Raw genomic sequence first — 70,390 nt, 5'->3', positions numbered from 1 at the left:
CTATAGTGCATCTTGTAGCCCTTGTAATACTGATCATTTATCACACCCATATGACCTACTTCTGATGAGTGATGAGTAAGATATTGAGTTGTGAAGTTAAGGGTTTTGGTGTTACATGTTGACTTGTGACTGTAAATTCGAGATCCACACCAATTTCTTATTTCCCTTATACCTTTGTTCATACACCTCCTCTGCTAGTGATTTAAAGTTTGTACATTATGTAATCTACTCTTCTGCGTTGGATGAGATCTCTACCATCACAATCTGACGTCATTTGACATATGTAATTAGCTGAAAACCTTCATTTTTGACAAAATTCACCCATTTTTGTTACTTTTCACAGCTGCTACTCTTTTTTTACTGCTCATGTAATATGAAATCAGCTTGTATAGCCTTAAAAATCCCGGAAAATCCTCTTGGCAGCCTTAAATCTTGCTACTACCACCTTTACATATGTAATTTACACATCTAACCCTTGTTTACCATCCTCAAAAAAGTACCTTTCTCCTGATAACTTCTGTTTCTTCTTATCAACCTTCAAGATTAAAATTGTTACAGTATAATATAATGCTTTTCTTTCATCTTTTAACCTCATAAAACCCATAACCCTAATATTACTACCCTAAAACCCATTTTCCAACCTATACACCTACATTTTCAAATTTTTCTTATCTTTTCCTTCTCTGTCTTTTTGTAATAACTTTGTAAGTAAACTATAATGAACTTAAGAATATATGTGAAATATGATGACATAATCTTGACCCAATAAATACACATAAGCCTATAAGAGCTTCAATTGCTCTGAAAACCCCCATTTTGAATTTCCTGCTACACTGAAGTTTTCTAACAACTTGGTAAAGTAATAATGATTTTTTTTTTGATTGATCCCATAAATAGATCACCACACCAGCAGAATATGAACATTGTCAACTTTTTTATGCTGGAGCAGCCGATTGTGGACTCATACAACACACGTCTTTTGAATTTTTGTTCTCCGCTTAAATTGAAGTTTTAGGTTTCCTATGCCGGTGCGACCTTTGTCATGAAGCCAAAAGAGAGAGAGTTGAAAAATCACTGCGGTGGTGAGGTCAGAATTTGTGCTGGTTGAACCAATGCCTTGCTGTAGAGCATGCTACATGGTCATTCAACCATCAGATCAAACAGTCTCTTACAAGTCCTACCTGTAAAATTTATGTACTCTCAATTGTGTAATCACGTCAAGCAAAGGCAAACCAAAACATTAAACATAATTACTTATGTAATTTGAGCGGAGATCAAAAGCGCGGCGGGGGACGCGCGGAGAGTTACACGTATGTTGATCTAATCAAACCTGTTATGCTCAATCGTGTTTGAGAGTCCGAGACCTGGCATTGAACTGACACTGCCCGCATAGTTGTCTTGGCAACAAACATCCAAGGAGTCCTTGAATGCCCCCCCAAGGAAAAGGGCACCCGAGGAATGCCTCTGAGGCAAAATTTGGCCGTTGCCGTTACCTCAGATCAGATCCTTGGATAGAGCTTCCCTCGGGGTCAAAATCCAAGGTCTCCTTGGATTTTCACATCCAAGGTAAATTTTCTGGCTGTGTGAACTCTCCATTTTCCTTTGTTTGACTTAACCACAATGGTCGCACCGGCAATCATACTTCTTATTGTGTCACATCAAGCAACCCTGAAACAACAAGAGAATTACGTGGTCTAAGCGGAGAACAAACAATCAAACATGTACACCAGTCCACAATGAGCTTCACCACAATACAAGATTCAAACACATCTAGATGTTCAAGGCCAATTACGATATGATACAGATATGTGGAAGGCAATGCAAGGGAACACAGGATTGTGCCTCAGGACTTGATGAGCCAGAAGAATTGGACAACACCAAGACAGATATCCACATTATCTTCCCAATTGTGTTTCAATATCTTTGGTCTCTTGATTAGCCATATGAATTTAGCTCCTTATGGATCAATGAACCCACCAAGTATCTTATGGTCTCCAACCTCACTTGACAAAAGTGATTGCACCGGGGAACCCCAGCCCTCAAATTGGAGAACCTGGAGTCACTGAGGCTGCAGTACAACCAAAAATTCTCAGTCTTTTGCTCAATGAGAAAGGCTAACAAACTCAATGAGCCTGGATTTGTTACCCCCCAGGATTGCAATCAACTGATGTTGTATTGTTCACTTCCATCACTTACAACCTCACAACTTTCCACGATGTCTCCAGCCAATTCAACCCATAAAGACCAAAATGGAAAACAACCAATGGTTCATATTGTTCAAAACAATATTGAACAGGAACAGCAGATTCACTGGTTTGTCATTTACATCAATCCATTATGACAATGTGGGTAATCCATTCAAAAAACACTAGCATTTCTGACTGCAAGATACCATCCCCTCAAACAGATGCCAAACTTACCGCCACTTTCCAATCCTGAAGAGCAACAATTCCAAGTTGAGCTATCTCATTGGAGCATTTTGAGTCCTATTTTGGGTACATTTTTGGTGGACAGGATTCAGCGTAATATGGGAAAACTTTCTGGATGGCCTGTCTGGTGCTGATTACATGAGACGGGGGAATGTGATAGCTTTCAATTTCTCAAGTGAAACCGATGCTTCATGCAAACAACCGCTGAACCTTTAGCGTTGGTATAGTTGTATCTTGCCTCAATGAATCAACCACACAACCTTTTTTTGTTAGACACACTGTGCACAAAAGAAGGCCTCATAACAATCTTTCTTGCAGTTATCCTCCTTCTCTTGTCTTTAAGGCTTTACAAAGTCACTTATCTGGACCCCATTGAGCATGATTGAGTCAGAGTCAAAAATTTATTCTGAGAACACCCAGATGTTTTTTTGTTTCCACTCTGCAAAAACCACCATTCTAGTGAATTATATACGCTTCTAAACTAGGAAATTTTGCTGAATTATATTTTACTGCACCAATCACTAGTTCGTATATCAAGCTTTCATATAGTCACCACCAAAATAGATGCCCTGGATCTCCCAGATGCAAATCCCCAGACCAATCTTATTCAAGGTTTTTGTCCAAGGTATTGTTATGCGCCAAAGATTCCCTTGGATCAAACCCTTGGAAATCTTATGTCCAAGGTTTCAGATCCAAGCATGCCTTGGATTTCCCAATCCAAGGTTAATATGGTGGCTGTGAGTATAAACATACAAAATGACTGACAGAGGAAGTCCTGAACACCATTTGATTGTCAATACTCCCACACCAGCTGTGCCTGTAAAAATGATTCCTTGCTGATTGTTGCTGACCATAATGGAGTTGAGGCCATTAAATACTTACCCATCCAGTATTCTTCTTTGAAATTTGCTGGCTCAAATGCTGATGGGACAATTGTATCATCAACAAATCCAATGAATCCTTACAAGGCTGGGTGATCTATGGCAATCTTGGATCAAATTTTCAACCTTCAAGTGGGGAAGGCCATTGCAGGTACATTTGTCTTCCAGCTGAACAATAGCTGAGACACATTGCCAGGTATAATTCTCAAGACTAACCTCTGTGGTTTAGCCCAAGTCAAACACACCACATTGAATGATTGAGACTACATGGGAGCCTGTGCTGAAAAACCTAATGTAAATGGCCTATGATTGCCACTTGTTCTCAATTTTCAGCCAGGTCTGAGTTTATCAAAGCTACCAAGAGTTTAAGTTTGAATGAAGCTTGAGAATTGGCAGACTAGTTTTCAACACTCTGGTTGCCTTCAATCTTCTAAAGGAGGCCAAAACAGTTCTCCTTTGTCATCTGTGCCTGGATTGATAAGAAATTAGTTAGGACCATCACCTAGTATGAAATCTATGATTTGAAAGTACGGAAAAAACTCACAACTTTGAGGAACATTACCTGTGAGTGTTTCTTGATCCAATCAAATATGAATTTAGTTGTCTCTTGTTCCGGAAGTGATGTCCTGGGAGAGAAGTATTGGTGATTCTTGATGGTTTGGAGTGCTCCCAACCATACTTTGGCTGTAGAGTCATTCAAATGGAGGTTTCCAACTTGTGATCTTCTTAAATTTCCAGCACAAGGACCAAAGCATGTCAAAGGGTTGGTGTGAGAGGAAGATCTTTTGATAGTTAAGAAATGAGAGGAATAGCCAACAGCAGTGTTGAGATGGTTAAGGGATGGTTTGTTGATGAGCCATATGATGGTGTGTGATGCCTTTGAGTCCTCTCAATACTGGCTGATAGACTGAGACCTGTGGCATGATCAGGTAATGTGAATGTGACCAAGGATCAGCACTTAATGGGGCGCTCAAAGTTGCAAAGAACAGGTCAGAGGTTTCACTCAAGAATATTCTTGAGCACATCCCAGCAACTTCTGGATGTCACTTCTGGACACCTCTGGAAGCCACTTCTCAAATCTTGAATACCATCATTAAGAAACTCAAGAGAGCTCCTTGAATGCAAACTGTATCTGTGAGTCAGTCACATGGGCTCTGGTGCTGGGGGTTTCAAAGAACCCACTGATCCTGAAGTCACACATAAAAAAAGCTATAGCAAGTGCCTGTGATGCCATGATATGAAGTGTGCTGCTACATGATATCAATTTTCCCTGCTAGTATATGTATTGCATATGCACTATGCTTCAAACTTGACTAAACTCCCAGCAACAAGTGTACATAGTACATAAATACATAGTGAGGTTTTATTATGTGTTGATAAATGCTTGAGCAAAGTTTAGGACTGGCACACAAGGGATATTGACTTGAATGTCATCAGGTGATGCACATGCAAGCACTGTGGAGATGGTTTGCAGGATTGGGTGTTGTGAAACCTTGAGAGGTTTAAGGCACCTGGTGTGTGTCATGTGTTACTACATGACAGAGCAGGCCGTAGTGGTTGCAAAGCCTTGTTCTGGGGGGTTTATCATCACCTTCAAATTGGTGAATTCCAGTGAGATCAGTATGGTCAGCTAGATCAGCTTCGGCAGGTATGAGTTCCTTTTTGCTATTGAGACCCCGAGTGATGGTGCCAAAGACTTGATTGGATGATATAAAGATCATGAGCATGACTGCAACATTACTGAGATTCATGATGAAAGATCTAGTTTGTTGTTCAAGCCTTAGTTATCTAGATGTGTGATTGAGTTTACAGATGAAATATCTCAAGACTCACCTAGAAGCTAGAGCAATGTAATTTGAAGAAAATGTGTGTGGGTTGGGCTGGGTTGAGAACCAAGAGTATCTAAGTTAATCAAAAGGGAAAAATGAGTGGTCATATTAAGCCCAATATGTTAAAAATCATCTCTACATAGTTTGGGTGTAATGGCTGCAGGAAAACCTACTAAGACAATTGTGAATGGTAGACAAACAATCAATGAGATGACTGGATGAGAGTATGGTATCAAAAAACCATGGGCCCTTTTACACTCTTTGAAGCCCTGCTGAGTAGCCGCCTGACAGACTCTTCTTGCTCATCAAGTTCTGGAACATGATGCTGTGTTCCCTTGCATTACCTTCTACACCCTCTACATAACATGTTGGGTTTGGACATCCAGATGTGTTTGAACCTCGTATTGCGGAGAAGCTGTTTTGACATTTGATTATAGGTTCTCTGCCAAGAATGTGTAACATCTTTTGATGTTTTGCATATACTTTGCATGATGTAATAAGAATTATGATTCTGGTGCAACCATCTTTGTGAAGTAAAACAAATGAGACATGAGAGTTCAATGCAGGGTCTCAAATATGATCAAAACTAAAACAGGTTTCAATCAAACTTTATACATCAAAATACCCGTAACTCCCCGCCTGCCCCTTGCTGCACTTTTGATCTCTGCTCAAATCATGTTACATCTTGTGATGTTTTAGATTTCCTTTGGTTGATGTGATAAGAGGTATGTATGATCATTCCCAATAGGGTTTTTCAAGTTAATTTTTACATATTTCTTGCCCGTTCTTGTAAAACATGCATAATTTTTATAAAAAGAGTGACACCTTTTTAGGTGTCCCAAATGGAAAAATATATCTGTTTTACAAAGATTATTTTTATGAACAACTTGACCAATTTTTAAAAAAAAAACACAAAAAAAATCCAAACTTGAAACCCCCTAATTGACCATCGCCCCCAAGAGTCTTGAAGTAAATTACCAGGTGTTGAATGAAATGGTAAACCACAGCAGACTGACAAGTCTCAATACTTTTCAAACACAATTGATCTTACATAAATTTTACGGATCAGAAATACCAGATTGCTTGAAATGAGTGTTAAGATGACCATACCATGCTCTATAGGCTATATCAAGGTGTTCAAAAACGGCACAAATCTAACCACCACAAGTGAGGTTCTGGTTTGAAGAAATTGTGTTGACTCTCTGCGCTGGGGGGTGTCATACATGTTGCCTGTGCGACAGGTAGACCGGGTGTTACCGGTATATATGCCAATGTTACAAACTCTCTTTCTTAATGGCTTCGCAATTGGAAATCATACTTCTTATCACATCAAGCAAAGGATATCTAAAACATCAACAGATGTTACATATTCTTAGCGGAAAACCAATAATCAAACATCAAAACAGCTTCTCCACAATACGAGATTCAAACACATCTGGGTGTGGTAGAAGGCAGTGCAAGGGAATGCAGCATCATGTTCCAGGGACCAGGACTTGATGAGCAAGAAGAGTTGGACAACACGAACACAGACATCAACAATATTTTGCGGGTATGTGAGACGGTACCGTAACCTAGTTTAGGGTTCGATTTTTGGGGTGGGACAGGGTGTGACTCGGGAGTGCCCAGACAGGCCCAGACTAGGACCCTGGAAAGCTCCTGGAGAACAAACCGTCCTGAGGGGGTTTTCGGATACCGGTGTTTTGTGAAGTCATGTCACATGGTACCAGAGATGTGACAGGTGCAAAAGATGCGCCTCAACGAGGGCTATCAGATGGTACACATGTCTGACCCTGAACATGACTGGTGGCTTGGGAAATGTGTGATTTGTAACTTTTGCCCCCCCAGACCGACGAAAATCCATACCGGCTCGGGTCGGGTACTTACATACGGATATCTCGGTGATTACACGTGGTACAAAACTGAAAGTATATGTAATCGAGAGCCCTGATCAAGGCGCTTCTCCTACCACCGAGAAATCCATGTTAACCCACCTCTCCTCGGGGCAAATAGTGAAAGTGTGAGGGCCGGGGCCGGAATGGATCGAGGACGGTTTGTTCTCCAGGAGCTTTCCGGGGTCCTCCCAGACTGCCGTCTGATACGCGGCTGTATGAGTCGAGAATCAACGGAGGTGATCTCCGTCGAGGTAAGAGTTGCTTCCGTGACAGATATCATGGAGCCTTAGATAATTAAACGCATATCGTCAGCTGTTGTTTGAATGAATATCAAGCCTGGATCTTAAAATCATGATTCTTGAGATGATGTGGTTCGTGACTCGTGAGTGTGACGGAATTTACAATAATTGAAATGAAGTGTGAGAGGAAATTAGGTTAAAGAGGATTAAATTTTATTAAATTACAATTTGAATATGTGAAAAGAGATGGATGAAGCTCATTAACTTTATTGATGAGTACGAATCCGATATGTATATACGTAAGATCAGGATGAGAATGATCTGAGATTGAGGATGACTTCATGATGATGATGAGGATTAAGTTGAGAATTGAATTGGAATTGAAATTGAAATTTAAAAATTTAAAGAATTTAATGAAATTTGAGTTTTGATTTGGATTAAAATTTTACCAAAACTGTTGACCAAGCTCAGCATCAGCATCGATTCAACTCAAACCAATTTAAACCCACCAATCTGAAGCTGAAGCTGAAGTGGAAGTGGAAGTGGAAGGAGAAGTCAAAGTCAAAGTTGAAGTTGAAGCTGAACTCAAGAAGATGATCAACTCAGCAAACACGACTACTGCTGGATTCAAATCACATCGATCAAAGCTTAGAAGATCTCAAAGTAAAATTATCAATACTAACCATGACCATCTACCTATTAGTACCACTGATCAACTCACCTCACCAGCTTCAAGCTCAATCTCACCTCAATCTTCAAATCAACCAGAAGATAATGAATCTCAAGATGAATCTCAGGATGAATCTCAAGACGAATCTCAAGATGAAACTGAAACTGAAACTGAAGAACTTCATCATCAAGAACCCATCTCAGTCAAAGTAGAACCTTTTCCTTCTTCTTCGTCTTCTTCTTCAATCATATCAGATCAAGATCAAGAACAGGAAACAGCCATCGATCGATCGCCTACTTCATCTCTCAATTCATCTCAAAGATCTCCTACTTCTTCATTTCATCCTATCAATCCACTCTTACAATCTTCATCTAATCGTCTCAACTCACCTTCGGAAATTTGGAAATCAGCAGCAAGCTCAAATGAATCTTATACTTCACCACCTCCAGTTGAGTTCATCTGCTTTCTCAATGCTTTAGTTCTCAAACTGATCCTAAACTTTTTCTTTTTCATCAGTCAACCTTGGCTACAGATTCATTTCATTCATCTTTATCTCAACGAAGAACTAGTGTTTCTCATGTCAATACTACCATCACCTCATTAGACAATGTAACCGATTCAGATTCAATCTCAGAAGATCAACAACATCAACTTCAGGATGAGAACCCAATGAGTCAAGCTCATCATTCTGCTTCTTCATTCTTCAGACGATCCATCTCCGCTCCATTCTTGATTCCAAGACCAAATTCATCTGATTCAGCTCATCGACTAAGTTCAATTCATGAAAGTACCGTCACTCCTCCTATCATCAATGAATTACCACCTGATGTTTCATTAAACAATCATTCTTTAGAAGATAATCAAAGAAGATGGACTGGAAATTTCTATCTTTGGGTTTATGATCATCTTTCAACTCCAAATACATCGGCACCTGCTTCACTTACAAGTTTATCTAAAAACTTTTTTACAAATCATACCTTACCAACTGCTACTTCTACCATAGGAAAAGTAGTCGTAGGACAAAAGAAACGTACAAAGAATTTAATTGGTTTAAGTAAAAGAGAATCTACATCTCAATTATTAGATTCGAGTTTTCCTCTTTCTCCTAATTCGACCGTTGGATTATCCGAACAAATTGATTCAGCAAAAGATAGAGCTGCAATCGATCCTACTCATATTTCTCAATCTAATCTAGCTCGTTATCCTAATAATCAATCCAATAGTAGGTCTGCAAGATCAGATGTTGCAAAGGCCAAAAAGAAAATCTCGGGTTTGACTTCTTCTCCCAGTAGTGCTGCTCTTCTTTCACAACTTACCCTTGGTCCTGGTCAAGCTATGAATTTGGATGGTATAGGTGCTGGTCAATGGAAAACGGTTCAAGGTGTGATCACAGAAGATGGTTATTTTACTCTCTATACAAACGTTGGTTTTTTTTTCATCATCCATCTTGATTTGATAGTATTCCAACAGATTCAAACTGATGATGAACTTGCGATCAACAGGATAACGTAATGATTCAACGAATTTATTTACCTTCTTATCGACGTACAGACATCAGATTAGTACATCAATCTATCTTTGGTAGGATGCATTGCGGTGTGATCTCACGGCGAACCACTTCGGCAGCTTCGAGTGCTCATATGACGCCCCCACTAACCGTCTCAACATCAAAGTTGGCCAACGTGAATAACAGTTCCAAATCACCTCCACTTCGATCACCAGCTGTGAAAACCTTTTCGATTGCTTCCAAGCGTCAACAAAACCAACCTAGCTCACCTACCCAAACATCCCCATGTATCACTACTGTCACTACTACTACTACTACCACTAGTACATCCACTACTCATCATCCTTCACCTACACCTATCACAGATTCCTTTCAAGGAAGTTTATTGATCGCATCAGCACCTGAATATTCTATTTATGTATGTATGCCAGACTCGGTGCTCTTAGAAGCATGGCTAGTGATCTGTAAATGTTTTAGTAGACCTGATGATTTTAGACACCTTTATCCAAGACCACCCCCATCTCCTACCACTCTTACCCACCCTAACGGAAGTCTCGAACATAAATCTAATTCACCTAGATCTAGAGTCAATAGTATGACAGATGAAAAGAGTTTTAGTTTAGGTAGTGGTAGTGGTAGTGGAAGTTTAGGACTTGGTGGGATCGTACCTGAAAGAGTTAGGATTTGGAGAGGAGTTGAAATTCAATTATTAGAAGGAAGAAGATTAGGAGAACATCGAATTTTATTTAATCATCAACCTAAGATTCCATCACCATTACCACCAGCAGTAGCACCACCCTTACCATTACCTAATAACTCGAATCAAACTAATGAAGAAAATAAAACTAAATCGATTGTTAGATCGATTATTGAAAAGGAAAACACAGGTGAAATCTCAATGGAACAAAATTCATCGAATGATAGTTTTAAAGAACAACCCTTTTCGGCAGGTAGTACGCCTGCTCTTATACCAGGTCCTATGAAAACTAAATCGAATGCTCATTCTATGGATCCGGATGGTGGTGAATATTTTTATTTTGTGGAATTGATTTGGGATAAAGAAGTGGTGGGTAGAAGTACGATTAAGAGAAATTCATCACCTTTTTGGAGAGAAGATTATAAACTTTCGTAAGTGAATTGTTTCGAAAACGTTTTGAAATTGATTTTGATGGGGTGGTGTTTTGGTTTTCTTGACGTTTGATGGGGTAGAGATCTTGGTTCATTTAAAACTCCGATGACCTTAAATGTTTATCAAATTAAAAAATCAACTAAAGCTCCAATGTGGTTGATTGGTAGTGGTGAACTTGATTTTAAAACTTTAAAGAAAGATGTGATACATGAGATTTGGGTACCTGTTAAACCTATCAATGGTAGATCTGGAGTTTTAGGTGAATTGAATATTTCGATTATCGTCTTTGAACAAATCGTTTTGGCTGAAGGAGAGTATAAGAGAATGATGGATGTGAGTGTTTTTTGGGGGATCTTTCTTCTAGTTTTGTTAAGAGGATGAAGTAACTGATTGATTTTGAGGGTGGTTTGTAGATGTTGAATGATGATGAAGATATCGATTTACCTTATGCTTTAGCTCATTTAGCCATAGGAGAATTAGATAGATTATCCGAATTATTAATGAAATTATATCAATCATCTGGAAGATTATTATTAAGATTAGCCCAAATGGCAGCGATCGAAGTAGATGGAGATGAATCAAGTGCATCGATCCTATTTAGAGGGAATACATTATTAACGAAGATGTTAGAAGGATATATGAGGATGATTGGAGGAGCGTTTTTGGAATCTTCGATTGGACCGATCATCCGAAGGATTTGTCATTCGAAACTTGAACTAGAGATTGATCCGGGTAAGATGAAGAACCCCAAGAATGTGAATGAGAATGGAAAAGCATTAGAATCGTTGGCAAAAGAGATATGGGAATCGATTTATTCGAATCGATCACAGTGTCCTGGAAAATTGAAAAGTTTGTTTGGAAGAATCCAATCACTTGTGACCATAAGTTATGAAGATCCAGAGATGAGATTAACATCAGTTTCGGCATTTATCTTTTTGAGGTTTTTTGTTCCTTCGATCTTGAATCCAAGATTGTTTAATTTAATTCAAGTTCAACCTGAACCTAAATCCCAAAGAACTTTAACACTCTTAGCCAAAACTTTACAAGGTTTAGGAAACTTAACGTTGTTTGGGATCAAAGAACCTTTTATGGCGATCATGAATCCGTTCATCAAGACTCATCTTGAATCGTTTCGAGATTATATTAAGTTTATTTCGACAAACGAATCGGATGAAGGATTAGGAAGTTCTGCTTTAGTGTGTGGTACAGGAGGAGGTGGCGGTGGGAAGATTGAATGGACTAATCAAGAATTCGAAGGTTATGCTTTACCGATCGCTTTGAGAAGTTCATTACCTCAACAAGTTAGAGATGGGATTCCTATCTTACCTCATTTATTGGATCCGGTTAAGGATTGTTCTTTGTTGGCTACTTTGGTGGGTAAATGTATTGAAAACGATCAACATTCTAGTAATTCAAATTCGAATAAACATTATGCACTTGGAACTGGACTTGGAACTGGAACTGGAAATAATGGGAGCGGAAATGGGAATGGAAATGGAACTCATTTAGAAAGTAAAGTTAAGTTTATAAAGATTTGTAAAGAATTAAGGGCTAAATCTCAAAGAAGGTATTCCAAGATTATTGGAAATGAGAATACGATTTCAAGTCATAATTCGAATCTGATTGGAAATCATCTTCATTCAAATCATTTGTATCAACAGAATGGAGAAAAGAATGAAAGAAGTAGGATGAATGCTGGGTTCTTGGTTAGTAGAAGAAGAGCTGGAACCGTTGGGGTTGGGATTGGGGGTGAATGAATTAATTCATCGGAATGGAATGGGGTTTTTGTGATGGACTTTTTTTGGTTTGTGGATAAAAAGTGGATATATGATGAATTGTTCTTCACTTTTGGGTTTGGGTTTTTTGGAGCGGTTTGGAAGAAGGACGGGAGGGAGGATGGTTTATTGGGTTTGGGTTTGAACGTCTTTGAAGAGGTTTTTTCATGTAGAGAAGGTTTACTACGAAGGTTTAGTTGATGAGGATTTTTTAGTGGATAGGATTTTTCAGTCATGGATGTTTACATAGAGTTTTTTCAAAAAAATAATCAATATAAGAAAATTTTAAATGGAGGGTATATAAGTGTGTTCGCGTGTGGGTTTTCGGTTTCGTTTTGGTTTTGTATTTAATTTGTTTTGGTTTTCTTTTTTTTTTCAACAAAAAAATTAAATCACTTGAGCAAACATTCTTTTCTTTCTCTTTTTTCTTTTTTGGTTCTTTTTTTCTTTTACATAATCTTTAAAGAAAAAAAAATCTCGCATTCTTTTCTACCTTTTTTGTTTTGTTTTTATTTATTTTTTTGTAATGAATGGTTTTTTTATGAAATTTTTTTATTTATTTTTTTGTATGCATCTTTTTTTTTCATAATATTTCCCACAGCAATTCCTTTTTTTTACTTTTCTCTCTTTTTTTCCTCATTTTCTTTCTTTATAAAGCAAAGTGTTTTTTTCTCTCTGGATGATCATGATGATAATGATGATAATGATGAATTTCAATTGAAATTTTCATTATACAAGATAGTTGATTGAAAGAGATTTCCAAAGAGTATTATATAAGAATGTACGGTGTTAGATAGGAAGGAGAGAGATGAGGAAAGTGGTTTTTTGAGGAGTTGAAGTTGAAGGTCCTTTGAGGAGATACTTAATCACTTTAAAAATTGGTATCGGTCCTGGGTTTGAAACTTAAGATGTTCCTCCAGTCTAAAGAACGTCCGGATGCCCATCGTGGAGAGGTTCATCAACAAGCTGCAGTGAGCAAAGAAGTGGTTTGAGGCCAGCTGGGCTCCTGCGTTCTGTCTGGTGGGATGGATCAGACTCGGGTGATTACATATAAACAAACCCCCACGCTTGCTGAGTCATGAAGAGTCAAGACTTACTCGTGTCAATCGGTCCACCTCTGAGACGACATCCTAGAGATCATCGTCAAACCTGTTGGAGATCAATTGCACCCATCCTAACTGCCTAATCCAAGTATGTATCAGAAGGCGATGTCGATTAGTCTTTGAACATTCATTTAGCCATTTAAAACGTGGACCGTCTTGCACTATGCACCCACTGCGTTCTATGACCCCGAGAGAAAAGGATTGGGCCTGGAAAAGGTATGTTTGATCCGGTGAGCTGATAATAATCTTAACGACGTGCGCAATACCAGGGGTTAACTTGAGTAATTCAATCGATTCTTTATTTTGGAACTAAATTGTCTTGTTGCGCTTGATGTTCTGCTTCATCATTCGGCATAATCGTGATCTTCGAGTGGTAAGAGAAAAAATGTGACCTTTGGAATAGCTCAGACATTCAGTTTTGGTTTCACTCCACTAAGCTGTATGATCTTAAAACGCATCACACAGAAGGATTAACTGAAGGATTGACAAATGGTGGTAAGCTAAAACTCAGGCGACTTGGAACAACCAGTTTCCTTCATCCTTTTCGCTCTGTTCACAAAAATACTTCGTGTGCTCTTCTTCATACCGGCTGCTCTGATAGAGCATTTGATTTAATCCGCGAGGATCATATCAAGGATGCATTTATTATTTTCCTCCAGTATAATTCCTCTCCTTTTGGTCTTTCACCCTCCACTCTGGCAAGCTCAACAACTTGATGCTAACAAATGGGTCAAGCGAAGCATTCCTGTCGAGTCATTCCGGAAGGCATCTGATTTCGTTAGAGATGATGCTGGTGGTTCGAAGGACGTGGATGAGATTGAACGATCTATGAGTTTACCGGGTTCATCGGCCGATACCAGGTCGATGATGGGGCCGAAAATATTCGATGGCCCGTCCTCTGATGGTACTGTCTCTATTTTTTGTGTATACATTTTCATTGGCGAATGTCCAAGGCACTGACGAATGATTCTTACATAGTGCCCGACATGAAGCCAGGAGGCCGTGATATATATGAACATGCGCCGTCGACTTCTACTGCCGGGTCATCTGAATCATCGATTACTCATATCAAAGCCGAACCGACTATCGGCGAGCTCGTAACTGATCACCCAGAAGCCTCTAAATATGATCCGAATCTAGATCCCGCAGATTGGTACCAAAAGGGTTTGATGTCAACTTTTGGTATTGACGGAAGTTATCAAGGAGTTTATACTCGAGCTCTGGCCGAAATATTTGATGTGATGGGTGACAAGAATACTTGGAGTTTAGAAAGAAGTTATAAATCTTGGCGTGTACTCTCATCTCTTCAAAAGTTTGATAAAGTTCAATTTTCAAAATCACAAAGCCTTATCACCAAGTATCTTACTCCAGACGAAGCTGGACATAGATATGAACTTTTGAAGAAAGGGTATGGTGAATTTCATTCATGGATCTCAGCTTTCTTTCAACATCAAGCTCTGGGTACCAAATCTGAATCCATCTCATCCGAAGCCTACCAAAAAATCTCTAATTATAAACCAGGAGAAGCTCTTTTGATACACAACTACCTAGAAAAAAACTTTGGACCCAGCTCTCTCGCTGCCATCCAGCACCTTCAAGGAAGACTTCGTCGCCAAAACGTCGCGTCTCTTCTCAAATCCAAGAAAGAGGTCCTTGAAATAGAACACGTACAGGAAGCTCTGAATCTAGCTGTAGAGAAAGGAAATGAGGCTTCTAGTCACGAAATTATTGATGCACTCAGCGCGCAAGCTAGGTTTTCCGAACTTAGGAGTCTCCCTCGAGGATTCAATCAAGATGTGATTGAGAAGATCAAATCAAACACGAACAAATTGGAAGCTATGCTGCCTCAGTGGTTATCATATAAGCGCCCAGTTTCCTGGGCGGCTCTACCTCTGATGAATGATGAATATGCGAATCGAGTACGAGGCTTTTCTCAAGAACTCCATAACGTATCACCTTCAACTTGGGAGGACATGCAATCTTCTGCTTTCGGCGCCGCTCTTTCTAAAGTTGAAGAGGATATCAAACACTTTGACCTTGGAAATGAGCTTCAAAAGCGAGAAAGAGAAATAGATGAAGCTGCCAAGATTGTTAGTGGTGTAGGATTCGTAGGAGAGGAACACTTACTTGCCTGGATTACAATTCAACAAGCCAAAAACGAACATTGGAGGGTTAAAAGCTCGGTACAGGGCTGGGAAGCCGGAATTTATCATGCTGGCAATTACGTCACTCAAACGCAAATACAGCATATTGAAAAATTAATCGAACATGATTGTTATAAGGCTTTTGGTCTTCATTCGTTGAAAACGTTTGATAAATATGATCATCCAAGTTTCGATCAAGTGGCCAAGCTTCAAGAAACAATGAAGATTGTAAAAAGTGTAAAGCCTAAATTGATTGATAATGCGATTTTCAAAATTTCAAGACAATTGGGACCCGAAATGTTTGACATCAAATCAAAGGCCATCAAACGTGCTGAAGTTCATACAATGCTAGTTAATAGATGGAAAGAGCATCAAGAAGTTCTTCTTAGGAGATTTTTCGCGTCTCCAGAGAACGGTCATGAAGTTTTGAATATGTTTCGATTTGGATCTTTTTTAAAATTACATGAAGTCTTTCCTACCTTCAGTACATCAAAAGATGTCGATCGAAACGAAATGCTTTCCTCATATGCAGCATTATCACCAAAACACTTGGACGAATTGGAGAATTTGTTAGGTAGAAGCCCTATTGAAGGTGAAGAGTCAAGAGGACCCAACGATTATATAAAACAAGCAGGAAGGAGATTGAAGTTTGCAACAAGTAAAGATGGACAACTTTTAAAGAAATGGAAAAACAATGAACCGAAAAGTTGGCTTTACTATGGTATGAACTTTGAGATGCTTACTGAGTTTACAAAATACCTCAAAGTAGATGGAGCGGGTCGCGCCAAGCTAAGTACACTAGACATACCAGCGGAAAAATTAGTCGATTGGCAAGGTTCTATTGAAGAAGAATGGATGAATGAAGCAGTAGCGAAGATTTCAAGAGGAGAAGGACCATACAAAATTAAACCTTTACCTTTACCTATGCCTAAGATTCAGAAGTTTAACTTGCTTCACATAAATACCAAAGCTCCGATTGTTGTATCAAATGAAGATAAAATCGGCTTAACTTCAACCTTTCTTTCACGTAGTAAAACTGACCTTGGCCTTGGAAAACTTTCAAGTTGGAAATCTTGGAAAAAAGGATCAAATCTATCAGATAAAAAGGTAAATTCAGATGAGGGATCTTCATCTAGACGACCTCTTCTGAAAGATGATTCAGGTGATGAGATTTAATATAGGTTGATAGATATCTATTTGTAGTTTTTTCTTTATTTTCGTTTATAATTAAAAGATTCAAGTTTTTGTTTGTAATGATGAGAAAAGTTCATTCATTTTATTGGTATATAATTCTATATGATGCAGAAAAAAATTGTTTGATCACATGAATGTTGGACCAAGTGAGATTTGCCAAAAAAAATGATGTCTTGTTTCTTTTCAGCTTAAAGGTTGGCTTCTCAGAAAGCTGAGGAAAAACCCTGAGCCAAAATTTGTTGAGGCCATTTGCGTACACACTTTACCGTGTTGCGTGTTAGACCGAGTGGGTGATACTAAAGTGAATGTGTATATGTTCATCCCATCCAGGACCAGGGCTAACATCACCTGGTACAAGATCTAAAGCCATTTCAGCAGGAGACTGCTTGCATGGAAGAGTTGGATTGTTTAATTTTCCTCTATATTGTGGTTTTAGCCATTCTTCTCCCATCAGAATGTCAGGGGAAGGCAATACATTGCGGAATTCAAAACACATTCAATATTACTTGTACAACTTCAAGTGATCAAATAAACTCGGCCAAAAAAAACACAAGATATTAAACCATAAGATTTCTTACACAGAACTTGAAATTGTCCTTTTTTTGAGTACAAATCTAGAAGACATTAAAACTAATAAAGTAGAATACTTCAGATATCAATCGAGTTAAAGAAACTCAACAAGCTAAGTTCAGAAGAGGGGAGATGATATCACAGTAGAAGCTAAGCAGAGCAAACCGTAAGCAGAAAGAAATGGTAAACACAAGGCAGCTACAGAGGCATAGAAAGGCTACATGTCTTTTTGAAAGGTGATCGTATAAACAATAATCACTGGGAGTGGGTAGTTGCCTTCTCTTGATGATGATGATGATAATAATTAATATATTGGACTGATTTTGATGATTCCGCATACAGTTCAGGATCTTGTATAAGAAAACTGTATATCTGATGAGTAGTCTGAAGACGAACTCGCTGATGGCGAACCCATTGAGGGCGGACCCACTGAAGCAGAACCCGCTGATGCCAGATAGCTACGAAACAGGTCCCGAAAAGTCAAGGTAAGCAAGAAGAACACGACTAGAACAGATATAATTGAAATATAACACTTTGATAAATACTGACGTTTGGATATACTCAGCATCTTCTTTGCTTGTTGTGCACACTTTACGATGACGTGCTGCATCCGATGGGTTCTTATAAGCCTTTGTACATCCGTTCAACTTGCACAAATCTGCTGATCGGAGCAAGAGCCAGTCAGTCAAAAGCGATATCCATCGAAATTGAGACTTAAAGAGTACTTACACAGTTTACCGGCCTCTCCAAGTTCTTTCTTAGATCTATGTACGGTAGTAAGATGTCGTTTGAGATTATAAACTTTAGTAAAGCCTTTATGACATTGCGGACAGTAAACAAGGATTTCTTCTTCTTTGATGACTCTTGTGCTATCTGATGGAGAGGGTATCTTCAGATGTTGTGGTGTGGGTTGTGAAGCACAGGAAGAGATTTGTTCGAAGGTATATGACAGAGCTGTGAACGAACCCCACAAAGAGAAAGAAAGTCAGAGAGTTGAGCTTGAAAGACATCGATCGAAGAGATCATATCACTCACGTAGTGGTTGATCGATTTGGTGTTGTCGATCATTTGAAACTATGGATAGAAAGGATGTGTCAAAATTTGTTTCGCATATCAGAAAGAATCAGTTTACTTACTCAATGATCGAGTGGCGGTTGGAGGTTGGTTGTCGAGTTGCATGGCGCTAACACCTTGCTCAGCAGACTGATTCGATGATCGATTGCTGGCTGCACGTTGGACTTCGTCGAGTCGCATTGCGCTAATATTGTGTTCAGCAGCCCTACTCGATGATTGATGGGCAGGCACACGTTGGGCTCCCTCGAATCGGAATCGTGTTCCGCTATGATAATACTCCGTAGCCTTACTCGATGATCGGTTGGCGGCTGCACGGTAAGCTGCCTCTAGTTGTGTTCCTCTAGCAGTGTACTCAGCAGCATGTTTCGGATCCCATAGCAAAGGTTTACCGTCGTCATCGGTCAACAAATGAACTGTGTAGTACATCACGGGTACTAGAACATAGCCCTCTTCTTCTGCATTAGCTGCACTTGGATGGGGCATTTTTAAGACAAGAGATGGTTGATGGTTGACAGACAAGAATGAGAAATATCACCAGACCGACTCGTTATGAAAGAAGTAAGAAAGGGGTTAACTTCGATCAAGGAGAACGACAGGGAATGACGGGGAGGATGAATGAGACTAAAGATGTTGATAGTTGAAGATTTGTCAAGATGAGTGAGTATAGGATGATACGAGTGTGTGATTGGAAAGTAGTAGATTGAAACGGTTGAGAATCAGGTTGATATATAGGGGTTGAAGCCTAGGGACAAGGGAAAGGTTGATCGGTGAGGTGAGGAGGAAATCACTCAGCATCAGCATCAGCATCAGCATTGCGGATCAAGGTGGTCCGTGTTACATGACGTCTTGTTACGGGGCATCGCTCAGCCGCGCTTCCTCAGCAATCTTCCTGACGTTGCATGTAGGGTTAAGTCGGGGAATCTTGGTCACAAGCTCTCTTTTTTTTTAACAAAGGAAACATCTTTCACAATAAATACCAGCAATACCTATTCAAGCTTACATACCCAATCGGCTCAGGCAGAAAGATTGCTGCGAAAACTAAGAGTTCGGTCATCAAGGACTTTTGCAACTTGGGCCTTAGTTTCTCGTGTACAGCAAAAAGTATGCAGCTGATTCGTTGCTTTGCGTGTCAACAACACTGCCTCATACTCCCACCGTGAGGTTTCTTCAGCATTACAAGTTACAGTCAAACCGGAAAAGCTTGCCACCAATTCCTCGCCAATTTGCTCGAGTTTTGCGGGCAAAATCGGTCAAGCTTTTCCGGTTTGACTGTAGTTTGAATGAGGACAGCTCGGTGTCAGTGATGAAGAGAATGATCGACAAGCGTAAGAATCCGACGAGCGCCAATGATATCCCTCTTCCCTGACGCCAAGATAGGGTGATCAGGGATCTACGCATCTATAGGTGATCTCAAGTTCTATGACTTCAAACACTCAACCTCAGCATCTCTGAAAAAGACTGCTATCCCGAATGGTTTCTGTGCGGTAATGCTCAATCTCCATCATCGACTGATCGATGCTTGTCGAGTGTTTACAACAATTCATCAGCTTTATTCGAGCAAATATAGCAAGAGATCTACCGATCAGTCATGTAGCTGAGCAATTTGCGGAGTTTTACACATATATCTCTTATCGACTGACTACAAGTAGCCCCTGTTAGTCAAGGGGCATTTGAAGGTGTTTACATACTTGGAGATTCATGGCTCCATAACTTGATTCGAAACTCCTTTGGCGGCCATACGTAGCCGCAAAAGTGAGCTGAGCTGCTAGTTGATAGCTGTTCCGTCCGATTAATCCAACATTCAAAGATGCGGATATTTGTTTGACTAAAAACAAAGAATAACACCAGGCGATACTTTTTTCATCCTCAGCTGTATCAGTATGGAGAGCATAAGTACCATAACCTCAAGCTTCAAAGCCTTTTCACAGCCTTTCACTTAAACCGGTGACTATAACAAATCTAATTCTATAGCGAAAAATCCACATTGACATGTATGTATAAGCTCAGTAGAGAGATGATCATGATGCAAAGCTATGGACGTGAGAAAAGGATGTGGAGGAATTTCCGGAGATCGGAAAGAATACCAGTGCCACGTTTGAGGTGCACGTTGATGACACTTTTCAATCAAAGATATCTCCATAAACCCTTTGTACTGTCTCACCCATTTCTTCCCGCGTATTTTTCTATTTGCTTCAAATAGACACACACACTAGTGACTAGAGGCTTGAAGAGTTCCAACTCTTTTAAAATCTTCATCCTTTGATACACACACACTCAAATTGATGGATCTACAAAAGAAGGAGTACATGTATTAGAAGAAAATATGGTCATGAAGGAAACAAACAGCTTTTCCATATAGGTGTGTTTTTCCCAGATAAACCTCCAAATTTGGGTAATTGCCCTGAGGAATGATGTTCAGATCCCTGCACCAGTCAAGATCAAGAATACATTCTCAAATTGCAATCACTGCAACAAGCTCACAATCTACCTGCAACATCTCTCCCTCCTTGTCAATGCAGCACATCTCCACAGCCTCACAACAATAGTTCATTCCCAAGTTTCCACCAACACAACTCCAACCACATTCACTATGCCTGCTTTACAAAAAGAATCTGTCAACTTTGACACAAGATTGATCTGCTGACTCAATTGGTTTCTCACACTTTAGACTTGATGATTCAATTTTGAGCTCAAGAATGTTGAAATCAGTGAGCTGAAGGTTTCCATTGGTACAGTCAATTGCACAAAGCTTGGAAAGAATTCCGCGCCAATTTACTCAAATTTGGCGGGCAAATGTTTCCAAGCTTTCTGAAATTGATTGTATCAATGCCAAGAAGAACTATCCAAGCTGTCAAGATCTTTTTGAAGAGGCTGAAAGAGAGGGGAAGATGAATTTATGATGGTTAAATTCTTGGCAGTTATGAGTTTGGGAAGACTTGCCCCAAAAGTATCAATGATAGTGAAGTTTACAAGGAGTTTGGACAAGGAATGGCTAGGAATGAGCGGAGGAAATAAAGAAATAAGATCTTGGGCAAAAATCCAACATTCAAAGTCACCCAAGAAAAATAAAAAGCAGATCAATGTGAGCAACATCTAAACCTTCTTGATTGCATGTCTCTGATCTTCTCTCTCTTTACTTTCTGTTACAGGAGCCAAAATTTGCCCAATCAATGCATGCTGATAACCCAGAAGCAAACGTAGATAATTGATGTCAAGGTACTGTTGTTCTCAAAAATCAATGCTCTTCCTGATCAAACAATGGTTTATAATGCACTATTCAGTGCCTACAGCAATGATAGGATGGTAACCGTGAAGGGATGACATTTTATCACCCTGAAATCCCAGTCTTGATCACCAAGATGCCCCACATGATGTTTGAGTTGTGAACTGATGATATTGAAAGAAAAACTCATGTCTAATTTATTTGATTAAGATTAAATTTGTTCATCCCAGATGACAAAACAGCCTGGTGTCAATAAGACAACACCTCCAAGTGCAACCAATTGACCCAAATTCAAGTATGTTCCAAAAAATGGAGATGTGCCTTTACACTACCTCAAGTACCTGTGCTCTTGCTAACTCCCATATTTCTACATCCACTGTTGTAGAGCTAATTATCCAACAGGTGTGATATAGAGTGTGAAAAGTATAGCTACTAATAAATAAATAGTAGAAATGTCTGAAGACTTCTCTTCTAGAGCCCACAATAAATATCTTATTGTAAGATTACTTGTATTTGTTTTGAATCACTCAGAGGACACATGTCAAAGTATTACTCAACAATACTCAACCCTGAAAGCAACTGGTAGAAGAGAACTGAGTGTCTGATTTTAATTACCAGCCTCAACACCTTAGGCTTGAGTATTATTCCTGTCAATTTAAGAGAACAAAACTATAGAAGTACTGTAATATAAGTATTATTCCCAAAGCTACAATACTAACTAAATATCTCATTATTTCAAAGGTGTGGATTTAACTGACCTGGTACTAATTTAGTAAACTAATGGCAATGAATAAAACTACAGATTGTAAAAGATGAAGAAAAAATATGAAACATAATCACATCAAAGAGCACATAATTCTTTATACAATCATCATACAACTTTATAAAATTAGTAACCAGCTTCCAGCCTCTTGAATTTCAACAAAAATTCTCTTATAACCCTTTTATCTGTATTATTTGTGTCTTATGCTATGATGTTTGACTTGTTTTGATTCTAAAGTCTTCTTATTAGTTCATTACAACATATCTAATCTTTTGTTAATACAACTTTAAACTTTTGTCCATCTCTTCCACAACAACATTCAAAAGAAAGACCTAAATATTGAGATTCACAAAACCAGTCAACAACCATGAATTGGTTGAAGTAAAATACAATAGTCATAAATTGTTGATTGAGATCAAGATGGGTAAGGTGTAGTGAAAGTTGAGATCTGAGTAGAGAGGAGCAGGCCAAGAACTCAGAATTGAAACTTTGTAAAGGAAAACAGTCGGTTAAGCCCTAGGAGTGAATCCAGTATAAATTTGCAAACCATCTTTTATAATTTGTGTGGAATACAAAATTGAGTTATTTATGTTGTACATACCACCCTGATTTCTGGATGTATGCAGATATGGATGTAGAGCAAGCCTTTTGTGAAGCTAAAGCAAGCCTCACAGTTCTGAGTTCCTTTTCTTTTGATCACAAAGCCATCAATTGTAAGTTTATACAGCAAGAACGTGTAAAGAGTCAATCTGAAGTTCCGAATCACACTCTCTTCTCATAAAGTGTTACTCAAATATGGATGATTTTCTGTAGCAAATATGCTCGGTACTGAGATTCAAGTGACTAGAGATCACGATCGTTAGAATAAGCTTTGGTGAGTTTATGGATGGTTAATTTTTGTACTTTGATTAACAAATGAGTGTGTGTGTGATGAAGTGGTGAAGGGCAAGAGGAATTAGAATTAGAAACAGAATAAGGCTTGTTTTAATTGTTTGAATTGAGACCAAACATCCGAATCCGATGAAGTGGAGAAAACCGGGGCCGAGGGTAGAAATAGAATTAAGAATTTTAAAAGACTTGAAGAAATACCACTCTGTAAGCCAAAATCGACTTTTAACAAGAAGCATTCAACCATCAATCATCAGATTCATAGCTTACTCATCATCAATCATCATCATCAGTCATCAAGAGTTTAGTAATTCAAGTTAATTCCTGTTGACCGGTTTTTGAATTCTTACTTCTCATGCAACTTCAATCTAACTCAAATACTAAACTCATTCCTTCTCCTATTCTCAATCAATCATCAACTACTACTTTACAATCAAATCATCAAATCGATCCATCCTTTCAATCTGATTCAAGACTTAATGTTATCTCAGCTAATCAAATTCAATCATCTTCATCATCAAATCTTATCAGTCCTCGTTTGGATGCACTCGCTTATGTTTCAACCACTCAACTTCCTAAACTCGATTTATCTCATCAAACCCAATCAACTCTTCAAATCACAACTGAATCAGAATCAGATGATGGAAGAGTACAAGCTTATGCTAAACTTGAATTCCCTCAACACGATTTCTTTATTCGAAAACTTACGCTTACCATTGGTAGACGACCTCCTTCTCATTCATCAAATCTTACCCAAGATGATCAAGATGAAGATGAACCGATCGATGTCGATTTGGGTCCAATCAGAGCTGTCTCTCGTCGTCATGCTAGAATTTATTTTGATTGGGCTCATGGTCGTTGGACTCTTTCGGTGGGTGGTCGGAATGGTTGTGTGGTGGATGGACGTTGGAGAGCAAAGGGTGAGGTCCTTGCACTCGGTCCTAGGTAGGTTTAAACCTTCTTCTTTCCCTTCTTTCTTGGTTATCACATCACTTATCTTTTGATCTATCAAATAGGACTAAAATTCAAATTGCAGAACGAATCTTTTACTTCATCTTACCTCAAGCGGCTTCACCTCCTCCTCCGGTCTCACAGCCACCTCAACTTGAACAACACCCATCTCGATCTGACACAAGCTCTGAGCGTGGGACCGAAGATGTGCCTCTAGCCTCGTCTAAACCTCTTGATATCTTACCATCTGATTCAGCTTCAGATCATGAGATTGAACATACTCATCCACCCACTGAATTATTCGATTTGTCTCCACCTTCATCTGAACCTGTGCAACCCACACCAGAGCCCTCAACTTCTCTGCATGAATCATTATCCATTCCTCGATCGCATCCACTCCAACTTCCTAATCATCGACTTCCTTCACATCCTCCTAAACCGCCAAACCAATCACCCAAATCAAGAACTCGACCTGTTGCTCCTCCTCTCGCACTTCCCAGCAGACCCACCTCACCACCACCTCTTCAACTTCCTATGCGACCTAAACTACAACCTCTTTCACTACAACCCAAGAAGACCGAAGCACAAGACATCGAAGTAGAAAGCTCATTAAGTTCAGCAGACGATTCAGATTCAGAATTAGATGAATTCCAATCCCATCATATGCAAGAGAGTATGAGTGAAGATGGATCAGATGATGAACCTCGTCCTCCTTCACCACCACGTCATATTCCTATTCATCCTCAATATACAAATGATCAGTATGAAGATGATGATTCAGATTCGGATGAAGAAGTGATGCTCAGCTCGGAAACTTGTGCAGATGATCATTTGGTTCCTTCTAAGATGCCAAAGAAAACGTCTGCAAAGGTACCTAAACAGGCTTGGCTTGCCTTTGGGAGTGGGGGTGGTAAAATGGGAGGAGGCAAAGGGGGTGGTGGGAAAGGTGGTGGTGGCAAAGGTGGCGGAGGGAAAGGTGGAGGTGGCAAAGGTGGAGGTGGCAAAGGTGGTGGTGGTAAAGGTGGTGGGAAGAAGGCAGGATCCAAGAGTGTGGTTCATGATCTACAAGTTTCAATCCCAGTCAATCCTAATGAGCCCCTTTCACCTCAAAAAGAATCAACTGTAGGAAGAGGAGGTAAAGGGAAAAGTAAACCTAAAGCCAAAGATGAACATCCAATCATTTTAAAAGAACGTAGAAAGATTATCTGTGTGGCACCACCTGGAGCGGAGATTGGAACTGAAACTAGAAAACCACCTTATACATATGCATCATTGATTGCTCAAGCTTTAACCGCTCAAGCTGATGAAGATGGAAAGATGTTGGTGAATGAGATGTGTGAATGGATTGCAGGAGTTTATCCGTTTTATGGAATTAAACCAAAAGGTACAGATTGGCAGGTAAATAGAATCATTGATAAATATCCTTTTGAAATGACGATTCATTCATGTGATTTTCTGATTGGATTTTTCTTGGTTTGCTTTTTGATATAGTCAGCTGTACGACATAATTTAAATGCAGATAAACGATTTAAAAGGATTGAAAGACAACCGACAGATGGAGGTAAAGGGAATTTTTGGACATTGAAAGAAGAAGAAAGAGTGAATTTTGATGGACTTGAATTAAGAAGACCTAAACCTGAACCGATTTCGAAACCGATAAAAGTTCAACCTTTAACAACCACAAGCACAAGCACCACAAGCACAACCACAAGTAATGTACAGAGTAGTATGGAACATAAACCTAGTGCTTCGATTGCTAATTTGGTTAGAGGAGGGATTACCACTTATCGAAGATCTGGAAACCATCCAACTCATCCGATTTCTTCTTATCATGATGAACGTCAATCGATCTTAGTACCTAGTACACCGATATCTAATTTCAATCAAGGGATCAGACCACCACCTCCAACACCTATTGATGTGTTGAATGGGATCAGACCACCACCTTCGACACCTCAATCGGTTTATCATTCTTTACCTACTCTGGGTAGTTTTTCGTCAAATCGAGTGGATCGGTTGAACCCTGCTTTAGTTTCTGAACCGAACACAAGACCGATGGTTGATCAATGTGAACCATTACCAGCACCTTCTGTACATGTACCACCACCTTCAACAACATCTTCAACGAAATTTCAGATTATTATTGAACCCTTACCTCCCACTTCAAGTACATTCCAATCAACGAAAAATCCGTCGAATAAGAATGAATCATTAAGTGAGATGATGTTGAAAGATCCTCCGATGATATCTAAATCTAATCAATTGATCTTAAATCCAAAGGTGTTTGGAAAACTTACGGAAAACCAAAGGGTTTCCCTGGAAAGATTGGGATCTGTGCAAGCTATTAAGATTTTGCAGAGTTATATTATTGAACATTATAAGGAGGTTATGAAGAAGAATCGGAAGAAGAAGGGTGTTGTGGCTGGCAGTGGAGTGGAGAAAAGTGGGAGTGGGAATGGGAATGGGAGTGGAATGGAGAAAAGTGGGAATGGAGTTGAGAAAAATGGGAGTGGAGATCAAAATAATCGAGATCCTGCACTTTTTGGTCAGCTTGGAGTTGGTGTTCAACCTAATGGGAATGTGAACAGTATAAGTGTGAGTGTGAATGAAGGAGTAAGGAATGAAGAAGATGGGAAACGGAAGATGAATGAGATGGATGATGGGGTACTTCAAGAAGTTGAAGAATTAGAAGAAAGAGAAAGGAAAAAACGAAAGGAAGAATGAATGATGATTAGGTTCAGGGTTGGTTGTGATTTTTGAAGGAGGTTTTTGATCATTGTTTTTTTTTGGTTTTTCTCTTTGGCCTGTTTCTTTTTTCTTTTGTTGTAGTTTTTTTTTCTGATTTTAGGGTCTTTGGCTGGGGTTTCATTTTTTTGTGGATCTACTTTTTTGGGGTTGGGATTTGATTATGGGCTCTTTTTTGGTTTTTGCATTTTTTTTTTTGGTTTTTGTTATATTTTTATATTTCCTTACGGTTTATATTTTTTTTATCTTTATATTCTTTATCTTTATCTTTATCTTTATCTTTATCTTCATATACTTTTATATATTTATTTTTCGATTTTCAGATATTAAGTTATTTTTCTTTTGAATGAATGAATGATTAAATGAAAGATATATATATTATAAGAGATATATTTAATTTTAAACGCATGGGGGTTGTGTGTTTTTTTCTTTGAGTGGTTTATTGTGATTCATACATGGGAAAATTTAGAAAAATGGATAAAAATGGATGGTCTTTGCTCATGGATTAGTAAAGAGGAAGTTGAGCAAGTCTAAACAAAATGGAGGTTTCTTAGTTTGGAATTGAAACCTTGTTTGTTCTTCAAAAGGCATTTTGGTTTTTTGGTTTTGGTTTTGGTTTTGTAGGATACATAAGAATCAAAAATTGTTTTTTTTCATATTTTTTTATGTGAACATGAATGAACATGAATGAAAGAATTCAAAGGAATTTCAAGAGATGTGGAAGGTTGTTTTTTCATAGGTAAACTTGTATGGAAATCAATTTCATTATTCATTTTTGAAGTTTTACAAGGTAAACAAAACTTTCTTAAAAATAAATTGGTTATAGGTTAATGGATCATAAGGTTTCTGAGTAAGATCAACTTAAGGCTGAAACATAACTCGGCCTTTTTTGATGTATTTGGTTAAAGGCTTAGGTCCAGGACAGTTTGATAACCAAGCTTTATGAAAGAATTGTACATTGTAGGCTTTAGGTTGGGAGTACACTGAGACTTTTTCATCGTTTGGGAGGATGCCAATTTGTAGATAGAAAGACTATGGAAAGGTTTCAAGTTGTGTTAGATCTACTTCGGTGAGGGTTTCTTTTCTTTTTTGGTTTTGGAATTCTTGGGGTTTTAAAGTTTGTTTCATGAAGGTGCTTGTGGATGTACCTCTTATCTCAACAAGGTAGTTGAGTATAAATCCTTATTTTCTTTACGTAGGGATTTTGAATTTGGATGCCGTTTCATGAACAAACTCTTGTGTGAGGAAGTATTAAATACTATTCATGATGATCAAGGTGTAAGTAAAAGATGTGATCTTGTTGCACTTTTAGTTGAGGTCTGCGGTGAGGAGACTTTGTGGAGACATCAAGTTGAATGATACATATCAAAGCAATACAGACTACAGCGCCTTGAGACTACGCAACTGCTGCCAATGCCATTTGGTGTTTGACAATTTTAAAGACTTGGACGAGACTCCTGCTTTTCAGGGAGATTGTACGTCATGAAATCTTCTTTCTCTAACATATCTTCAAGTATCATTGAATCTTTCTTTCTCTGACTTCGCATATAGCAACATTAACGCAAGATGCCAGATCCAAGGAATATCCTATCATACTCAGAGCTTCCAGGTCCAACAAGTCTTCATCATGATTTCAAATTCCCAACTAAGGATTCCAAAACCAAGTCAAAAGAAAAAGAAAGAGGAAAACTGAAAGGCAAAGATGAAGAAATTGTTCCAGAAACAAGTTTAGGTATTGAAAAGCGTGGTGAGAATTGTAAAAGGAAATGTGATCAAGGAAGTCAAATTGAAAACACGAAAAAGATGACATCAAATTCAGCAAGTTCGAAAGCGTCTGGAATAAAGAAAGATTTAGTTAGCGTACCCACTTCTAGTAGTACTAGTAGGAGTCGAACGAACAATTTACCTAGTTGTGATGGTCAGAATGAAGAATCTTTCAGGAACAAAAGTTATAATCAAGTCATTGGATCAAAACTTTCAGTCTTAGGAAGTAATAGTGGAGAGCTTAAAAAGAAATTATCAGAGTATAGTATACGACAAATTAATCGATCTCAAAGGTTTTTAGCTAAACGATTAAGTTCTAAAAGTTTACATGAAGATATGATAGGGATGAAGATTAATGAAGGAACAGCAAGGGAAGAAGAATTTGAAGATTTCCTTTATCCATCAGTGCCTATCAGTTCTATACCAGCTAGAAGTCTTCCACCACCACTTTCTCCATCGGGTTTGGAAACAGTTTCCGAGCGACCCAAAATGATTGAAACTTCGTTACCAGTTAGTTCAAGCTCTTCTGGAAAGAAGACGAGAAATGAAAGCGTGATCTCATCTTCCAAAAGTTCATCACAACCTACACGAGATCTTAGCGAAGTAGAACTTTCTACCACAACAGATAATGATACTAGTCATCAAAGTTCAGTGACAGCATTGAAGGATAGAAATCGAAAAAAGAAAAAGGAAGAAAACTTATTAGTGATTTTAAAGAGATTTGATACGATTTTCTTGATTGATGATAGTGTTTCAATGTCTAAAGGTGATATGTGGAAAGAGACTGGTGAAGTTTTAAAAGCTCTTGCTAGTAAAGCTATCCGGTATGGGTCTAGTAAGTATTTCAATAAATCAGGATGAATTTTCAAGACGAAGCTGATCTTGATTTCCAAACCACATTCTAGATGGAGTTGATGTCTTTTTCTTGAAGTGAGTTCTAAGATGACCTGTGTAAAGGAAATGATTCCATTCGTCTAATTTGATTTCTCAAAAGCTCTCCAAAAGGATTGAAGAAGACTAGGACGTGGAAAGAAGTTGAAGACCTTTTTCAGTCCGTTCAGCCTGTAGGAAGAAGCTCTCCTACTGAGTTCAAGATAGAAAGCCTCCTGAGTGAATAGTGAGTGGTTTGATCGCAAACATGGTCGAAGTTCTTTCCCTTCTTACGACAATCTGATCTGTGTTTATCTTGACATGAATAAAGTCTGGATTTACTTGAATACAACAAATTGAATAAAATCCCAATTCCAAAGCCAATCAACTTGATTATTATCAGTGATGGTTCAACAGATGATATACATACTTTGATATCTATTATCACATCTGTTACAAATAGATTAGAAGAATTAAAAGCTCCTTCAACTCAAATCGGTATACAATTCTTACAAATTGGAGATAATAGGTAAAATATTTATCTTCCAAAGCTGAAATATAGACACATAAATCTGATATGATTGGGGGGGTTTGTAGTGAGGCAACCGAATTTCTTAAGATATTGGATGATGATCTTATAAGTGTGTATGGGATCAAACGGGATATCGTAGTAAGTTGAAGACAAAAAAATAATCAATGATTGATCCTTCTTGTGTTGATGAGATGCATACCATACCTCAGGACACAATACAGTACAAAGGAAATTGTTCAAATCACTTTATCCTCAAAACACTGCTAGGTGGAATTAACCGGGTATGTTCAATTCACGTTTTTTCATCTAATTCCCATAGGTTGGGATACTGAATTTGGGGTTTATCCTTGTAAACAGAGGATTGATTTGCAAGAACTTGAAGGATAACTCAATGTCATCCCTAATAACATCTTGAGGGGCTCCTGAAAACAATTCAACTGTGTGGTGTACTTTTTGAGTACATCTATTCCATGTAACGTTAGGTGATGGGGGTGTCATACTCTCGAAACCGTGTACTAGCATAAAACAAGCGCTTTTTGTACCAGCACGGCGTTGTGCTTCAATTTGTACTATGAACGATTATATGTCTGCAGCGGTTCAAGCTATAGATATACACGAGTCTGTTAAATCAGCCTCTAAGGGTTGGCCTCTCAAAGATGCATGTGATAATGCTTCCGGTGGTGTAGAAGCCATTTAGTATGATTCCGGGAGCTTCAATTGAATGAAAGCATGTTTTTTACCAAGAACAAATTTGAGAAAAGGCGAAAAGGACAGAGGAAAACATGAAGAGTATCCCTATGGTATCATTATGTTGATACTTCTGATCTCGCAACATATACAGAGCCAATAAATTTATGGGTATATCAGGTGGAAAACTCAAAAAATGAAATGCTGAAAGAATTCAAGAAAGTTATGCATAGACGTATTCACGCTCAATTGGCTAGATATGAAGAAGTTCGAATATAAAAGGTTAGGAGGGTTCGCGCATGAAGAAAGATTGCAAGTCTCACCTTTTTCAAGCCCCTCAAAATAGACCTCCAGATGAAGTCTCCGTTTATTCTGCCTCTGTAAAGTACGGTATTCTATTGGATGATGATAATGGATACGTTGTTCGTGATTTATCAGAGAAGGGCATAAATTGAGTTTCAAAGAAGTCTTCACAAACCACTATATCTCTTGTCTTAGCGCATCGAGCTTTGGTGTCAAGATCCAGTTTGTTAAAAATGGTTGTAGCGTATCTGTTCATCATGGTACCGCTTGATCTTAGTTTGTGTTAAGGTAATTCTGATGAGTAAAACCTATGTGGTTGACTTACCTTTCTCGACCGATTTGAATGAAGTGTAAGCCTACCTGATCAAAGGGGAAATGCCCATCGTTCAGTCGCTGTGCCGCATGTGAGATACTTGAGTCTAATATGTCTGAGTCATCTGCAACTCCGTTTGTCAGGATTACCAAGTTGAGCGGCTTGAGCGGCTTGAGTCCGTGTGCTTTCTCATACTCTAATCGGTCAAGGCTTCGTTTTCGATAAATTCTGTCAGTCTAACTTTTTCAGATCTTAGCTTTTTCTCGTTTCTTTTGATGATGAAACAGTGGGACTGACTATTGGGTAAGAAGATGTTGGACGCGAAGGCCGATTGACGTTGATTTTCCAGTCGGCTGAACAGTCCGGAACAAAGTCTCTACTTCGTGAACTGCCCGGATGCCACTCAGATGAGAGTCTGTACTGTAGCGCCGCATACGGGGCCAAGCACCATGAGTACGTATGGCCAGGAAGCAAACGTGCGCTAGTCGGTTTTCACATCACAAGCTGAAAAAGTTTGCTCACTTCAAAAAATATATGTCGATATCTTAGGGATGAGATGCGACCAAGGCATCAGCGGATTATACCAATGGACTATGAAAGCACTTTGTATTGTTGATAATGGGATGGAAGACTCACTGGACTTGAATCGAATCACATGCAGTAGAAAGGTACTTAGTGGAGTCGTTACTTCACTCCACAAGTCATTTCTGGACATTGATTCACTGTCATCAACCAAGAACATCGTTTGAAACCGGCTCGAGTAGACTTTGAGCTCTCTGCGGGCGTCTAGCCTCCTTTTCGTTTGATGAGCATTTGTCGCCAGTCGATGTAAAGCGCTCAGTGCAGGCATGTTTAATGCTAGGTGGGTCGTGCGGTGAAATAGTGTTGTGGGGGTTAAACTCTTACCATTCGGACAGCTAGGTCGAAGATCAACAGGGAGTGAGTCTATTTCTTGATCGTATGATACTGTATCATCGAGAGTGTTGCCAAGATTGTTACCAAGAGGATGGATGTACCCGACGAGTTCTTGCGCCTCGGGCATCTCAAGGGTGTTTAGTTGTTCGATCTTGACTTTGACAGCCGAAGATGTTATGTCAGCGTGAGAGAACAGGGACCTCTTACTCTTGTGTTTGATGGAATGGTCTTGATTCGGACAACAAGTTTCGAAATGACGCCCCTGGGCTAAACTTATAGACAACTACATTCCAACATGAGACACCTCCTGATATGTGTTCTACGCAGGAGACTGATTATTTGTATAACTCTTGCGATCATATATGGTTCACTGTGACGCGCAATACGCAACTCGATGTGAAGAACGAATTTCACTGGCATCACTCTGACACAGGGCCATCGCTGTAGGAGAACTTCTGACGGAGTGCAAGACAATAGCTGGGGCGAAATTTGCAGCCGAGACGGTAATTCAAAGTGCCGAGTCGTGCCGGGGCGGTCAAAGAAACGGCTCAGCAAAGTGATCTGATCGAACTTTTTCATATTATCATATGTACTCACTCATCGGCATGTGAAGAAGGGTGAGTCATCAGGAGTTGCCGTGTACCTCATTAATGATCAATCACGACTAAAATCATGATTATCCAATCAAACACACGGTCCAAATCGTTCCTCCGTGCGTGGCGCGTGCGACGCTGGTCATGTCCGTGTATGGATAGAAAGTCTGAGCTGACCGGAAGCCACAAGCGCTAGAGTCGGCGAGGAATCCTTCATCAAAGCACTCTTGCCCGATTAGCCATCCAGACATACCCTTTGAGCAGCCTTGACCAGATTAAGGCTTTGTTATACTCTGCGCTTCCGCTTACATTTCTTAATCATATCTCAACTCGACCAGCCCAGCTAGACGATCACAGACGATCTCAAATTTGGCACCACCCAATCAACACGACCGCATTCATTTACCAAGATATATTAACCCATCCTTCATCTTCAGACATTTCTCATTCTCTAGTCTAACATACGTACCCTCATCCATTTATATAGTTCTCACTTACCAATCTACAAACTTATTGAATTTTTCCTGCTTATAACAACTTGTATACTTCACTATGAGCCCTACAATCACCTTCGACAAAAGCGCTCCGCCACCTGCAATTTCTGGTGACCTTTGGACTGAGACATCGGACAAGAAGACTAGAGTGGCGCTGCGCGCTGTTTCAGATGATGTTAGTTTTACTTGATCAACTTTCTACTCAAACGCTATATGAACGTGTCACTCTCTCCCTTTAGGTCTTGGCCCGTGCTTCCCTGGCTATCAAGGTGTCCTTACCTCGCAAGATCCTCGAGTTGACAGACATGATCTGTCGATCCGAGACGGACGAGACCTCGATTTTCCACTCCAAATGGGACAGCCGCTGGATCAACACCAATGCAATGGTGCCCAAATCCCCCGCCTTAATCAACAGCTTCTCGGTCATTGGCCACACCAACATGTCCAATGGGGATCAAAAGACCCACACGCGTCGGTTCAGCATCACCCAACAATGTAGCCCAGTCGAAACTGCGTTCTCAGTTTCTGGTGCGTGTCAAGCTTTTCACCACCATGTCATATTCACTGAGACCTTCCTTTTGAATCCCTTGTAGTTGTCCGACCCCCAACTCACATTGTTCAACTTTGGGAAGTGCTTGAAGCCCACACCCGACAGATCATTGACTTTGTTAGTCTCGCCCTTCGAAACCCCCCGTCTGCAAGCTTGACTTACGTTTCTCCCCTTCGCAGTTCGATTTGGTGCAAACTTACCTGATTTTGAAGACTCCGGTGGCCGAGGAGGGAAACAACACCGGTGTCGAGATCCAACAACGTATGCCCTTCCACGTCATCCTGAACCAAACAAATTGCTGACAATTGTTTTATCAATAGAATGCGCTAGAACTCTCGCTGACGCCCGAAGATTTGTGGTAGGAGTAAGTGGATTCTTGACATAACATCACACCATCACAATGATCCCAACTGACTTGATGTCAATCCAGTGTGAAAATTACTTGAAGTTGTACCATACCCAAAGAGCCAAGTTGGCGTCCAAATGCCTTAAATACCCCCAATTAGAAGATTATCAAAGGGCCTTGGTGAGCTTTCATTCTTCAATATGCATGACATGATGTAAACTGACTGAAATCTCGATCAGACTGAGCGTGACCATGAAGAGTGCCGAGACTGCCGTTACTTATTGGTACGACTTAGGCTTCAATGTCTAGCCGTCGTCGATGTCTTACACAAGAACTTCGAGAAGGTTCGCAGCTTTCATTTTTTTCCAAGCAGGTTGTACATCGTCATAACGTCCTAACTAATTTTTTTATACTTCAGGTTGATGATCCCAAAGGACTCTCTCGAGGTGGTGCCTCCTCTGTTGGCATGTATTAGAGCTTATCCACTGATGAAACAATATCAGGTTAATATGTCCTTCATGGTTGATGTCATCTTCTCTTGCAAATATTTCTTCATACTTATGCGATATATATACATGTACCTTGTTAAAAATATGTCATCTATTTCAAATGTATGCTGCAATCTTCTACATCTATATTTCACATATTCTCGTCAGTATTTCGTTGCAATTAATTTCCAGACGCCCTCGCCAAAATCTACCCGTGCTTTGACTATTCTCATGTGTTTCCTCGAACCCATTTTCCACACCTTCCCAAACCAATTTTCAAGCAAATACGACGAACTATTGACTTGCGATAAAAGTGCATTGCTTTGTCAAATTGCCAGTCTCATAGTAATCTAAAAAGATGGTTTCAACACAACCTCGAACAGAAAGTGTATATTGAAGGTAGTATGTGTTCAGTTAGGCTCAGTTAACCCCAATAATCATGTCCTAATCCCTCGAGAGGGACACCATGCGGAAATAACCTATATGGATTTATTCCCAACAGTTCCAAAAGCTTAGCACATAGTCACTTTTCTCTCTGCCATGCAATAAACTTATTAGTCCGAAAGTCACCCAGAAGCGTATCACATGAATCTTTTTAAACTAGATATCTTTCAGAGTTGAAAAAAGAGTACTAAGAATAAAAGAAGCACATAGGAGTCTCACAAATCGAAGTCTATGAAGTTTGCGCTAAATGCTATACTCTAGAATTGCAAAGACCAAATTAAGATCTAGCTCTTTCGGGTACCCTATGCGGTGCTGAACCTTGAGGTGGACCCGAAGATTTGACTTTGCCCAGTCTACCGTCTTCAACATACATATTTGAGAAGAAGACTCCCTCGTGTAAATTTGACTCTTGAAGACCTTTGTGTACCACATCACTTCTTTTGTCATATGGATCGGCAGGGTTAGGAAGGGGACTGAACCGATTAGACATCACCAGGTAAGCCTTCTGCAATCATTTGTCAGATGAGAAATGACCGTGGCTCACAATTTAATCAGTTGAACGTGCCATTCTCCAGTTAGCTTATTAGCAGGATCAACGACTTTGGGAGAATTCTCTAAAGGTCCAGCTACTATCTTCAATTCGTCATCACCCTCCGAGGCAGAAACCATAAGCGAACTATCAAGGAACAAAGCAAGCCTAATGTCAGTAGAGTTATCGAGGCAACATATGAATTGTGGATTGCAAAAAAAAAAATTCAAGAAATCCTGGTGCGCTTACTTTCCTACCCAATCTACGGTAATCGCGGTATTGTAAAGTGTATCGTTTTTGATAGGCATACTATAAAGTACTTTTGAATTCAAATCCCTGATTCTGATTGTCTTAGGATCACTCGGACTCTTTTGAGTTAGATTCGAGCTGAAGTCAGACCCAGCAAAGATATCGAATACGTGATCACCTAGGGTACAAGCAAAGACTGTCAGTTTAAGAGCTTCTTTGATTGAACCCCCATGACATGATGACTTACCATTCTACAGGTTTTGATTTGATTTGTAAGTGTTAGATAATTCAAGTCAGAGCCAGAAATCCTATTATGTTTTGACTACAGGAACAAAGGTAGCAAACTCACTGGCAATTCGATACTAGCTAGCAAATAACCATGTGTAAGATTCAGCGGAAGTTGTGGGTTCATACGGAAACTCTAGGAGCATCAAAATCACATTTGAGTCAGTCTGTTATACTTCCCCGTTTTGTTTCTTCTCTTACCTGGTGGAAGACAGTCACGCCATCAAGGGTCTTGGTACTATCAATGGCTGGTAAGACATCCGTCCGTCTATAAAAATCGTCAAAACATCATCAGATCAATCTTTTAAAGAAATAGAAATATGTCTACACACCTGAAACCATGCTGACAGTTCTCAGTTTTATCACCCGGGCAAAAGATTGAAGAATCTTTGATCTCGATTCCAAGTTCAACATCTTTTCCCTTAGAGTTGATCGATAAGTAATCTCCCCGTTTGTTCTTCTGTCCTTTCACAACGAATTTGATTAACTTTGATAAAGCTGATGAAGGGTTATCGGCATCTGATCCTTTCATATCAGCTGTCAAACTGAAATCGAATAGATGATTTTCTGCTGTTGATCCTGCTGCTGTGATTGTCCCACAGCAAGACAGAACCAATGCTACATGAAGGAACAGGGAATTGAAGTTATGCATGACTCAAAAGAAAACGACTAAATCAAGTGATAAGCTGAAGAATAACCAAAAAATATGAACGCTATCAAAGCGTTCGAAAAGCAAGGCAAGAAAGTAAATCTAATGCTTGATGACGTATTGGGAATAGCAGTGGGACGAGGGATGATGCTCTCGTGATGAGCTTTTATATCTTCGGATCATGGGTCCGTAACTAGACACAAACTTTCCAAGGCGTGACTTGATCGAATTTTTGGAAGCTCAAAGTTCGAATAAGAACCAGTGTGGTTTGGTGGCGTCAACCTCAACACGCGAAATTTACCATGGTGAACCCTCAAGTTCGAATTCCTTCTGCAGTCGCGTCTTGATTCTTTCTCTGACTCGTATGGAGGACGAGAGTTGTGACCGAGGACCACGTCTGAATCCTTATGCATTATGCGTTGTGCTTATGCCTTTTGCACTATGTAACGGCGCGACATATGCATATGCACTACATACCCGATGTGCTGTCCTCCCAGACCCATCTGGAACTAGTCGCATCTCTGCTGAAGCAACAGCATTGATCGATTGAGTTGGCATTGTTTGACCTCCTAAAAATCTCTATGAGCGATCTATCTAGTGAGGTATCAAAATATAAGCCGATAAGCCTTGGTGGGCGAGCAAATCTATCACTAGACCAGCCGACCGTTTAATAGCTTTTAAATTTAGACAAACAATCGATCGAGACAAACAATCGATTGATTGCTCTACCTCGTTTGAAGATTAAGAATCGGTTGACTCGCCGCCTTTTAATGAATTTTTCTTGCAGGCTTGACTTGTTGCTTGCAGACTCTAACCGGTTGACGCAGTAACTCCTTCTTCGGTCCGGCAAAAAATTGCTGCACAATCTCATCAGGAGTTTCATTCCACTTTCTTCGCAGTTTGAGACATCATTTTTTGTATAAAATGTGTTGCCAAGTGCTCATTTATCTGTTTTCCCAGTCATCCAATATTTTGTCCTTGGATATTTGTTCTTCTGCCGTAGTGGTTTGATTGTTACTCCAAATATCCTATGTTGTGTAATTGTCTCCTTCTTTGGTCTTTCTACACATACAATGCAACCTCAAAACGAAGATCCAACCAGCTCCGATCAGGAATTCGACGATAATCACAATCATCCAACATATCTTCAAGAGATCGAAGAAGAGGCCATTCGCCGATGTGTTGCTGCTGGGATGCAAAGAGTAGAGATCTGCTCGCATCTTGAAGGCATGGGTATCACTACATCCCGGACTACTCTGACTCGCCGTCTTAAGACGTATGGTCTCAGTACTGCCTACAGTAAATTTTCACCGCAAGATAAATCAGTAGTTCAAGCACACTTGATAAAATTCAACAAACTAGGGTATCAAAGGAAGGAAGCCATTACTCAGATCATGGGAGATACGGGGATTTCAATCAACATGTATGATCTGCGCACAATATCTGAAGAATTATCTATTAGTTGGCAAAAAGACGGTATTCAACAAGGGCTGGTAGTTCCAGAATATCTCATTGAACAAATGCAATTCATAGTGGCGGGTTCTCATCGCGACACTGGTTACCGCCGCATGCAGAATGCCTTGGCGGTCATACATAACATCCGAGTCAACAGAGACACCGTTAGATCTTTACTCCATCAAATTGATCCTGAAGGGGTAGAGGCACGACGTAAAGGGAAATTGAAGAGGCGACGATTTCATGTTGATGGTCCAAATCATGTCTGGTCTACTGATGGTCATGACAAGCTCAAACCTTTGGGAATTACAGTTTACGGATTCATTGATGCATGGTCTTGAAAGGTTTTGGGTTTGTATGTTGGTGTCAACAATAATGATCCGCGAAGAATTGGATATCACTATCTGGATATTGTTGAAAAACTTGGAGGAATTCCTCAAAAGACTTGCACAGATCATGGAACTGAGACCATCAAGATGGCTGGGTTTCAAATGTCATTGGCTCAAATTTATGGTGGTTTTACTCCTGAAGAAGCAGAATCAGCTCATCTCTATACAACCTCTCAGCGCAATCAGAAGATTGAAAGTCTTTGGTCTCTGCTACGCAAAGCAATTGGTTTCAATATTCATGATGAGATAGAGGACGGTGTAAAGAGGGGAATTTATGATGAGTGTGATCCCCTGCAGAAGTGAGTCAGTCAATCTTACTTTTCATTTTCTTTGATACTTATGTGCAACCTGCTCTTTTAGGATGCTTTTCTTGCATCTTTGGATCCCCATTGTGCAAAAACTCCTGGACGACTACACTGAAATCAAGAACACCTCACGCACTTGAAAAAATCAAAATTCGAGTCTTCCAACTGGAGTTATTCTTAATGCCATTTACTCGTCACCTGAGGAATACAATGGCATACAAGGCCTAATTCCTGTACCAAAAGAAACCATCCAAGCTCTCAGACAAAGACATTTTCCTGATGCCGAACTTCTGTTTCAAATCTCTCCAAAGCGCTTTGAACAACAAGTTGACAGTGCTCTTCGATGCTTGGGTATCCCACGCGAAAGCATCACATTTGAAACTGTCTGGATTGTTTTTCAACCAATATTAGAGGCTTTGAAACTGGTTGATGTTGATGTGAATGAAGCGCGATTAGTTTGTAGGCATCAAGAAGAATTTGTTCCCAACATTGATGATGGGGTTGAACATCGACTGGCACCAATTATTGTTGGGCATCAACCGGATGCATAATTTCAAGGAAAGTTTCAATTCAGGGTGTTGTTTTGGAGGATTTATTTTCAGTGTATCTGTACTTCTACTCCAGATGTGTTTAAAGAAGAAAAGATATTGTGGATGACATTTCATCTGTCCCAATTGATGTTAGTTGTTGCACAAAAACTCACATCAATTGTATTTGAATTCCGCACTTTTCAATCTTCCTTTTTCATAAGATTCTTTATCACAAGCTCATTTATTTGTATTGTCTTCATCTCGACTGAAGTACAAGAATAGTAGAAACAAGTTTTGTTTTTTTGTCTTTTGGAGTAGATATTAGTCTACAAACATCAGGGAATAAATTTTGGACAAAAGATCAATCATGAGTGAGTTTCAAAAGCGTCAAATGAAGGGTTATCAGGGGTGTTGTCCCTGAATGCGACTTTCCTGCCCTTTTCTTTAATTCAATCTGGTGTGTTCAATTGTTTCAAGAACTGGATCAATAGCCGCTTGTATTCCACTATCAGCCCTATCATCACTTGTGGGATACTCAAAGTCGGCTGATTTCAATTTGAGAACCTTGCAGCATTCTCCACATAAATGCTCCAGCTTAAAAGTGTGGATCTCATCTGGAAGCTTGTTGCTTGTGGACCACTGAAACCTGTTAGAATGTATGTCAAAAATTTATCTTATCATGGGATAGTGATATAAGACTAACCTTCGATCAACCATACGCATGCCAGTCAAGCGACCATTGACTGTCTTGATATTGAAAATAAGTGCTTGGCCTTTGAAGTAATCATATATGTAATGTCCAAACGCATTCAAAGCATCAGATAATAATGAAATCGGTGCTTTCAGGGTATCATCGATCATCGTAGGGATTGTTTCTGGTGAATGATCAAGGAGCTCTTCGACTTTATAATAATTGTCTTCTTGAATCATGACCATATTGAAAACAACCTACAATAATTATATGATCAGTATCAATATTTTAAAGGATTGTGATATATATGCAAGACCCACCTGTAAAGAGTTCAAGATTCTCTTTTGAGCAATGGTGACATCGTATTGCACAAACATATCCAGTTTGCAATCTTCAAGCAGGCATGAAGTTTGATGGTAAACCACTGAGTCCTTAAGGTAGGCGGCTTGATCACCACATCCTTCAGTGATTATCTCCTTAGCCACGACTTTACGACATCCTCCATCAATATACAAGGTTGTCCTAAAAGAGCGATGCCTTTTCCCCTCACCAAAGAACTGATCTTCGACTGCTGCTAAAGTCCCCCACTGACCAAAAACAAGAGGTTGAGAGTTTTCTTCCAGGGAAGACCGAGTGTTTGAGTTTGTAAGGGCCATAAGTATAGCGTTGCTCCAAGGGATGCTATATCTCAATGGTCTTGCCAAATCTTCAACACTTGGCAAGACACCACCAAATGATCGAATTGAAAAACTGGAAAATAAGGCGATCTGGTGTCCTATGATATCAAAACCAAGTTGTTAATTTTGATTGAAGATTAATGAAACAAAATATATCTGAACTGACCTATCCCAAGTTGCGATTGTAAAGCATCACTCCATGAGATGGTTGTGATAATTTGACCATCACTAGCAGGATGACCATCTGGGAGAGGAGTTCCGATTTCTCAAGGGAAAGGTGTATTTGCAATATCATATTGATCTTCAGCAGCCACGACCAAGGAATTTGGAACTTTGAGAGGGTCAATGCCTCGATCAGCAAGCTGATGTATCCGCTTAACTGCCAGTGATACACTTGTTGCTATGATAGTGGGCCACTTTGGTGTGGGAAGAGCAACAATTGAAGATGTGTTGGTTGGTTGAACTTGATTGAATGGAAAAGAAAATCAATCAGTCCATAGTAGAACCCCAAGAAGACGATCTAACAAAACGACTTACTGTGAGTTGACTCCGATTGACTACTATCATTTTTGGGTTCAGAATCTTTTGTTTCGGAATCACTGCCAAAGTTTGAGCTGGGTGGATTCATGAAAGACAAGTAGGTTGCAGCGGCAAAAAAAAGAGTGACCACTAGAGGCCCTGGGACCGATTGCTGACGTGGATTACGATTGGGAGATATAATAGCTTGTTGAAGACGATCTCCTGACATCATGGTGCCAAGGACACCAAGAGAATAAAATGAAGAATTGAAATCGGGAAGAGCAGGTAATCGATCTACGTCTCTTTTTGTAGGGGGAAATATTCCCAATGAGGTTTTCTGGAAGTGTTTGATGGCTGCTTCCATGATCTTGATCTCCCAATCTGGATCAGTGAAATCGATGTCGTGCATATGCTGTGGGAGACTGTGTGACTTTGAACCACTTTGTAAATTATACTTGAGTTTAACTGCAACTGATTTCAAAGCTGGGGCAATCAGAGTTTCAATCTTCTTCTTATGCATGCGTCCAATTGCGGTTGGACGTGATTTCTTCTTGTTTTCCTGAATCCTATCCAAGCAGATCTTCTTAGCTGCTGATTCTCCGTGTTGATAAGCTTCTTCACGATCCGGTCCTAGCAAGGAGGTTTGGGATGGTGGTGGGTTTTGAGCTGGGCGTTTGTTTGGTCTAGAGGAGCCAGCGACAGGGGGAACAGGCATGACTGGATTACGAGACCGTGATGGAAGCTGAGGTAGGGTGAAGCTTGATTGGATCGCTGATAATCGTGCTGGGTCAACCTCATCAACAAGGACAGGCAGCTTGGTTGAATGAGATGTCTGCTGATTTTCTTGATACTGTTGTATTTTTCGCTGGCAGGGGCGACACATGCCTTCATGAAATTTGGCAGGTAATGTCATTCCACACCCATCCTTGCAGTAATTCAAAGGTGGTACTGTTGAACGATCCTCGGCTGAATCTAGAGCGTTATCATGTAGGCAGGCTCCACATGTTGGAAGAGTTTTGGTATCCATGTAAGGATATTCTTCAGTACAAGTGTCACACATCGGAAGTGGTGTTGACATGTTGAGATAAAACCCAAAGGTGGTGATAACTTGAGATGTCTGAAAGTTTGTTTGCGATAAGTTTGTAAAGATAGAGATGATAGAATGGGAAAGAGATAAGAAGTGAATGGATAGGCCCAAGAAAACAAATGTAAAGATGAGTTATACGAATATGATCCAATGAACGCTCGAAGCATGGATGAGATGAAAACTTACCTCAATGTGTTTTTCCAGGTGGGGGAAAGTTTTCAAATGAATTGAAGGCAAGTCCAAGTATATAAGAAACGCAAAAGCCTCTCATAACCTTACATTAATCTACCATAACCGACTCCCTTGATATGAAGCCAGGGATTGGAATGTCGTCGCCTATCATCAAATCACACTAAAAACAAAGGACACCATTCCTAATGAAGGAGGCTTAAAACTCGAGCTAAGAGAATATTCGATTGAAGAAGATGCCTTCAAAGACACATGCTACAAAAGTTGTAAACATAATTGGGTCAGCTGGATCAAGGAACACCGATAAAAGTTGTACTTACTGTGTTCAGAAATGGATGGTGTCAATCCATTTATCCTTGGAATCGACCAAGATGCGGATCCAATCAACTTGAGGGTTGAGGTTCTGTTGATGAAATCGAAGTTCTGCCTAACCCGATGATGTTACAAGTCCGGTTGTACGCATCAAAAGGCCACCAGAGAGACAACCCTGAATCCGGTCAGGTGCTGGCATCCCTGGCTGGAGTAGTTTGTTGAGGTCGGAGTCGGAGCTGGTGGAATCCAGGAGCGATGTTCAAAATGGAAAGGGTGGGATTTCGTACGGTGGTGCCACACCTGTACAGAATTTCTCACACTTGGCAAGCACAGTGCTTAAGGCATAAGCACAACACATAATGCATAAGGATTCAGACATGGTCCTTGGTCACAACTCTCGTCCTCCATTATGGTGTCCCTGATGAGCGACCGAGGACCACCTTATGCGTTATGCGTTATGCGCTATGCGTTATGCGCTATGCGCTATGCGCTATGTGTGTGTACTATGCGCTGTGTGCTTATGTGCTATGCATTGTGCACACATATGTAGTTGTACTGATGTCGTCCGCGACTGATCAATTTCAGAATTGACCCGATTTTCAAATGTAATCATCGATCAACTCCTCATACTCACCTCACCTCACAATTACCTCATCAACAATCGATCTCATATCAACATCATCAACAATCGATCTCATATCAACATCACAGTATCTTTCAAGTCAACTCTTAGTGTCAAATTTTCGAGGATCTCAATTTGGTCAGAAATGAGAACCTTGTTAAATTGAGGATCCCAATTCGGTTAGAAATGGGAACCTCAGCAAATTTGGCGTTTAGATTGATGTCCTACAAAATCCAATACAGCATTTTTTCAATACCAATACAAACAAACACCCCACCCGCTATTCATTTGCTCTCCATGCAAAAACCAGCCCATCACCTTTTACTCATGAGTCTGAACACCCCTCCTCACACCCTAACTTGCGCCGCAGCTCTTTCATCAATCTCTGTGCTTGAGCTTTAACCTAACCAGTGGTTGAAGAGGCCATTTGAAGATGAAAAAATTCTATTATCATTCTGATTCACTCAATTATTTCTGAAATTGACTCTTCAGAGAAGTAATCAATCAGAAAAAATACCACCTGTTCTCAAGTATGTATTTTTTATTGCACACATTTTGTTTGTTTTTGTTCTATAATATAATATTATCAGGCTGACCTCCATATGTTTCTTTTGATTGATAGAATGGATTCTACTGATTTTCCAACATGTGCCACCTGCACAGAGGAGTACCCTTTCATGGATACAATTAAAACTCCCATTTGTGGATCGTGCTTATACAACGATGCTCTTCAGGCTGCAGAAAATCCGAGCAGTGTCCCTCCACTCAAGTTCTGAAAGGATGGCTGTGGGAAAACTCTCCCACGGAATGCAACAGATATGTGTGGACCTTGCAAGCGAAAGTCAGGCCAATCAACTCAACAGCCCCCTCCCCTACCCAACACACCCCTTCGAGCTGAAGAGCTTAGCCCTGCCTCGATCAACACTATCAGGGCCACAATCAACCTACCTCACCGTCTAGCTACCAACACAAGCCGATTTCAAACACCAGCTCAAATCCTCAGCAATCGGATTGTCCCCACCCCAAGCCCAGTCTCTCGACCTATTAAACAATCTGCACCAAATCCACCAAAGTCATCAGGATCAACTCCAACTCTACTGGAGCACGCTGAGGTTTACAGACATGGTGAAAGCACAGCAAAGAGAGTCCGTATGGATCGTATTGATGTGAAAAATGAGAAGAACACTCCTTGATCAACTGCCATAGGACGAACTACTAAGAAAAAAAACCCACCAGCAGGCCCTGTTAAGCATCGAGTTGTGGTCAAGCTTTGATACAACACTCAATGTGGCGCAAGAAGGCATGGAGTCCAGGACTATACTCATGATATCGACTTCTCAGATCATCACTGGGAGTTTGAAATTGCTCAATCTGCGACCGAACACTTTTGCAAAAATTCAGTAGGGTTCTTTCAACCCTTGACCAAATCTCGCAAGACCGACCGACTTCTATATCCTGATCTCCCACCCTATGATAGCACCTTCTATTCCCTTGGTGTCAATAACGCAAAGCTTTCTGGAGATCACCTCAAGGACCAGATCATAACTTACGACACTCCACAGCCTGGTAAACGCAAACAAGGCCCACTAGTCATCACCCTTTCATTTGCGGCTGCAACCTACTAAGCTTCCATCTTGGCAACAAGTTCTCAATCCGATACAAATTCAGAAAGCGAGGAAAGCAAAAAAGGAGACCAAAGCAAAGAAGGTGAAGAAAGTGAGGAAAGCATGGAATTGGAAGAATATGTTGACTTTCCAAAACCGGTTCCAGCCATCAATCAGGTGGGATTTCAGGCTGCCAAAGGTACATTACTTTCTCTCACCATCAATCTACCTTTACTGACACTGATAATACTTTGATGATCTTGTCAGATATTGATACACCATCTTTGTGGACAGCTGATCTCTCAAACTCTGTAAAACTTGCTATCAGACGTATATATCAACTTGCAAATCAAGGTATTGACCCTCTCAACATCTCTATAGAGTCGACTGTAGCAGCACATGCAACATATGATACTTCGACTGCCAGTTTTCCTCAGGAATACGCAATTCCTCTCCCTGAAAATCATCCTGCCGGTCCAGATCAGACAATCACTTTGATTTCATGGAGTGACGCTCTACAACTGCGTTTGAAGATAGGTGAGAAGTGTTTCTTTTGTATTTCAGTTCATTAAGATAAAGGATTAACACTTCCCAACTATGTAGGACGACGTTTATCTTTGATGGAGCCTTCATGGATTCGAAGTTTTGGGGATGTCCTCCCTGAAGTTGAAGATTTTATTCGCGATGAGCAAAAACCATTACCTTGGTCAAACGGAGTTTTAATTTCACTTGTTGCTCAATCAGACGATTCAAGTCTTGATCCATCTCTCAAGGACCTCGTATTTGGCCGATGGTACGCAATGCAGGATATTGAAAAAGATTACTTGATTGGTAAGGGAACAAGGCGATATAGCTACAAGGGAACCTTGCTCATCGATGGAAAATCTCAAAGTGTGGTGGTAAAGGAGATCCTGAATGAAGAACATCAGGATGAGGAAGCTTACTTGACAGAATTAGCAGTGTATCATCTGACCTCTTGCCTACTTGAAAGATTCAAGATTGCAATGTTTTTCTCTACACATGTGACAAACGATCAAAAGTTGTTATTAAACACTCTACGTGTATGTGCTTTTCTCGTTGGTGGTTCTTACTCTAGCTGATACATGTATCTTTGCAGGTTGTTTTTAATATGATTCTTTAGCCATCTGGGACGCATGCACAATATATCACTTATCTTATTGAAGAAGTATTGTATCATCCACTAGAAGTGATATGTACCACACGAGATTTCAGCCCTTCACAGCCGGAATCTATATCATCAGATTGTTTGAGCGCATTTGTGCATTTCACCTATGACTACTTCCGAGGTCAAGCACTGGTTTCAAACATCAAATTCAAAGATGGATTACTGACTGGAATGCGGATGATAGACCTCAGGTAAGTTTTTGATTTTGTTTGGTATATTCATTCACATAACAAACTTAGACATAAGAATGGTTATTTAGGCACAAGTGGTCATGGGATAACCCACGTCAAGATGGAATCGACGCATTTATCTCAAGTCATATCTGTGGGACTGCTTGCTTTGCACTGGATTTGAATCCAGCATCTTTCAAGTATGACAAGACACTCAAGCAGATTACATTGAAACATAACAATATTAACATTCAAAACAAAGAGTCTAGAAGTGGCACCTCTGAATCGGAAGAAGAATCAGGTGTGATTGATCATGTGGATGATGGTGAGAATTGAGTTGAAAATTATTCTTATGAAATAAATTTACCTCGACTTGTACATCCTAATATATATGCCTCATATATACCTTCATTCAAAGAATAAGAAACTCTGTGTAAATTTGGTCTCTTATGAATTTCATCATCATATAAAAACTTGTTGCTTGAGCCAAGAAATACATTCTGATTGATCAAAAATGTTGAGTTCAGGAGTTCAAAAATCAAGCAACAAACTATGCAAACTACAGAGAACAACAAAAAAACATTAGTTTAGCACATTTGGATGAGCTATATCAATCATAGGTGCTAATCTATCTCCATCCCCAATCTCTACCTGAGGGACAAAGTTTCTATGATGTTTATACATCAATCTTGCTTCATTTACATCCACATTGAGCCGCCTGAGAACAGCCAAAATAGCAGGAAAGACATGCCAGACAGTTTTGATTGAGATATAATCAGGTGGAATTTCTAAGCATCTAATTGCACTGGCAACTTGTTCTTGGAAGGCTTTTGGCGTGACTTGAAATAGTATATCTGAATCCGGGAAATGTTCCTGTCTGAGAGCTTGAATTGTTGATTTGGGCACTGGAATCAGGCCATCTATACCATTCAACCCTTCAGGCGAGTAGTAGACTACATTAGGAATTGTACCTGTTGGAAGAACTGATTGCTTATTTTTTCGAGTCCGGGAAGTATTCTTTATTTGAGTGTAGTCATCCAAGAGTTTTTGTACTATTGGGATCCAAAGATACAGGAAGAGCATCCTAAAAATTGAATGCTTGGTAAGCAAAAAAACATCATGAAAGAAGGGGACAAACTTACTTCTGTAGAGGATCACATTGATCATAGATTCCCATATGTATAGCTGCCTCTATCTCATCATGAATCACAAAACCAATTGCTTTGCGTAGAAGTGACCAAAGACTTTCAATCTTCTGATTGCGTTGAGAGGTTGTATAGAGATGAGCTGACTCAGCTTCTTCAGGAGTAAAACTACCATAAATTTGAGCTAATGACATTTGAAAGCCAGCCATCTTGATGGTCTCAGTTCCATGATCTGTGCAAGTCTTTTGAGGAATTCCTCCAAGTTTTTCAACAATATCCAGATAGTGATATCCAATTCTTCGTGGATCATTGTTATTAACACCCACATATAATCCCAAGACCTTTCTAGACCAAGCATCAATGAAACCATAAATTGTAATTCCAAAAGGCTTGAGTTTATCATGACCATCACTAGACCAGACATGATTTGGACCATCAACATGAAATACCCGCCTCTTCAATCGCCCTTGATGTCGTGCAGCAACACCCTCTGGGTCAATTTGTTGAAGTAAAGTTTGGACTGTGTTCCGGTTGACTCGAATATTATGTAATACAGCCAATGCGTTCTTCATGCGTTGTATCCCAGTATCACGATGTGAACCATGTATTATGAATTCCATTTGTTCAATCAGCAGCTCTGGGACTACTAGTCCAGTTTGGAGATCATCTTTCTTCCAGCTAAGTGACAAGTCTGGGGACATCTTGCGCACATCATACATATTGATCATAATACCTGTATCTCCCTTGATCTGATCAATGGCTTCTTTCCTTTGATAGCCACGTTTATTGAATTCTATGAGGAGTCCTTCTACTCGTGCTTTATCTTGAGGTGAAAATTTATTGTAGGCAGTACTGAGGCCAAACGTTTGAAGGCGGCGAGTAAGAGTCGTACGTGAGATTTTGATCCCCATGCCATCAAGATGTGAGAGTATCTCATCTCTTTGAATCGCAGCTGCAACACACTGGTGTATAGTGTGCTCTTCAATCTCTTGATGATACACAGGATTGTCGTTGTCTTCAGATTCACAATCAGAGTAATTTTGAGCGATATTTTGATGCTGCATTTTGGAAATGGAATTTTTAATCGGTGAAGGAGAAGAATACAAGATTGACAAATTTGAGCAAAACAAGACAATGACCGATGAAAAATATCGAGAAAATCTCGGTCAGGCCCCGTTTTCCACCGAGTCGGATACAACTCATATAACATGTTTGATGAGATAAAGAAAATTCAGGATGGTGGTTGTGCTGGGGAGTCGATCGATGAAATCAAAATTCCGGTCAATTCTAAAATTGACCGGTTGCGATTTTGGCACAGTACAAGTTCAACGCATAGTGCATGTAGCGCATAGCGCATAGTACACACACATAGCGCATAGCGCATAACGCATAACGCATAAGGTGGTCCTCGGTCGCTCATCAGGGACACCATACTCCATAGACTCGTCTATTCGCTTCGACTGTTGTAGCGGTCATCGATCTTTACCCTGGCGATGTGTGTATGGTGAACTCCTGAAATATCGTGTTTCCAATTTCACCGCACCGCCGCGACGAGTACTCGACGTACATGGGGGCATGAGGCACCCATGTTGCGACAAACTGTATAAATTCGAAAGAAACTGCCAAGGATGGCGGACGGAGGAAGGCTTTTCAGACTTTGACCCTGTCAATATCCCAGTAATTCACTTGTACCGAGATTCACCTGATTCACCTGAGCTGGCCAGTACAGGTCAGCGAGGGACTTAAGTTTGTCTTACACGAGGCTCACAAGATGTTTCATGTAGGCAAGCGTTGACTCCAACGACGATGGAAAAACAATCATCAACTGCCTCGTCAGCATCTTTTTCGTATTTCGATTTCATGTCTGACCACTAAAATAACGTGTAAATAGTTCAAGAGACCTGATGAAATAATGTAGCAACTACAACCCTCAATCAAACATAATATCCACGATTAAAACATTCAGTACTTCCAAGTTTTTCAGAACGCTGTACACGCCAGAAAAAGGAACCCACAAATCACAGAGACAAAATTGATTTGATATTAAAATTACACATTCACTTAATCTTCAAATAATGAGGTCAATAATCATGTAAGAAAAGCGTTGAAAGGTTGATCGTTTTAGGATGAGAAAAAACATGTAATAAAATTTGCTAGAACAATCCACATAAATGAACAGTGGTGATCGATTGACTTGTAAATATACCCACCCAGGGTAGTAAGGAACAATACCTGGAGCTTGATTCAACTTATCGATCCAAGACGGGTAAGTCAATAGATTGGCCTCCAGGATGATACCATGGAGTCTGAGCAGGTCTCTGCAAAACAGGCCAAGATCCAGCATCCCCGTCTGGGCGTGGTACTCTTCCTTTACCAGAGACAAAGTCCCTAGGATGATCCTTGAGTGTTGGTGTATCTAAGTTGATGACAGTCTCTTGTACAACTTGAACTCGGAACGCAGAGCGAGTTGCAGCGGCCGGACCCCCTGAACTTACATCCGAGTTCCTCATTGCCATTGTGGTATGCGTTGATTTGGTGCCGCCGAAAACTGGCCAAGCAATGATACTCCGAGTAAGCTGGATATAGCGACATGTCAAAATCAGATTAGTGATGCAGAATAATGCCAATCGGAGATATGAAAAATGTTATCCAAACTGACCCCGAACAGCAATACATCGACGAATCCACCTGAAGTAAACATATTGAAATGGGTTTAGAATCGATGTGAATCACATATGGTGAGAGAACCTGTAATCAAACTCAACTGAGACAATACATTGAACCTGCAACTCCAGCTGCAGTGATTCCCCAATCGTGACCAGCCAGAGCAGCTAGACGGTAAGCTGAGAGAGGAAGAATCATGACAATGAAGCCGGTAGGATACCTAGATGAGATGCCTCGGTCAGTTCTCAAATGAATCTTTCAACGAATTTTGCAAACCTGAGAGAACAACCTACATGAGCATCCCTTCGGCCTTACGCTCGAGTTTTTTACGATGAGGATCAGCGACAGGGATTATTCCATGTGATCCAGCGCGTGAAGAACGTAAATGTAGTCGTAGACTGAAAAAAATATGTCCATAAAGCGCAATGGAGGCGAAGGCGGCCACAAAGATCCAGAAGTAATGCAGATAGAGTCGTAAAGGTCCGTAGTCTTCATTGATCCAACACCACGCGCCTAGTGTTATGATGGATCTCAGTAATCTACAGATATGGGATATTCCAACTCGCTTGTTTCAAAAACACATACCAGTCCATGTGTAGAATGGACGCGAGCCTGTCCATGTTCCATTGACTGTTGGCGGTATAAAGGAAAATGCTCCGACGATGACCCAAAGGGCCGGTATGGAGACCCAAGCAGACCATAGTGGTAAATGCCAAGAAAATATTAATATGACGTAGGTTTGGATGGCGATCATTAGGTTCTAAATCATTTCGGACGAATCTCAGTAAGCCGATGGGAACCATGGAGAACGAAAGAAAAGCTCAACTGAATAAGCCGAAGCAAGGTCTCCCAATTGGATGAGTACACCCTGAAATGTGCACATTGTAGCACATTCATGCGCCACACAGCTCACGTCCGGTTGTTTGATCCACACATCTATTTGATTTATCATATGAGCCACGCTCTGATGTACTTGGAGTGATGAGGTATCAGACACTTACAGTTCATACCAAAACCAAGGGCTTGTATGAAGTCGGCCTATATCACGCTCCCTCATACGTCAGCAGGGAGTTTTGTGGCCAGACATAGATGTCGAAAAGAAGATATACGTACGAAGACAAGGTTCATGAACATGATTCCAAATGGGGTTTGAATGAACAAAAGTTTTTTGTGTGCCCATGACTGAAGCTCATTCAATCGGTGAGCTCGACGGTTATAGTTGTCTGGTTGAGTTAGAGCGTCGGGAAGAAGATAGCGAAGTTTGTGACTTGATAGAATAAAGAGCACAAAAACATATAAAAACAAAAAGCATGTGGCAACTAAGGAGAGCTAAGAATTGTATCCAATCCAGAGAGATCAGCTTGAAAGATATTCATCGCCTTGCTAAACCGCTAGGAGATGTAAAGGAGTAACAAACCGATGCCGCAACTGCAACCAACTGTAAGATCAAGAGATAAATATTGATGTCAGCTGTTGACGACAAAATGACACGTAACAAGTTGACTTGCAATACGACTGTGGAGCCGGGTATCTGTTCCTTCCATTGATGAGGTTTGCCGTCGGTCGAGAACCAAGCACTCAGAAGGACTGAAGGTACTTATGACAAATCGAAGCGGGGTTAGACCCGCTGGTCACCAATTACCGATCCAGGGACGAATTGAAGGTATCACTTGAACTATATACTGAGGAATCTATGAAGCGAAGCGAGGCCAGGGTAAGCCGCCCCAGGAGTACTTTTACAAACCGGAAAGATGAACAAGATGTACACCGAAGCGCAAATTAATGATATTTTTGAAGCGGTGACAAAGTCAGAGAATTTCCTGAAAACGGAGAAGTCGTCTATGACTGCACGATTACTGGATCAGATACACAAAGGTGTGGTGGTGGTTCAACTAGAAATAAACACGAATCTAGCAGAAACCTTAAATGAAGGGGAGATCTTTGACTTTCTTCTTGAACTCTAAGATTGTCGTGTATGTAGATAGTTTGAAAGAGGAATATCGGGCGAAGATTGTTTGACAATAATTTACGAACGAAGGCTTCTTTCTCTTTCTGACTTCCTGATCATTTATTGTCTTTAGATCTTTAACTTGAGTATTTGGCACAACAGATGCAATACAGCCTACAGGAATGGGGCTTCTGTGGTTTGACACCTGGCTCTGCGGACGCGAGGCGGGGGCATCTCTAAAAAAATGAGATGCAAAAGCTTTTTGATGGCTTTGACCAACATCGAAGGAACCTCGGGTCTGGCGTGAAGTACAGCGAAAAAAGGACAATTTTCATAATGCAGATAGGAGTGGAGCGAATTTGGATAAGTTGATCAGAGTCGTGTCAACATCTAATGTGCCGTGATGATGATCATGAAGAGCATCACTGAGTCAGATGTTGGGCCCTAGAAAAAATGAGCCAAATGTAGTTTCATAATCGCCAAGTAGAGGTCATCTCGCTTATTTGACCCAGTTCTTTGTTGGTCCAGCCAATCTACATGAGAAACGGGGCGACCCCAGCAAATTTCTAGCCTCTTTGAAGATGTTGGTCCAGACTCTTGATATTTAGTATAATATGTAGTTGTCGATCAACTATCATAGGCGGAATTGCAAATGAAGGTGCTAGAGTAGGACTCCCTTTCAATTGGCAGGTCAGGGACAGGAATGCGATTGGAAGAACGCGATCATCGTTTGGCAAATTCCGAGATCGAATATGTTGAATCTCGAAAGGGGCGTGTAGGCGGAATGAATAATGGATGCCTATATTCTGCCCCTTGACTATGTAATAGGGGTTGGGCGACGCGCTGCAATTTTTCAATTCATCTTTCAGCGACAGAGGATTCCGCCACTCGAATACCATCGAAGTCGCCCGAATACTTTGGGCCAGAGATATCACAGATTTTCCCCGAGTCCAGCTGCCCCGATCCATCCCAATTTTTTAAATACTCGGGCCCCGTCCAGAGTTGAATGACCGAGGCAACACGATCAGGCTATGCTCCACAGTCCAGCACACTCAAATTGAAGCAATCCTTCGTCGACTACATAGTAAGCAACTGAGTCTTTCTTTCACTCAATCAATTAATTCACTGATGTTTGCATATTCATATTCCTGTAGAATTATATTATCATCTACTCGGTTGGAATTCCAGAAGCTCTCTGTGCAAATGTTTTAATCGATATACCAAATGTAGGAAGGAAATGGGGAATGGTCCTTTCAGCTTTTGGAATGGGAATTTCATTATGTTTATGTGCAATTGTAGATGATTTAACTACTGAAGTGGCTATGAACGCATCGGAATATTTTTGTGAGTTTTTCTCTTTTCATTATCTCCGAAAAGACTTCAAGATCATTTGATTGATTTCTTTTCCTTTGAAATCTTCAATTCAAACTTTATTGAATGCTATCCTTTATGCTTTTACACCCGAAGCATTTCCAGGCCCAAGTAAATAATTATTTCTATCTTGATTGTTTCATCATCCAAACTGATTGTTTTTTGTTCGCTTTAATAGTCCAAGGATCAGCATGTGGATTAACTTCAACTTTAGGAAGATTATCATCAATCATTGCACCAATTGCAGTCAGTTCAGTCATAGATAGATCAACTAATACTGTACTTTATTCAGCTGGTGGTGGTGCTATTGTGGCTGGTTTAGCTTTACCTGGTTTCCCTTTGGAAACAAGAGGTAGATCTGTTTTTGAATTTTCTGTTCTTTTTTTTGAAATTTTGGGGTCGAGGGAGCGGATATACTTGTATGCTTTAATCATTTTCTTGGTGGCAGGGTGATGTGGGTGGACGAAGCTCAAAAAACGGGATTTGTTTGGTTGTGGATGTGAATATTTAGTAAGTGTTTATTACGTATTCTTTTTAAGAGGTTGCAATTGGGATGGTTTTTTTTTGGATTGGTTTGAATCATGTATCATTAATGACTTTTTTGAAAGATATAATCTTTGGTTATATATAATCTTTATTTAGATATTTTCTCTTTTGCATTGTCAAGAGAGAATAAACTTTTTGAAATTTGGGAAAATTGAGAGTCTGGATGATTTCTTTTGGAGTCTCCAAGAGTGGGTGAACTCCGACCTCATGATGATTGAGATCAAAGTTCAAAAGACAAGATAAGAAATACATATATGAATCTGGGTTAAAGTGAGATGACTTGATTTACATGTTTATTTTGACTATTTACAACCTGATACAAAGATTTCCATACGCAAAATTCCATAAAGAAAAGCTTGAATAAAATGTGCACAGAAGAAAAAAGAAAGTGGACTTCTCAAGAAAAGAACCAAGTTAAAAACTCGATAAGATCATAGTGATTGAAACCAAACCTAAAAGAAAGTGATAAATGAATGTTTTAATAAAAAGGTTTCTAGAATTGATGGTTTTGTATTCAGAAAAACAATTACTTACTTTGCGAGGCACTAGAAGTGCCATCATATTTTTCAGTTCCATTCTTCTTGAAATGAGTTGGATTTGATTTATCTTTGATTGTTGTATCATCACTTGTATCTGATAAAGTACCTAATAAAAAAACCAAAAAAAATATAAGGATTATAAGAAAAAGTCTTTCATAAAGGAATGATCAACTATTAGTGGTTGAAGAGTCTTCTTTATCAGTATCAGTATTGGTATCAGAGTTGGTGGAAGTAGAAGGTTCTAAGAAGCAAAGCAATGATTTTCAGTTTGTAAACAATTCGAAATGTGAATAGTAAAGTTTTTCTGACTCACCAGATTTTGAATCTGATGGTTTCTTTTTGGATAAAGCTTCGTTCTTTGTACTTCCAGACTTGTTGGTCTTGTATCTGAGCTTTCAGTAGTCGAATTCTTTTCAGGTGTAGAAGTCATAGTAGGAACAGATGGTACTGGTGTCACAGGTGTAGGAACATCAAACATCAGGAACGTCTTCATCGGGCTCCCCCGCGGAAGCCACCACGGGAACCACCGGGGCCACAGTTCCATCTGTGAAAGGTGGATCACGCTAACATCTAGCGTACTACCAGGGGCTTTTGGCTGGCGAGTGGTAGGATTATTTGAACAGCCAACCCAACCAACGGTCGGTCAGGGTGCTGCGCCACGCTATTTTTTTTACTGCAATAAAGTGGACAAAAATAATAGTGATATTTGATATTGTTTCCAACAGGATTCAACAGTGGCTTACTCGAGTGCGAGTAAAATTGAACTACAGTTGAATTGAATTATTGCAGCGCTTCGCCCAACCCCTAATACATTGGCTGTGTGGGGATGTATCTTTCATGCAAGATCAAAGGAATTTTACGCACGGCGATCGCAGTCTCAGAATTCAGCCAACAAAGCACCAATCAAGAAGACTTGGCCGCCACATACAGTGGACGTGGTCCTACATGATCCCGAAGCCTTCTTGGAAATCCGTCAGATGACCCAATTCATCGAGATGTGTAATCCGAGTTCTGATTGGCCGTACAAACCTGAATGCCAACTCTAGAGAATCATCATGAGTAATATGATTTAAATTGCACAGATTTGGCAGCTCCTGCATGGGTGGTCTTCGGTGGTTTCCTCTCGGGGCACTGCACCAGATTGCCCCAGGTTTCCTGGGCGTTGTTACTGAGTATAGAGAGGTGCAATGATGGGCGCTGTCGGTCATCGAGCCTCTCGTGGTGGTTGCGAAATCAAGGGTACCGCGCCTCTCTCACACAGAATGTTCCAAGGGTATATCATATATGGAAACACAAGTGCGTCACATAGCACGTATATGATCGCATATAAGGTCAGTATCAGTTGCTTTATCGAATTTATCCAGTATGGTTTACATCCTTGCTCTTTACGCGTCGCAGCTCTCATATCATCTGAAGTATCATGATACGTAGACATATGTATGTAGATAGGATTTCTCCATTCCCTGCACAATGTTGAAGAAAGAAGCATATGTATAGATATGGATCTATCAGGATACCCTAACTCAACAAAGTCCCTCATCTCCGAACAGCTCCGAACTTGCCTCCGAAGTCTGACAGATGACAGGGACTTTGTTAAGTTACATACACTACGGTCCAAACTTTAAGGGCAACCATGCTCAACCATGTGTTCAAAACATGCCCAGTATCACGGGATTTATTAAGTGTGTGAGCAAAGTCGCGGTGACTGAGTCTGCGACTTTCTTTAAGCGTGGATCTTGTTTGCCATAGGTTTGCTATGGGTTTGCTTGCTTCCCTTGAGCTGCTCTTTTGTTTTATTTATTCAGTTTTCATTTCAAAGTGCTTTTGCTTTCACATATCGCACTACCAACTAAGTAGGTCTACTGAAGAGGATGTCTCTGACAACTTCTTGTGAGTTGTCTTTCACCATGAGCTTCACTACAAATGTGGTATTGTAGTTACATATGTAGTGGATGACTCAAGGGCAACTCGAGGCAAGCTAGCAAACCTATGGTAAACCTGGAGCAAACAAGATGTACAATTGAAGAAAGTCACAGACCTAGTCACCACAACTTTGACCAATTGTGGTTCACACTTGATGATTCCTGTGGTGTGACATTTGAGAAACATTGTAGACAAGTCAATAGAGCATAGTGATGTAGAAGAATGGTTTGAAAATGACATTTGTCAGCATGCACTGACAGAAGCCCTAGAAATCAACACATTGGGGATGGAAGCACAATTACCAATATGGACAGATGACATGATCATGGACCAGATTTGAGAGAAGTCAAAGACAGACACTTGAATTCAGGGTCTGATCAGCACACTGGATACACTGTCAATACCAGAGATCAAAGACGTGTTGCAAGGGTATGAAGTGCATGATGGGGTGTTGTACCATAGAGGTATTGTTGAAGTGCCAGATGATAAGACATGCAAGTTTGAAATCTTTATAAGAAGTCAACATGACAGTGTATTGGCGGGCCACCCTGGAAGAGCAAAAACATTAAGCTTAGTGCAAAGACAGCACAAATGGAAACTGATGAAGACTTATGTGAAGAGCTTTGTAGACGGTTGTGATCCATGCACACAAGTCAAACCTTCAAGCTTGATCTCTCAAACCACTAACAATACCGGCCCAACCATGGACCAACAGAAGTTATGATCTGATTAAATTTGCCATTGTCCCAAGGGATGAATTGTATTTTTACAGTGGTCAACCAGCTAACAAATATGAGCCACTTCATTGCATGCACAACAGAGATGTCATCAGGTGAATTAGCAAATCTGATGTTAGCTAACATGTGGAAGCTGCATGGCGCACCTAAGTCAATAGTTTCAGATAGAGGAAGTGTTTTAATTTCAAAACTAACCAAATCTCTGAATAAGCAATTAGGTATTGACATCCACCCGTCAACTGCTTACCATCCACAGTCCAATGGCCAAACCAAAATTTTCAATAAACCAGTTGAACAATACCTGCACCATTTAAGGAGTTACCGCCAAGACAATTAGACTGACCACTTACCATTGGCGGAGTTTACATATAACAACAGCACACACACACATCTACTGGAGTCTTGCTGTTCAAAGCAAACATGGGGTATGACCTTTTGTTTGGAAGAATCCTGTCTACAGAATGCTGTAAACCCAAAGGGGAAGAAAGATTGAAAAATATTGAAGAAATTCAACATGAGCTGAATAGGTGATGAGGTTTGGCTCAACAGTTGCCACATCTCAAGGACAAGACCCTCAGCCAAATTAGATCACTGTCGATTAGGACTGTTCAATATTTAAAAGAAAGTCTTGATTCTGGCCTACAAACTATGATTACCAACAAGCACAAGTAAAGTACACCCTGTGTTTCACATGTTAGTATTAAGAAAGAACTTACCGGTCAGGACGATACCTGGCCTGTTGGGCTTGGAGACCTCCCAAACCGACCCCCAAGCAAAAAGCCAAACCCCAGCCCGGCTTCTGAGCCGACCCCGCCCCGGTGGGGATCTATACCAAGACCCTCAGCCTGGTCCCCGACACCAAAAAATTGGTGTCCCACCAAAATGCCAGTTTTCCGCCGAGTACCTGCAAGTTCCCAATGTGCAAAACCAAAATGTTTCTTAAGCTCTGACTTACTGGCCATCCTTCTAAGGCAAAAGTCTTCTTGTTTGAAATGTTTTTCAGTGTAGTATGCAAATATGCTAAAATGCTTTAAGAAAAAAAAAGATCAATTATTTTGGTATCTTATATTGATTTTACCTTTACTTGTTTTCTTGTTTTTTTTCAACCTTGCTGTCTAAACTCTTGTTAAACATTATTCATGGTTGTAAATTTTTCCACCAATTGATCACATCATTTTTCTCATACCGACCTCCCTTAGTATATACTCCCTCTTCAAATATGGTTCATTACTTAGGTGCCTAGGTGCCGGTTCTCCGAGAAAAGTTGGGGATCTGCCTACCCCAGCCCGGCTACCAACTTGACAGAGTCGGTTGGGGGTTGGGGACTATACAGCCTTTGCCCGACTACCGTATCAGTGGTCTCCTCCGGAGACAGGGCTCATCCTGAATTACCTGACCTTATTGAAGAGAGACATCAGGCACTGCCATATCCTGTTGAAATAGATGGTGAGGAGGAGTACAAAGTCAAGGCTGTCCTAGATGAACAGATACAAAATAAGAAGATTGAGTACTTGAGTAGTTGGAAAGGGTATGGAATATCAGAAGATTTGTGGGAGCCAGAGGCAAATGTCACAAACCCTAATGTACTGATGGACAAGTTCAATTCAAAATATCTGCAGGCAGTGGAAGAATACAGAAGATCTGGCGTATGTGAGAGGGGTGAGGTTTTTTCCCAAGGGGGATAGTGTTATAATCCTATCACAGATAACTTAGGTGTCACAACTTGTGACAAATGGGAACCTCAACCTCTTACTAGACAGCACTCCAATTGTTTTACACTTTTCCCTCATGCTACAATGATCATATATAGTAGTTCTCATCCTTCTCCCTCTCTCTGTCCCCCAACATCAAGGCCCCCTGACGCAGGCCATAACACTACCCAGATGAAGCAAACCTTTCCCACTTTGTCTCAATTGTTGGCCACCAAATTGCTCCAATTTAGGTAAGTGTCTACCTTACTGGCCTTTCCCAACTCCTCCAAGACAGCTTCCCCTTTGTGGTCAAAGCTAGATCCTCCGACCAGGTTTGTTGCTCTTTACAAGCCATCAAAAATCTCTTCTCTCTTCCAACTTGTCAAGCTTTGCCTATGACCCTTTGTGATATTGTGTTATGTGCCTCTGTGTTCAACACTACATTTGAAATCCATTGTTCAATACGATTATTGATTTAGGATTAGCTGGCCTTCATTGCTTGGGGGAATTAATTGACCCCAACAATATCTCTTGCCACAACCCTCACAAATACATTCATTGATCTTCCTTCCTCATCTCAAATTCTGGCACCATTGCAACTTATACTCTTCCATATTACAAGGGTGACCAAAAGTACAGAAGTTCCACAGTGGTGATTTTGTATTGGAAAGGCAAATACACCTGCCCTGTCAACTTTCTCATGTCCTACACCATCAACAGAGACCTAAGCTTTCCCATCAATCCTTACTGGTTAATCCATGCAAACAGCTCTCTCCCCACTTTCTCCCGGTTCATCAATTGCCTTGACCTTATCTTTTAGGGTGCTTGTTCCGGTCATTCACTTTGATTGGGAGGTGTGATGGCCTTAGCTCAAAAGGGAATACCTTAGAACTTTATTCAAACAATGGGTAGATGGTCTTTGGATGCTTATTGCCCTTATATTGGAGGTCACCCTGTTTTGAATCTGCTTGTGTCCCATCAACATGTGGTCTTGTCTGGTGCTACAATTGGAGAGGAGATTACTTTTCCTGGCTTATCTCTTGTGAGTCCAGTCCAAGGAACTTCTTGAAGTTTTCTTCTGATCTGGAGTTGCTCACTCTGTTTTTCCCTGAACTAGTCCCTCTGACTTAAAGGTGCTTTATATTCTGGTTTACACCTAATATACCAGTGTTTGGTACAATAGCTCTGCTCTCTTTCCTTTAAAATGTCTTGCTGACTCATGTTGTCCTCAGTTCTGATAGCTCTCAAGTCCTTACGTCTGGCAGACCTTCTAGCTCCACTAGCATGTTGTTTGTTCCAGCCAGTAAGATGTTCATGCCATGATGTTTCATGTGCTGAGTCTGACTACGTCACCCTTGCTGGTTTTCAAAGTTTGATTACCCTTAAAGTGGAGACACACCTTTTTTCTGTGTCTCAATGGAGCCACTCTCCCCGTCAAAGAGGTCTTTGTTTGGGGATCTCAACTTGAGAAATTTCTGTGTAAAACTTTTACAAAACGGATAAGTTTGTAAACTTCTACAGTCGACAGCATTTGGGACACCTAAAAAAGGTGTCCCAAATTTGTAAGTTTACTGTAATTTTTACAACAACAAACAGGCAAGTTGTTGCACTTGTAAAAATACTGTAAAAAATGCAACTTGAAACCCCCTATTATACCATCATCTGGTCATTGTTAGGGGGTTTCAAGTCAAGAGATTTACAATATTTTACAATCCAACAAGTTGTCCAATGTTGCAAGATATACCGTAAATTTTAAAAAACTTGTCCGTTTTTTTAAAAAGTTTCACAAGAAATTTCTGACTTGAAACCCCCTATTATAGTGGGTGGAAGGGTTTTCCAGTTTTTGCAATTTGGAGTCAGATCCTCCAGAGCCGTCCTGCGTTAACTTATCAGTTTTTCAAACATTCATCTTAGCCTTCTCAAAGCCATTTGCGCCAATACAATTCCAAACAAGGATGCAAGGATGAATGTCTAAGACAAAGTGAACATTTAAACCTTTTTAGGGTGTCTGCGCATGTGGTTCCAACACGGCGCTACCACGCTGGGCGCACACCAGCTTACCAAGGTGCAGATGTAAACCCGGGTCGGCGCCGGGTAGCGCGCCCAGTACCTGCTCGCAATGCCGACGTTGTGTCGTCGAGTCGTCTCGGTACGGCGCGCGAAAGAAAAAAAAAAAAAAAAAGTCAAACGAATTTAACAAAACACGATGAAGAACGAAGAACCCAAGAACGAAAGCCAACCTAAACGAAGGTCAGCTTGTTGTAAGCTTTACTTCTTTTTTATCAAGCTAAAGAACCTAATTCAAACAACTAACAATACCAAACTATTTTAATTTTTGATCGAACAGACGTGTACTACCTCCACCTAGTTTTTCCTCTAAACCAAGTTAGTATTTTGATGATCATTTTCCTTTGTGATGGTTTTTTTAAATTAAAGAACTAATAAATTGTCAAAACAGATGCTAAACCTGCTCCGATAGATGATCCTGAATTACATCAAGGAAGGAAAAGAATAAAAGAACATGTAGAAGGTGATTGGCCTACTCATATATACCTTTCAAGTCAGTCATTTTCATTCTTGTCTTACAAACAGTAAAGAAAAACTAATTTTGATTGATTTGGTTATGAATAAAGTTGATTTACCGAAAGAAATCAAGTCGATTCTACTGAAAATCATTGACGATACTTGTCAAGAAAGTTCTTTAAAATGGCATAATATGATCACAAGTCAAAGTAAGCGAAAAAATCTAGTCTTCTCCATTATTATCATTTGTGATTCTTAAGCTATTTTTTTGTTCATTCTAGATGATCGATTACATTTATCACTTTCACGTCCATTAGCTCTAAAATCTCCTCAACTAAAAACTTTTAGAATAGCTTTAACACATGCTATGAACCAAATGGATTCCATTTCGTTCCATTTTGCTCGATTTTGTTATCTTACAAATGATGATCGAAGCAGATCTTTTTTAGCTTTAGAAGTTGGAAATGGTCATTCTTCTGTACGTCTTTTAATAATCCAATTCACTTTTTCATTAAAAACTTATAAAGGTTTTTTTTGTTTTTTGAAAAGTTAAAGAATTTAGTTGAAAAGATCAATGAAATCTTAAAACAATTTGGGTTAGAAGAATATTATGAAAATCCAATTTTTCATTCATCAATCTTATGGAATTTAATAAATTCTGAAAAATCAGATTCAGAAGAACACGAAATCAAAGAAATCGAAAAGAAATTAAATCAAAATGAAGAATTGAATAAGATTAGATCATTTGAAGTTTCAATAAACAAAGTAGAATTAACTATTGGAAAATTTGTATGGTCATTGCCATTAAAAGATGCATAAAACATTTTAACTTTTGTTTATTCTTGGGATTTTCACTTCTTTATCAATATCAGTCACTCATAATTTTCAAACTTTAGCTTTAGGATCAATAATGGAAAAACTTGTAATTATAAAAGTTCTCGAAAGCTAATGAGAAGGAGTGGCCGTCAAAGCCATATGTATTAAGTTCTCCAGGACTACACTGTAATTAGGTGCAAGTCTACACTCACTCCCTTTGTCAAGCAAGCCATATACCAATATATCATAAACATAGTAGAGCATTAAATGAAAAATTGCCCACAAGTTTACAACGGCTCAACCAATTTTCTTATGTTCTCAAGAGTGGTAACCTTTATACTCTCCTTTCCTATAAGACAGCAAAGTAGTCCAATGCAAACTGCTGTGAATCCCGAGATCCACTCACGTAAAAAATTAACCCATCCTTTGATCCTTGACTCAAAATGATGTGCCCACCATATTGTTTGACACAAGATTAGATCACAGTATTTGAATGATAAATCACATTTCATAATGTAGAAGAAGTACTACTACTATTAGATTGAGCATCAAGTGAATCAAGTACAGGTCCGAGTACATTTCCAGCAGGTTTACTTAATACATCCCTCATTCTATCAGAATTGAAATTTTCTAAAGCAGGTAAAAGATCAAGTGTAGCTTTAACTTCAACTTTTGAGAATTTAGCCCTCAATTGTTTAATTCGATTCTTGACCATTTTAACTTCTGATTTGTTCATCTTTGGTTTCTTTGATACTTCTAATACTGATGGTCTACGTTCAGTTGAAATTTCTAATTCTTTTCTGGTTTGATTAACATCTAATTCGATTCCTAATACTTTAGATTTTTCCATCATCCATTCAAGTTCTTCTTCAATCTGTTTATCAACCTTTTCATTTAATTTAGTTTCCCATTCTTTTGTTTTATAACGTCTTGTATGACGTCCAGCTGATAATTCCCAATCTGCTACTAATAATTCGGGTATCATTGGGATCTTTTTGGTCGGATTGTGAAAATAATCTGGGAATCGGTTTCTTAGTTCTGGTGAACTTGATAACCAAAGATGGTAATCTTCATATTCTTCTGGATCTAGTGTAGATTTCCAAGTATCTAGAGGTGATGCGAATAGGTCTTTGCGATCTGAACAGAAGTGAAAATCAATGGAATTGCGTCAGCCCGTGGTTTTGTGGAGGTGGCGAGGCACACTGGTCTTGGGCATGATAAGAGATCCGACGATCGTGGGCTGATAGTGGCTCATGAGACTGAAGGGCTTACTTTCTCTCGGTTGAACGTGCGAGACCTCAATAACACGTTGATCTGTGAGAACCGTATAAAGCATGAAGTTTAGGAATACACAAGACATGTATTTCTTGAAAGTATCAAACAGACATACCAACGATCTCTCCATCCCTTCTACGCAACTCCTTAGCCCATTCAGCTTCCATGAGTTTTTGATAACGCTCGCGAGCCTCGATTCGTTTCTCAGAATCTTGAAGTCCTATCATCCATTGAGGTTCAAGAGGCCAAGGAATGATGTCCTCCGATTCTCTTAATGGTTCAAGTTGTCGTATTGAATGTGGTGTACCAATCCTTGTCCAATGAATCTCTTTCCTTCGACCATTTCTGACACACTCATGTTGAACTTCTCGTAAGTTTTCATAGTAAATCCTGTTGAATTTGTTAAACCGAATCAAAAACTTGGATCTTTCTCCAGAGTATGGGTTTTCAAAGAAAAAAACTCATGATAGACACTTAACTCGTCTGAACCTGGACTCATCAGTCTGACGGTACTATACTCGAATTCGATTGGAACACTTCTAACATATTCAGGTAATTCAGGATGAGCTTTTTCAGATTTATCAGTCTAAAGAAAATTCATAAAAATCCACATCAGTAAATCAAACATAAAAAAAGCATAAATCACTGAAAAGTTTAGTCAAAAAAAAATTGAATGATAAATTCAAAACTAACCCAAAACTCAGGTTCAAGTAAAACGATCCGATTAGTAGTTCTATCAACCGAATAAACCGTACCAATCTTACCCCTAAACTCTTTTGTACAATCAGCAATCATCACTCGATCACCAGCTGTAAGATTCCAAAACTTGATTCGATCTGAAAAATGTACAAAATAATGTTCTTTACGGATTCCAGGTGCTGGTCTAGAACTTGTACCTTTTACACTTGCAGGTATTGCATGATGAATTAAATGATTAAAATCGGTTTGTTTTGATATTCTTTGATGTGCTGATGCTAGGGTGGGTGGTTTGTAGGTTTGAGGTTTAGTGAAGGGTGATCTGATTGGTTTTGGTTTAGGCGGTCGTAGATAAGCGAGTGATGAGGTTGGCTTCATGATGGATGGATGGTGGAGTGATTGGTATGCTGAGCTCAGTTCCCTCAAAGAAGAAAAATCTGAAAGAAACTTGAGACAGATCGGGTGGCTACAGAGGTCGGTACCATACAGGTACCGGATAGCACAGGCCACATTCTAAAAATTCGGATCCGCGTGTCAACGGTGGCATGACCCCAGGTGAGCCGCCTGATGGCTCGACGCGTCGTGATTCTGATCATTGTGTCTCTCTTGTGGGCTCAGCAGTCTTTAGCCACGTGACATTTCTTGAAGTTGTCCATCTTGACTTTGAGACCTCAGTACTCTCTATCTCCATAGGAGTGGAATTTTGATAAGCACTTCAACTTCAAGACTAAAGATTTGCCAATCAAAGTCTTGCAGAGTTTGCAGAGGGTATTGGCTTCTCGCGGACCATGCTTCTTTGAACCCTGCTCAACTGTCCCGTTTCAAGACATTGAGCTCCTTGAAAGAAAACATAACTATTGTTTGAAACATTCAAACATGGCACAACGAGAAACAATCTAGACCACCAATGAAAAGGCTGAGAGATCATGAAAAGAGACTCTTTAGCAATACATTCCTAAAAAGGGTTGAACAAAGATTCACCAAAGGCCATTAGAAGAGGAATTTGTCGGCAAAAAACTTGAAACTAAAAACAAATATTCGTTGACAAATTTCAAAACAATCAAAGAAACAACTTTTGTATCAGTTAGATAGAAATAAACATAGGTAGGTTCATATACTCTCGATAATCTGGTCATTCAGTTTGGAAATTATCACAACAAACAATTCTTTTAAGTTGACAAAATAAAAGTTAAAAAAGAATGATATCAAATTGGTATGTATACAGAAATAAACAAAATATGAACGAGAAAAAAAAATCATTTACCAGCGTGAAGTGCATCAGGTAAGTTGATCTGGTTGACTTTTCTGGTTCCGAGAGATTTCGGAAACGCAAGATGCGCGCGATGATCAGGTCGTAGCTGCATGTGGCTCGCTACCAATCCTCGCATCCTCAAAGAAACACTTCCGTAGAGGCTCTCAAGATAGACAGAGACTACCGATGAGTCTGATATCGCATCCTTGTTTCATGACATGTGGTCCGATGGCAGGTACACCACGGGGGGGTCCTGACCGCCAATAGGTCATCCTCGCCGGCCACCACCAGGCGGTCGCTCTGTGCGGAGTGACTGACCGCCGGCAGGTAGTCAGTTTGGCGACGACCATGTTCCCAAAATTAGATGGCCTGACTGCCCAGCCACAGAGCGTCCTTGAGGCGCCAAGGGCGAGGCGTGGTGCAACCTGCAGGCGGTCTTTGTTTTTTTTTTTTTTTTTTTTTTTTTTTTTTAAAGTGCGATTTTGCTTGATTGCATATTACACTAACTAAACAATTACATAGTAGGGGACTAGTACACCTGAAAATACGATCATCTAGTCGGAACAAGAATTAGATTTGTCTGTATATCGTTACGCAATTGCAAAGTTATCTTCTTCTCTTTTTTTTTTTTTGAAAACAGAGAGTAACAGTGACAATTTAGTTCACATACTCATCCCCAATCTAAGGTGGAAGGTAAGGAGCCCAGGGATTGTTTGTTCTGTCGGGGATGTTTACCATTCGCGACGTTTCTCTTGGAGTTACCTACAAATGCAGGGATTTGAGCAACAGTGACAGTTAAGCTCCACAGACTCATCCCCAATCTAAGGTGGAAGGAAAGGAAAGCTAAAATGTGTTTGTACCGTCGTAGATTGTTTACCAATCTTGACACCGCTCTTATATGCATTAACAGTGACATATAGTCTATTGAAAAACCTTTTCCATCTTGTTTTTCGATGGTGGTTTCGACATCTATGTATGTTAGAGGATCCAGTTTTCTAGCCCACTGATTGCTTACCACTCGTCCCCCATTCTAAGGAAGGAGGTGGGGCGCCTAGTCTGTCGGGTCGATAGTTGTGTGATGATAAGACTTTGTGATTAATGCGGATTCCAACTCCTCTAATTCTTGTCCCGCGATCGTTTTTCTTGGTTTTGGTCCTGTAAATAAGAATGAAAATGAACAAATCTGTGTGTCTTCAGAATAAATTCAGATAAAAGGAAAAAAGCTTGAGGTGTATCCAATAATTTTTGAGCATTGTTCCAATTAACTCTTATTTCTTCCTTTCGAAGTTTGGTTCTTAGGTTCTTTCTTGCTTTTTTGTATCGGCTGCAATATAAGAGAAAATGTTCTGTCGTCTCTTTTAATCTACAGGTACTGCAAAGAGGGCTGTCAGTTAATTTTCGTTTAAAAAGGTGATCATTGAGTGGGCTGTGGCCCGCTCTGAGTTGGAAAATTGACCCTGCTCGGCCTTTTTCCAGATACATTAATGCCTTCGAGATGTCCTTCGGATTAGTTGAGTATGTGTTCTTACCTGGTCTAAATGTTAACTGTTTGATATTAAAATTTTCTCTTGTGCGTTTCTTTAAACTGCCTAAACTTGCATGTAAATTAATGTTTTCAGCTTGCTTTGTGGACGCTTCCTTAGCTACAACATCTGCTTTCTCATTGAGTTCAATACCTTTATGTCCCGGTGTCCAGTAAAATCGGATGTTTGCATCAATTGGTAATAATTTGAAGTTTGTACGAATCGCGATTACAAGATGTTGACCTGAAGATGCTCTGGGAACATCGTGAATTAGTCTTAGTACACCTTGATTATCACAAAAGATAGCTATGTCTAAAGAAGGAGATCCTCTGCTTCTGAGCTGTTCCTTAGCTAGTTGGGCTGCTAGTTTAATACCCAATAATTCGGCTTCGTGATTGGAGAAGTTTTTGGATTGGCCAATTGAGATAGATTTGGTATTTGATTTGGTGACCGCTGCTGCATCACCTCCCTCGGTTGAAACTGAGCCGTCTGTGAAGATAATGATTGCATTTTCCTCTTCTTCTTTACTGACTTGTTGGGGAACTAGTTCAGTGGCCTCTTCTTTGGACAGTTCTAGGTTATGTAGGCAGCCTAACACTTTCGTCCATGGAGGTAAAGAATGAGCATAAATTGTTTCAATTTTTTCTTTCGTAAGTTCTCGGAGATCCTCTAGTCGTAATAAATCTTGAATGGGGCCTTTATGATTGGAAGATTTCAAACGAAGTTCATGATTTATGAATCCATGTGTTGGGTGAGTATCCGGCGAGGTGAGTCTTTTGAGTAGGAAATTATGGTGTCGTTTAGTTGCTGTGATATGAAAAGGTAGCATATATGTATCGTGATTTAACATCTCTGTTGATGTTCCTCTGAACGCACCAATAATTAGCCGTTGTGCTGCGTTTTGTAAGCTAACTAGCACTTTGTTTGCTTTATTAAAATTTCTTGTCGTCAGCCAGATTAAGCTGCCATATAGGATTCTAGGCATTAGGATTGAGACAACCAGTTTTTTAACCTCGCCTGGTGAGAGACCTGAATAGCATTTATTCAATCGTTGAAGTTGATGTAGAGTAAATTCCCCGGCTCTTTTCACGTGTTGGATGTGAGTATTGAACAAAAGTTTTGAATCAAACCAAACCCCTAGCCACTTGACCTCTTGTTGAGCTTTCAGTAGTACTTCACCAAATTGAAAGTTGGGCGGATTAGGATTTTTCCTGTTGGTGAAATGAATTAGTTGTGCTTTCTTTTTATCGAAGATGGCCCCATGTGTGTTAGCCCATTCCAGCGATCTGTGAGCGTGGACACTAAGTTTTGTTAGATTTTCTTCAAAGGATGGTGAGGAGACCACATGGACTACGTCATCGATGAACCCAATTGAAAGGTCTGTTGAGTAGGGGGTGATGGTGGATGTGTTGAGGAGGGAAGAATTGTAAATGATGTAAAGAATAACTGACAGTGGTGAGCCTTGTGGCAGTCCATTTTCTACATCAAAGGTATTAGAGAGATAATCCTGTAGGCGTAGGTTCGTTGTTCTTTCCGATAGGAAACCGTGGATCATTCGTAGGAGATAGTGTGGGCATTGATGTTTGTGTAGGATGGACCAGAGTCTCTCTCGGTGGACAGACGGATAGGCTGACTTAACGTCCAGAAATAAGGCCGTGACAACTTCTTTGTTTCTCCATTTCTCCTTGATCCATGATGACAGTATTAAGAGAGCATCATCTGTCGGGTGTTGTCGGCGTCCACCCATGTGGCCTGTTGCTATGATTTTCCTTGACTCGGCCCAAAACGTGATTCTGCTGGTGATAATCTTTTCTAGTATTTTACCAAGGCAGCTTAGTAGAGCAATTGGTTGGTAAGAATTGGGATTGGAATAGTTGTCCTTTCCACTTTTCCTGATGATAATTGTGACCGCTGTACGCCAAGCGTTTGGGAAAAATCCTTTGGAAAAGCATGCGTTGATGAGTCGGCACAGTTCATCTTCGATAGCTGGCAGCGATAATTTGATTAGTTCGTTGGACAAGGCGTCGCCCCCTTTAGCTCGGCGATTTGGTAGATTTTCTACAATCTTCCTAAGTTCGTGAGTCTCTAGTTTTGGATAGTGGGAAGGAGTTGTCAGGATTTGATTCCAAAGGTCCGTGGGGATGTCAGAGAGATTTGCTTCAGCGTGGGCCACCGATGTCCCATAGTATAAGAGGTGAGCTTGTTCTTCTTTTGTCGTTGCTACCAACCCATCTGGTTTCTTGAGAGGGGCTATGTCGCCTGTCGCGTTTGGTTTAACATATCTAAATGCTTTGAACAAGTCGTTGCCTGAGCAAGACACCAGGTAGGTTTTCCAATGGTTGACTTTTGCCTTGAGTACTTGGTCCTTAAAAAACTTCTGCCATTCGTTATAGCAGTTTCGAGCTTCGGGTAGGTTCGATAGTAACATCCATCTTCTTGCTCGATTACGATTTTTAAGAATGGGATTCAACTTATCTTTATCCCACCAGGCTTTGTGTTTGTTGAGGTTGGTCTTGACTTTTTTTCCTTGATCTTGAGCCGCTGTTAATATAATTTCTGAGAGGGTATTGACTGCTGAGTTGATATCTGTTTGATTTATGTATTCAGGCGGGAGGAGGTGGAGTTTGGATGTTATTTTACTGTGGAATAACGGGATTTGGATGTCAGTAACTTTGAATGCCCAATGTGATGTAACAGGAGGAAAAATTGAAAAATCAAGGAGGGTTTCTATTGGAAAGTGATCAGAGGATAAGCTGTTTGTTAGTACTTTACAGCTCAGGACCTTGCTTGTCAAGTTCCAGCTTGCCCATATAAGATCAATAGTTGTTGGTTGTGTGCCCGTCGAGAAGCGGGTAGGAACCCCCTTTGGTGATGTGAGTTTAAGTCCGGCAGAGCTGAGTAGGGTGATGAGCTTCTTGGCTTGAGTGTCGGTTGTTTGGTACATTGGGGGGTTCCAAATAGGATGGTGGAGGTTGGAATCGGTTAGTA

The 70,390-nt window shown here is 40.0% G+C and overlaps 15 protein-coding genes across 15 annotated transcripts; 8 read left to right on the top strand and 7 right to left on the bottom strand.

Moving 5' to 3' along the window:
• Positions 1-4,812: 4,812 nt before the first annotated feature.
• Positions 4,813-5,061, bottom strand: MELLADRAFT_124522 (uncharacterized protein; the record flags this gene model as incomplete). The annotated part of the gene is made up of 1 exon (XM_007412464.1): positions 4,813-5,061. One exon carries the CDS (start codon positions 5,059-5,061, stop codon positions 4,813-4,815), a length of 249 nt encoding a protein of 82 aa, XP_007412526.1.
• An 8,198-nt stretch (positions 5,062-13,259) lies between these two features.
• MELLADRAFT_108668 (uncharacterized protein) lies at positions 13,260-16,774 on the top strand (the record flags this gene model as incomplete). The annotated part of the gene is made up of 5 exons (XM_007412593.1): positions 13,260-13,322; positions 13,590-13,670; positions 13,892-13,949; positions 14,158-14,358; positions 14,433-16,774. 5 exons carry the CDS (start codon positions 13,260-13,262, stop codon positions 16,772-16,774), a joined length of 2,745 nt encoding a protein of 914 aa, XP_007412655.1.
• A 295-nt stretch (positions 16,775-17,069) lies between these two features.
• On the bottom strand, positions 17,070-18,919 carry MELLADRAFT_108667 (uncharacterized protein; the record flags this gene model as incomplete). The annotated part of the gene is made up of 6 exons (XM_007412463.1): positions 17,070-17,233; positions 17,759-17,820; positions 17,912-18,020; positions 18,092-18,316; positions 18,398-18,436; positions 18,499-18,919. 6 exons carry the CDS (start codon positions 18,917-18,919, stop codon positions 17,070-17,072), a joined length of 1,020 nt encoding a protein of 339 aa, XP_007412525.1.
• Positions 18,920-25,509: 6,590 nt separating this feature from the next.
• Positions 25,510-25,896, top strand: MELLADRAFT_31568 (uncharacterized protein; the record flags this gene model as incomplete). The annotated part of the gene is made up of 2 exons (XM_007412594.1): positions 25,510-25,659; positions 25,753-25,896. Coding segments are annotated over 2 exons (294 nt in total), but the record flags the coding sequence as incomplete, so codon positions are not given.
• A 736-nt stretch (positions 25,897-26,632) lies between these two features.
• MELLADRAFT_72432 (uncharacterized protein) lies at positions 26,633-27,377 on the top strand (the record flags this gene model as incomplete). The annotated part of the gene is made up of 1 exon (XM_007412595.1): positions 26,633-27,377. One exon carries the CDS (start codon positions 26,650-26,652, stop codon positions 26,983-26,985), a length of 336 nt encoding a protein of 111 aa, XP_007412657.1.
• A 1,195-nt stretch (positions 27,378-28,572) lies between these two features.
• Positions 28,573-30,869, top strand: MELLADRAFT_108665 (uncharacterized protein; the record flags this gene model as incomplete). The annotated part of the gene is made up of 7 exons (XM_007412596.1): positions 28,573-29,605; positions 29,676-29,700; positions 29,765-29,821; positions 30,104-30,169; positions 30,238-30,310; positions 30,440-30,453; positions 30,692-30,869. 7 exons carry the CDS (start codon positions 28,573-28,575, stop codon positions 30,867-30,869), a joined length of 1,446 nt encoding a protein of 481 aa, XP_007412658.1.
• A 470-nt stretch (positions 30,870-31,339) lies between these two features.
• MELLADRAFT_108664 (uncharacterized protein) lies at positions 31,340-33,234 on the bottom strand (the record flags this gene model as incomplete). The annotated part of the gene is made up of 5 exons (XM_007412462.1): positions 31,340-31,410; positions 31,488-31,518; positions 31,773-31,828; positions 32,112-32,673; positions 33,085-33,234. The coding sequence occupies 5 exons, from the start codon at positions 33,232-33,234 to the stop codon at positions 31,340-31,342; spliced, it is 870 nt and encodes a 289-aa protein (XP_007412524.1).
• A 62-nt stretch (positions 33,235-33,296) lies between these two features.
• On the top strand, positions 33,297-35,091 carry MELLADRAFT_78393 (uncharacterized protein; the record flags this gene model as incomplete). The annotated part of the gene is made up of 8 exons (XM_007412597.1): positions 33,297-33,652; positions 33,717-34,005; positions 34,071-34,144; positions 34,207-34,288; positions 34,348-34,391; positions 34,458-34,553; positions 34,613-34,717; positions 34,792-35,091. The coding sequence occupies 8 exons, from the start codon at positions 33,536-33,538 to the stop codon at positions 34,846-34,848; spliced, it is 864 nt and encodes a 287-aa protein (XP_007412659.1).
• Positions 35,092-35,582: 491 nt separating this feature from the next.
• Positions 35,583-36,900, bottom strand: MELLADRAFT_89568 (uncharacterized protein; the record flags this gene model as incomplete). Its single annotated transcript, XM_007412461.1, has 7 exons — positions 35,583-35,778; positions 35,850-35,981; positions 36,084-36,279; positions 36,331-36,334; positions 36,433-36,504; positions 36,570-36,636; positions 36,701-36,900. The coding sequence occupies 7 exons, from the start codon at positions 36,898-36,900 to the stop codon at positions 35,583-35,585; spliced, it is 867 nt and encodes a 288-aa protein (XP_007412523.1).
• Positions 36,901-40,140: 3,240 nt separating this feature from the next.
• Positions 40,141-42,661, bottom strand: MELLADRAFT_65057 (uncharacterized protein; the record flags this gene model as incomplete). Its single annotated transcript, XM_007412460.1, has 5 exons — positions 40,141-40,342; positions 40,400-40,644; positions 40,708-41,162; positions 41,231-41,329; positions 41,602-42,661. 5 exons carry the CDS (start codon positions 42,659-42,661, stop codon positions 40,141-40,143), a joined length of 2,061 nt encoding a protein of 686 aa, XP_007412522.1.
• A 1,950-nt stretch (positions 42,662-44,611) lies between these two features.
• MELLADRAFT_65056 (uncharacterized protein) lies at positions 44,612-44,986 on the top strand (the record flags this gene model as incomplete). The annotated part of the gene is made up of 1 exon (XM_007412598.1): positions 44,612-44,986. The coding sequence occupies one exon, from the start codon at positions 44,612-44,614 to the stop codon at positions 44,984-44,986; it is 375 nt and encodes a 124-aa protein (XP_007412660.1).
• A 534-nt stretch (positions 44,987-45,520) lies between these two features.
• MELLADRAFT_65055 (uncharacterized protein) lies at positions 45,521-47,089 on the top strand (the record flags this gene model as incomplete). The annotated part of the gene is made up of 5 exons (XM_007412599.1): positions 45,521-45,596; positions 45,665-45,934; positions 46,001-46,458; positions 46,539-46,774; positions 46,843-47,089. 5 exons carry the CDS (start codon positions 45,521-45,523, stop codon positions 47,087-47,089), a joined length of 1,287 nt encoding a protein of 428 aa, XP_007412661.1.
• A 3,058-nt stretch (positions 47,090-50,147) lies between these two features.
• Positions 50,148-51,696, bottom strand: MELLADRAFT_89565 (uncharacterized protein; the record flags this gene model as incomplete). The annotated part of the gene is made up of 8 exons (XM_007412459.1): positions 50,148-50,474; positions 50,558-50,586; positions 50,664-50,782; positions 50,856-51,075; positions 51,148-51,322; positions 51,389-51,498; positions 51,564-51,600; positions 51,676-51,696. 8 exons carry the CDS (start codon positions 51,694-51,696, stop codon positions 50,148-50,150), a joined length of 1,038 nt encoding a protein of 345 aa, XP_007412521.1.
• A 626-nt stretch (positions 51,697-52,322) lies between these two features.
• MELLADRAFT_108656 (uncharacterized protein) lies at positions 52,323-54,311 on the top strand (the record flags this gene model as incomplete). The annotated part of the gene is made up of 5 exons (XM_007412600.1): positions 52,323-52,437; positions 53,151-53,200; positions 53,665-53,854; positions 54,060-54,233; positions 54,286-54,311. 5 exons carry the CDS (start codon positions 52,323-52,325, stop codon positions 54,309-54,311), a joined length of 555 nt encoding a protein of 184 aa, XP_007412662.1.
• Positions 54,312-54,841: 530 nt separating this feature from the next.
• On the bottom strand, positions 54,842-56,174 carry MELLADRAFT_108655 (uncharacterized protein; the record flags this gene model as incomplete). The annotated part of the gene is made up of 5 exons (XM_007412458.1): positions 54,842-54,879; positions 54,962-55,072; positions 55,139-55,207; positions 55,280-55,353; positions 55,996-56,174. 5 exons carry the CDS (start codon positions 56,172-56,174, stop codon positions 54,842-54,844), a joined length of 471 nt encoding a protein of 156 aa, XP_007412520.1.
• Between the last annotated feature and the right edge of the window lie 14,216 nt (positions 56,175-70,390).

The sequence above is a fragment of the Melampsora larici-populina genome (assembly GCF_000204055.1).
Source record: "Melampsora larici-populina 98AG31 unplaced genomic scaffold MELLAscaffold_31, whole genome shotgun sequence".
Taxonomy (NCBI): Eukaryota; Fungi; Basidiomycota; class Pucciniomycetes; order Pucciniales; family Melampsoraceae; genus Melampsora; species Melampsora laricis-populina.
This window is presented reverse-complemented; position numbering and strand designations above follow the sequence as displayed.